Source organism: Taudactylus pleione, unplaced genomic scaffold (genome assembly GCF_031769625.1).
Source record: "Taudactylus pleione unplaced genomic scaffold, aTauple2 ptg000081l, whole genome shotgun sequence".
NCBI classification, from domain to species: Eukaryota; Metazoa; Chordata; class Amphibia; order Anura; family Myobatrachidae; genus Taudactylus; species Taudactylus pleione.
This window is the reverse complement of record NW_028284483.1, coordinates 1,881,674-1,953,762: the sequence shown is the minus strand read 5'-3', so window position 1 is coordinate 1,953,762 and position 72,089 is coordinate 1,881,674.

Below are 72,089 nucleotides of genomic sequence, written 5' to 3'. Positions count from 1 at the left end.
TCTTTCCACCATTTGCACGCCCCCTGCAAGTGCTGAAAGGAGCACCCACAGTCCACTTGCTGATATGCAAATTGAAGATGTCACTGTTGAAGTACAACAGGATGAGGATACTGGTGTAGCTGGCGCTGAGGAGGAAGTTGGCGAGGAGGATTCTGATGGTGATGTGGTTTGTTTAAATCAGGCTCCGGGGGAGACAGTTGTTGTCCGTGGGATGAAAAAGCCCATCACGGTCATGCCTGGGCAGAAGACCAAACATTCCACCTCTTTGGTCTGGCAATATTTCTATCCAAATCCGGACAACAACTGTCTTGCCATATGTACCATATGTAAAGGTGAAATAAGTAGGGGTAGGGACGTCAACCACCTAGGAACATCCTCCCTTATACGGCACCTGCAGCACGTTCATAAAAAGTTACTGTCAAGTTCAGAAACTTTGGCTAAGACCGTAAGCAGTCCAGGGACACCTAAATCCCGTTGTCCTGTTGTATCCAAGCGTCTGCAAACCACACCGTCAACTCCCTCCTCGTCAATTTCCTCCTTAGTCAGGATCGGAAGTAGTCCTGCAGGCCATGTCACTGGCATGACTGACTCTCCTATCCGGGATTACTCCGGAGGATCCTGCATTGCTACGCCTACTGCTGCCGCTGCTGCTGTTGCTGCTGCTGGGAGTCGTTCATCATCCCAGAGAGGAAGTAGGAACACCACTACTTTTACTAAACAATTGACCCTCCAACAGTCCTTAGCGAGGAGGATGAAGTACGACAGCAGTCATCCTGAAGCAAAACGTATAACTGAGGCCTTGACTGCTATGTTGGTGTTAGACGTGCGTCCGGTATCCGCCATTAGTGCAGTGGGATTTAGACAATTGATGGAGGTAGTGTGTCCCCGGTTCCAAATCCCGTCTAGATTCCACTTCACTAGGCAGGCGATACCGAGACTGTACAGAAACGTCAGAAAAAGTGTCCTCAGTGTCCTGAAAAATGCTGTTGTACACAATGTCCACTTAACCACGGACATGTGGACAAGTGGAACAGGGCAGACTAAGGACTATATGACTGTGACAGCCCACTGGGTAGATGTATCACCTTACGCAGCAACAGCAGCAGCGTCACCAGTAGCAGCATCTCAGAAACGCCAGCTCGTTACAAGGCAGGCTACGCTGTGTATCACCGGTTTCAGTAAGAGGCACACCGCCGACAACCTCTTAGAGAAACTGAGGGAATTCATCGCCCAGTGGCTTACCCCACTTAGACTCTCCTGGGGATTTGTGATATCTGACAACGCCACCAATATTGTGCGGGCATTACATCTGGGCAAATTCCAGCACGTCCCATGTTTTGCTCACACAATAAACTTGGTGGTGCAGAATTTTCTGAAAAGCTACAGGGGCGTGCAGGAGACGCTTTGGGTGGCCCGAAAAATTTCTGGCCACTTTCGCCATTCAGCGACTGCGTGCCGAAGACTGGAGCGCCAGCAAACACTCTTGAACCTGCCCCGCCATCACCTGAAGCAAGAGGTTGTGACGCGGTGGAACTCAACCCTCTATATGCTTCAGAGGATGGAGGAGCAGCAAAAGGCCATACAAGCCTATACATCCACCTATGACATAGGCAAAGGAGGGGGTATGCACCTGACTCAAGCGCAGTGGAGAATTATTTCCGTGTTGTGCAAGGTTCTCCAGCCCTTCGAACTTGCCACACGTGAAGTCAGTTCAGACACAGCCAGCTTGAGTCAGGTCATTCCCCTCATCAGGCTTTTGCAGAAGCAGCTGGAGAAAGTGAAGGAGGAGCTAAGACGGAGCGATTCCGCTCGGCATGTGGGACTTGTGGATGAAGCCCTTCATTCGCTTTGCCAGGATTCCAGGGTGGTCAATCTGTTGAAATCAGACCACTACATTTTGGCCACCGTGCTTGATCCTAGGTTTAAAGCCTATGTGGTGTCTCTCTTTCCGGCCGACACAAGCCTGCAGAGGTGCAAAGACCTGCTGGTGAACACACTGTCAGCTGAAGTGGAACGTGACACGTCAACGGCTCCTTCTTCATTTTCTCCCGCAACTGGGGCTGCCAGGAAAAAACTTAGGTATCCTAAGCAACCCGCTGGCGGTGATGCAGGGCAGGCAGGACCAAGTTTGGACATCTGGTCCGGACTGAAGGACCTGGCAACAATTTCTAACATGTCTACTGTCACTGCATATGATACTGTCACCATTGACAGAATGGTGGAGGATTACATCGGTGACAGCATCCAAGTAGGCATGTCAGATAGTCCGTACCTGTACTGGCAGGAAAAAGATTCAATTTGGAGGCCCCTGTACAAACTGGCTCTATTTTACCTGAGTTGCCCCCCCTCCAGTGTGTACTCCGAAAGAGTGTTTAGTGCAGCCGGGAACCTTGTCAGCAAAAGGCGTAGGAGGTTGCTTCCACAAAATGTGGAGAAGATGATGTTCATAAAAATTAATTATCAACTCTTCCAGGGAGACCAGCCTCCAGAACGTACAGAGGGACCTATGGTGGTGGATTCCAGCGGGGACAAATTAATACTCTGTGAGGATGAGGATGTACACAACACTGAAGAGGGTGAGGAATCGGTGGATGAGGAGGATGAGGACGACATCTTGCCTCTGTAGAGCCAGTTTGTGCCAGGACAGATTAATTGCCAGCTTGTTTTGTGGGGACCCAAACGAACCAATCATTTCAGCCACAGTCATGTGGCAGACCCTGGCGCTGAAATGATTGGTTTGTTAAAGTGTGCATGTCCTGTTTATACAACATAAGGGTGGGTGGGAGGGCCCAAGGACAATTCCATCTTGCACTTCTTTTTTTTCTTTGCATTATGTACAGTTTGGGGCCTAGTTTTTCTAACTGCCATCCTGTCTGCCACTGCAGTGTCACTCCTAGATGGGTCACGTGTTTGTGCCGCCCACTCGTGTCGCTTAGCATAGTCATCCAGCTACCTCGGTGCAACCTTTTGGACATGAAAACACTATTGTGAGGTGTGAGGTGTTCAGAATAGACTGGAAATGAGTGGAAATTAAGGTTATTGAGGTTAATAATAGCATAGGAGCAGAGAAACCAACAAATTCTGTGATTTTAGCTGTTTTTATGCTTTTTAAAAAAAAAATACAGATCCAAAACACAAAACCCAGAACCCAAAACACGGAAGGGTGGTTTTGGCAAAACCAATCCAGATCCAAAACACGAAGAAAGATCCAGATCCAAAACCAAAACACAAAACACGAAAAGTGGCCGGTGCACACCCCTAGTATGTAGAATACCACCAGCATGTCTTCAGACGCCCACTTATGCACATCATGTCCAGGAAGTGTATGCAACCATCGGTAACATCGACTACCATCGGAAGCGATCGCAGCACTTGTGGCTGACCATACCCTACCGCAAGCACTGCGAGTGTTTCAGTGTGTAAAACAACCATGTGACGTGTCTTCATTATGCACGCTGAAACGGCATTAAGACGTTCAGGCATGCCTGCGTTCGCACCACCACTCCCCAATTTCCATCAACCAACCCCTGTCACCACCCACAAACGGCTTCTCCTGTCACTCACGCTAGCGAGCTGTCTATGCGCAGTGAGCGAACACTTCCCGATCGCATGGATAGTTCGCGCACGCACACTGAGATGCATACGCATGCGCAGATTGCAAACATCGGCAGGCTGCGTGTGAACGCAGCCTAGCGAGCAGGTCTGAATCGGGCTCTGTGTCCAGAAAATCTCTCTTACATACAAAAACGAAAGACGTAAATTTTTTCTAATAGTAAAAAAATACAGCACAAAATCAAAACAAATGTCCAAAACCATAAAAAATCTGTTGCCAATAATGAACAGATATAGGGGCTAATTCAGCAAGGATCGCTATTGCAATAGCAATTACGCAGGCAGACTGACTGCGAAGATATGCTAATGATTGCAATCGCAATGCCATACGCAGCCTAACATAAAGACGCCCACCTCACCTACACACATCCGTAATACTTAGCAAGACTGTGAAACCATCGGTAACATTGAGTACATTCGGAGTCTCATGCACACTATGACCTTAGGCCCTCATTCAGAGCCGCTCGCTATTTGCGGTCGTTCGTTCTAAAACAAGGGGTGGCTATTCAAATGAACCGTTCGCTAATTGCGGTCTGTTCACGCCTCTAAGTCTGAACGAGCGAGCAAAACTTGCGGTTGTATTTTGAAAAATACGCCCCCTGGCCGCTCGCACCATACGTCATGTCCGCTATTTGCGTATGAACTGCTCGCTATTCTTGTGGCTGTTTTTTTCAACCGCTATTTTGCGAGCAGTTCTGAGTAAAAAAAAAACAAGTGATGTGGTCAATGAAGCTCCTGTATTAATTATGCACTCCCTTAAAACGCCCGTTTTGACTTTTAAGCATGCCTGCGTTCAGATCTCCACTCCCCGTTTTCAAGCACCTTCCCCTGTTACCACCCACATACGCCTCCTTCTGTCACTCAAAATAGCAGGCATTCGCTATATAGCGAACAAACGATTTTCGGCCGCACTGACTGGTTCGCGCATGCGTATTAAAATCCGTACGCATGCGCAGATGTGCGAACATCGGTCAGAACGAACGAGCGGCCGCTTACGAGCGGCTCTGAATCAGGGCCTTACTCAGGAATTGCTAACCTCTTCGCACGCAGTGAAAGCCCAAGCTACGTATGGCATCGCAGTGGCTAATTTATGCACGCCCCTGTAATACTGTTCAAACACACTGGCACGCCTGCGTTTCCCCGAACCATCCCCCCCATCAACATCCCCAATGGTACTTCCTGTCAATCACTCTGCGATGGATCTGCGTAGTCACTGTGATCGCAGTCCCGATCGCAGTGGGGTGTTCACGCACGGCCACTGCGATGCATAATTATGCGCAGAACAAAACCATTGGGCAATTGCATGCATAATTGCAATAGCGATTCTTGCTGAATCAGGCCGATAGTTCCTTACCGGATCTACAGAACTCAAGACCATTACTCAGTTTACAGAGAGGAAAAAAATCTATTTTAGTCCATCCTCTCAGAGATATTCCATCTGGGACTTTGCCAACCAAAGTACCACAAATGAAACAAAAACAGGATGTACCAAATGCATCAAATGTACAACGGGCAACTTTATGGTACGGGCCAATCTGTCACACACCCACATCATAATAAACCATTTATCATTGGACATTGGCTCCTTTGTCTGAGCAGCTTTGCCATATACATTTTCATTTGCCCATGCAGTCTCTTTTATGCCAGAAAAACAGAACAGACATTCAGAAAAAGAGAATGGCATTACATAGATCCACCATTAAGAAAGCACTGAACACTGGGATAGGTGACCAACCAGTGGCAGACCATTGGCCACGCTGCAAACATCCAGCTAATTCCATAAAATACATGGTCATTAACCATATACCAATTCACCCTTGAGGAGGGATAGGTCGCACTTATTGCTACATCTGGAATCCAACTGGATGTACAAATTGGGAACTTTTAGCCCTAATGTACTAAAAGAACAATTAAGCCTAGCATGTTTTCTTTAACTTTGTATCCCCATTAATTGATTGCTAAATGATTCTGATTATCTTTATTCTTTCCATTTAACATCACCTTTTTGCTATCACTGTATATAATTCTCACAATGGCCCTCATTCAGAGCCGTACGCTCTGTGCAGTGCGCACGCTCTGAATGAGGGCCGCCCTCCATAAAAATGGAGCGTCCTCCTGGACGCTCGTATAGCTGTGGGTCACCACCCACAGCCTATACGAGCGTGCATTTTGATGGCCACGATGTTCGTGACCATCGCGACCATCGAAACTGCGAGCCGGAGCCTGCGGTTGAGGTTTTCAACCGCAAGCTCCGGAGTGATTTTGGCTCTATCAGAGCCAAAATCACTCCCACTGACATCACTAGTGATGTCAGTGGGCCGGCTTCTGACGGGAGGCACGCCCCCGGCACGCCCACCAAAGGGGGCGTGCTGTCAATCAACATCGACAGCACGCCCCCTTTGATCAGACACAACGAGCGAAGGACTTTCCTTCGCTCGGCGCGTCTGGCGCATGCGCACAACGGAGTTCCCTCTGTCGTGCGCATGCTCAGTGCAGAACATCGACCCACTTGCGAGCGGATAGCCGCTTGCGAGTGGGTCTGAATCAGGGCCAATGTTTTTACACCTTAATGGGGGGAATTCAATAGTTTTTTTGCCCGTTAGAGAAATTCAATTGTTGCTCTGATTGGGTGATAAGTTACGTAAGACGCGCCCAAAAGCACCAGGTTTAGCCGTGCAAAGAAGCTAAACCCGACTAAAGTCCATGTTAGGGTGCCCCCAACCAAGGACTTATCGCACATTGCCGCACACCATCTCAGGAGGCTACAAGCAGAAATGTGTACAGCCATGGCTATGGGTGCCCAAATGGCAGAACAAATTAATTGTTGCCGTTGGGGCGCCATCTTGTGGCAAGCACGAGTAAACAATTGAATACCCCCTAAGGGCGGGATGTACTAAGGTTGCGGTGTACATTCCACCAGTCACTACAACCTTGCTAATCGCATATGTACTAAGGAACCCGGGTGAGGGGGTCTCCGTGGGGGAACTTCCTACTGGTGACCTGTACAGGAAGTCCCAGGCTCTTCCTTCTCCTCCCTGCACCCGCAAGAATATTAGGAGGAGAAGGAGGCGGAGGACCCAGGAGGAGCACCGGCCGGTGACCTGGAGACTAAGGTGACTGGGGGCCAGTGCTGGGTATCTGCATGGCGGCGGTGAAGGGTCGGGTGCAGGATGCGGTAAGAAGCCCATAGGCTTCTATAGGGTAACGCCAGGTTACCCTCCGCACCAATAATAGGGTGGCCGGGGCTTAGTACATACGAAAATGCTGTAAAAACCTCGAAAACGGAGGTTTAACCACATTTCTCCTTTAGTACATCCCAGTCTAAGACTATTACATACTGTACCCTCTAAATGTTAATATAGTATACAGATTAATGACTGTCACGTAATATACAGATAAATGATAGTATATATTATAAATGATATATAATATCCACTCATTCATAAAATTTTTTTTATTGTAAACAGCCCTTCAGTAGATAACTATGGATTAACAACAAAATAATTTTATTATATTAAATAGATCTAGTTACTAGTAGACAACCTTCAATTTCCTTTGCATGCCATCTACTGCAAACTCCAGAATAGCACTGGTTGAGAGCAACTCACTGTGAGCAACCTTGCCTACACAGAACTGACAGCTAATTATTATTATTATTATTATTACCAGTTATTTATATAGCGCACATATATTTTGCAGCGCTTTACAGAGAATATTTGACCATTCACATCAGTCCCTGCCCCAATGGAGCTTACACTCTATATTCTCTCACACACATACACACTAGGGTTAATTTGTGGGAGGAGCCAATTAACCTACCAGTATATTTTTGGAGTGTGGGAGGAAACCGGAGTACCCGGAGGAAACCCACGCAAGCACAGGGAGAATATACAAACTCCACACATGTAGGGCCATGGTGGGAATCGAATCCATGACCTCAGTGCTGTGAGGCAGTAATGCTAACCATTATTATTATTATTATTATTATTATTATTATTACCAGTTATTTATGTGCTGCCCGTAGCTGCCACAGTTCTGGCAATAACAATCAGTGTGAATAATGATTCTTGTCTGCAGGTGAAATCATTGAGTCAAATCTTATAATTACTGTAGAACACTATCTTGCAATCTTACCGCTCTCATGTGATATCAGGTTTAAATATACAATTAATGCATGGTACTATCCTGCATCTATATACTAGAAATAAAACTAATCTTGTTTCACTGTATTTACTTGTAATTAGGTTGCAACATATTTGAGGGATATTATATCGTAACAACTCGAAACGTTGCTGTTTGTACAATAAACAAATTGGCTTACTACATCTAATCCTGAGTACAGTTTTCCATTTCTTACTATATATATTTTTTGTAAATGGCGTGGCTACATACCATAGGCTTCGCAGATGGTTGAGTGCCGTGGATTAAGCCTATTATTTGTATACATATTTTGTGGTCACACTTCCTATAGCACCCTGATTTTTCAAATGTAAGCCAAACTTTGTTATCTTAAGGCCCCTATACATCAGAGATTGATTGCAGCAATCGTGCAATTTGCAATCGATTGTGTATAATTATCTTTCCCTTTTTCAATCGATTGCTGCAATCAATCTCTGATTTATGGGGGCCTTTATTCTCAGGCGCTCATTAGCTGATATGCCTGGGTGTGGTTCTGTCTCGTTAGGCCAGGACCCATACTCATGGAAGAAGCATAATTTGTATTTAAAATCTGTGTGTGTGCTGGACCCAAATGTGGCAGAGCAATGCTCATATTTTTGAGAGTCAGTGTAGGGACTGACCAGATAGGGAGATCCGGACGTGGTTGGTCAGCTGGACAAATTACTGCAATATTTTGGAACTACCATTCCCTGAATTTAAAGGAATTATAGTCTGAAATGTAAATGAGTGCCGAGTTTGTATAATTTATTTATATACAGTCAGGTCCATAAATATTGGGACATTGACAGAATTTTCATATTTTGGCCTCTATTCACCACCACAATGGCTTTGAAATGAAACAAACAAGATGTGCTTTAACTGCAGACTTTCAGATTTAATTTGAGGGTAATTACATCCTAATCAGGTGAACGGTGTAGGAATTACAGCGGTTTCTATATGTGCCTCCCACTTTTTAAGGGGCAAAAAGTAATGGGACAAACTAAACAATCCTAAATCTAACTTTCACTTTTTAATACTTTGTTGCAAATCCTTTGCAGGCAATTACAGCCTGAAGTCTGGAACGCATAGACATCACCAGATGCTGGGTTTCATCCCTGGTGATGCTCTGCCAGGCCTCTACTGCAAATGTCTTCAGTTCCTGCTTGTTCTTGGGGCATTTTCCCTTCAGTTTTGTCTTCATCAAGTGAAATGCATGCTCAATCGGATTCAGGTCAGGGGATTGACTTGGCCATTGCATAACATTCCACTTTTTAGCCTTAAAAAACTCTTTGGTTGCTTTTGCAGTATGCTTCGGGTCATTGTCCATCTGCACTGTGAAGCGCCGTCCAATGAGTTCTGAAGCATTTGACTAAATATGAGCATATAATATTGCCCGAAACACTTCAGAATTCATTCTGCTGCTTTTGTCAGCAGTCACATCATCAATAAATACAAGGGAACCAGTTCCATTGGCAGCCATACATGCCCACACCACGACACTACCACCACCATGCTTCACTGATGAGGTGGTATGTTTTGGATCATGAGCAGTTCCTTTCCTTCTCTTCCCATCACTCTGGTACAAGTTGATCTTTGTCTCATCTGTCAATAGGATGTTGTTCCAGAACTGTAATGGCTTTTTTAGATGTTTGGCAAACTCTAATCTGGTCTTCCTGTTTTTGTGGCTCACCAATGGTTTACATCTTGTGGTGAACCCTCTATATTCACTCTTGTGAAGTCTTCTCTTGATTGTTGACTTTGACACATATACATCTACCTCCTGGAGAGTGTTCTTGATTTGGCCAACTGTTTTGAAGGGGTTTTTCTTCACCAGGGAAATAATTCTTCTGTCATCCACCACAGTTGTTGTCCGTGGTCTTCCGGGTCTTTTGGTGTTGCTGAGCTCTTCGGTGCGTTCTTTCTTTTTAAGAATGTTCCAAACAGTTGATTTGGCCACACCTAATGTTTTTGCTATCGCTCTGATGGTTTTGTTTTGATTTTTCAGCCTAATGATGGCTTGCTTTACTGATAGTGACAGCTCTTTGGATCTCATATTGAGAGTTGACAGCAACTGATTCCAAATGCAAATGTCACACCTAGAATCAACTCCAGACCTTTTACCTGCTTAATTGATAATGAAATAACGAGGGAATAGCCCACACCTGTCCATGAAATAGCTTTTGAGTTGATAGTCCCATTACTTTTGGCCCCTTAAAAAGTGGGAGGCACATATTGAAACTGTTGTAATTCCTACACCGTTCACCCGATTTGGATATAATTACCCTCAAATTAAATCTGAAAGTCTGCAGTTAAAGCACATCTTGTGTGTTTCATTTCATAGCCATTGTGGTGGTGAATAGAGGCTAAAATATGAGAATTCTGTCAATGTCCCAATATTTATGGACCTGACTGTATATATATATATATATATATATATATCAGTTATTCTTTACATTTGGTTACTGTTTGCCACTGTACAGTATTTTGATAAAGTTGCAGGATCCAAACGAAAATTACAATAGTCTATATTTTTTTTATATTTTTTTATTTGATTTGTCATTTTTTCCAAAAGTATCTAATTGCATTGATATTGGAAAGCCACAGTATCACACATAGCAAGCATTGCGAGATCTTCCGTGTACTCCCCGGAGCCCAGCAGCCCCCGCGGCCAGGGACAGCGCTGTGCATGCAGCAACAACAGCTGCAGTTGTCGAAATCAATAGCTGCAGCTGTCAGAACAGTCAGTGACTCATTGGCTGGCACATTGGCGGGCTAGCAAAGCGCCCCTGTCATTGAACACCTAATCCCCCATTAATACACGAGGAAAAGCGGTATCTGCAGTACGTAACGTGTGCCGTAACCGGGCATCATACATCTACCCCACATTTTTTTAAATTCGCTGTGTAAAATGCATATCAAACATTGCCCACCAACCGACTGATAGCTGCAGTATGGATCTAGCATTGCCACAGCAGCCACAGAAACACCTGGTGGTCTGATCTAAAAACAAACACACAGGGTGGCCATAATTAAACTTCCCCTATTCAGACCTGTCCTTAGCTCTATCTAACAACCAGAATGCCACCAAATTTAATTGGGACACTAATTAGGACAGACATTATAATGCTCATCACTAAATTGCAAAGTCCCACCTGACTTTTTATGGCTATGCCACTTTTGTTTTTGCTGTTTCCTGTGCTTTAAGGGAAAACTGTTACCTCATATGCAAATTTCAACAGAGCTTCAATGGGTTGTACGCAAATACTTTGGGATTAAGCCAGACCAATGTTCTAGCTTGACGGGACTAATTAAACTTTTGATGAGTAAAGACCTATTTTTGAATTCTAATGATATGCAACATTGACGTTTTAGGTCCATGTTCGTCCAAGCATAATCTTGCATTCAGCCAGCAGTTCTTCACTTTAGCTGAATAAAATCAGCAGTGCTTTGGAGAAATGTGTTTATTTTGGTTTAACGCCACATTAATGTTACAATTGGGTTAGAAATGATATTTAACATGTGTCTGTCATCCATGTTCGCTGCGACGTGAAAGTAGGACCTATTTTACAGGTGTAGAGAAAGCTTATACAGTGTACTTTTGACAAAAAAAGAAAAAATCATCAATGGTCAATTGAAAATGCAATATTTAATTACATTTTTATTCAACCGAATAACATTTAGGTGTTTGTGAAATATATGTAGACTAGAATTTATGGGACAATAATAGTTGTACTTAGAGCACTGAATACTTGCTGTATGGAAACATATACGAGATACCATACTGTGGTTTTTTTTTACTTTAAATTCAAGTGACGATTGCTAGGGACATTAAACAGAAAGTATAATGCATTTAAAAAAAGGATTATGACTTCATACAATACCATTTTACCCAGACAATTCATCATTGCTGCCAACAAAACCAAACAAAAGAATTACATATAAGCCGTGCCTCTTACTTTATTCCTAAACGTACTGAAACAGTCATCCAAGGAACTTGTCATCTAAACAACAGACTCTTAAAGAATGAGTCCACTCATGTGGAGTTTTTTTTTTTATGCTAATGCATGTTATAGATACAAATGGTAATTTGAAATGCCTGTATTTTTTAATGTGTCTTTGATTAGGGTCATGGCACCTTATTGTAGTTGAACTGGAACTCCTGCATGTCTGTAATCTCACCGACATATTAGCCAATCAGAATGTCTCAGTGTTTCCAACATCACAGAGTATTTCAGGAGATGAGGGGAGGGATGCATGTAACTGGGACAATGTCATGAGCAGCGGCGTAACTAGGGTATTTGCCCAGGGCAAATGTAAAAATGGAGCCCCCCTTCTACTATGTGCGCGCGCCTAAGGCGCGCCCCTTTATTGTCACTCTTAACATTCCTTTCCATATGTACCTTAACCCCAGTAGTGCCCCTTATACAGTACCCCCAGTATGCAATGTCCCCAGTTGTGGTCCCTCTTATGTAGGCCCATAGTAGTGCCCCTTATACAATACCCCCAGTAGTGGTCCCCCTTAAGCAGTCCCCCATTAGTTCCCCTTATACAGTACCCCCAGTATGCAATGCCCCCAGTCGTGGTCCCCTTATGCAGCCCCTCATTAGTTCCCCTTATTCTGTGCCCCAAGTAGTGGTCCCCCTTATGCAGGCCCCCAGCAGTGATCCCCCTTATCTATTGCCCCCTATACAGGGCCCCATGTAGTGGTCCTCCCTATTTAGTGCCCCCAGTAGTGGTCCCCTAGTAGTAAGTCCTTATATAGTGGCCCCTGTAGTAGTTTCCCCCCCAGTAGTAGTTCCCAGTAGAGGTTCCCCCTCCCAATAAAGTGCCCCCAGTAGTAGCCCCCCAAGTAATGGTGCCCCCAGTAGTACCTCAACCCCAGTAATGGTGTCCCCACTAGTAGCTCCTCCCCTCCAGTAATGGTATCCCCAGTAGTAGTAGCTCCCCCCCAGTAATGGTGTCCCCAGTAGCAGTAACTCCCCCCAGTAATGGTGCCTCCAGTAGTAGTAGCTCCCCCCCAGTAATGGTGCCCCCAGTAGTAGTAGCTCCCCCCCCCCAGTAATGGTGTCCCCAGTAGTAGTAGCTCCCCCCCAGTAATGGTGTCCCCAGTAGTAGTAGCTCCCCCCAGTAATGGTGTCACCAGTAGTAGTAGCCCCCCCAGTAATGGTTTCCCCAGTAGTAGTAGCTCCTCCCCAGTAATGGTGTCCCCACTAGTAGTAGCTCCCCCAGTAATGGTGTTCCAGTAGTAGTAACTCCCCCCCCCAGTAATGGTGTCCCCAGTAGTAGTAGCTCCCCCCAGTAATGGTGCCCCCAGTAGTAGTAGCTCCCCCCAGTAATGGTGCCCCCAGTAGTAGTAGCTCCCCCCAGTAATAGTGTCCCCAGTAGTAGTAGCTTCCCCCCCAGTAATGGTGTCCCCAGTGGAAGCAGCTCCCCTCAGTAATGGTGCCCCCAGTAGTAGCTCCCCCTCATTAATGGTGCCCCCAGTAGTAGCTCCCCCTCAGTAATGGTGCCCCCAGTAGTAGTAGCTCCCCCCCCAGTAATGGTGTCCCCAGTAGTAGCAGATCCCCCCAGTAATGGTGCCCCCAGTAGTAGTACCTCCCCCCCAGTAATAATGCCCCCAGTAGTAGTAGCTCCCCCTCAGTAATGGTGTCCCCAGTAGTAGTAGCTCTCCCCAGTAATGGTGTCCCCAGTAGTAGTAGCTCCCCCCAGTAATGGTGTCCCCAGTAGTAGTAGCTCCCCCCCAGAAATGGTGCCCCCAGTAGTAATAGCTCCCCCACAGTAATGGTGTTCCCAGTAGTAGTAGCTCCCCCCAGTAATGGTGCCCCCAGTAGTAGTAGCTCCACCTCAGTAATGGTGTCCCCAGTAGTAGTAGCACCCGCACCGCCCCTGAAACCCCCCACCCGTAGTGCAGACACACATGCTCCATAAAAATTTCTTTAAAAATACACTTACCTGAATCTACGCTCCGGCTCCGGTCACTGCTCCCACCGCACGTCAGTCCTCCCGGGTTTGCGCGCTCAGCATTAAGGGAGAGATGTCATGACGTCTCTCCTATTACCTACTGCATGAGCAGGAAGGCGGAGCTCATGAGTGAGCTCCAGCCCGGCTCTTGCAGTGGGTGCTGCTCGGTGGCGATGTGTGAGCAGTAGCAGCAGCAGCCAATGAGAGTCGTCTGACTCTCATTGGCTGCTAACACACACACCGCTGCCACGTTGGTGACGATGTGTGTGTTAGCACAGCCTGAGCCCGTCTCCCACCCTCCTCCTGGCTCTATTGGGTAAGCGCTCGGGAGGGGGAAGGGGCTCGGCTGTGCAGCACAGGGCTGGCGCTGGGAAGCCTAGCACCGGTCCTGTGTAAATGTGTAGCACTGACCGCACCCACTGCGGTCGGCGATACACTGCCTAACTAGGGTGGGCTGGACCATGACCAGCGGTGCCCCCCGTGCCGCCGGTCCTACGGCACCCAGGGCGCACGCCCTGCTCAACCCCCCTTAGTTACGCCACAGGTCATGAGCCAAACCGATGCAAGAATTGGGGTGCACATCCATGCTAATTGCTACTTTGACAGATGGAATTGGGGTCGGCAACCACATCTTCTCAGAATGGGAGTTTGGCGCATGGCTGTGACATCATAGACAAGCACCACACTCCCAGAGTAGCCAAGACATAGAGCACAGGTTCTCAAACTCAGGACCCCCAAACAGTGCATGTTTTCCAGGTCTCTTCACAGAATCACAAGGGAAATAATTGGCTCCACCTGTGGATCTTTTAAAATGAGTCAGTGAGTAATGACTACACCTGCTGGGTCACCTGGAAAATGTGAACTGTGTGGGGTCCTGAGGACCGAGTTTGAGAACCACTGACATACAGGAACAGCAACCAGCTTTATCTAAGAAGCTGCTTTTTACGTTTACTTCATGTCAGCGGCCAGTGCTCCACGTGGCAGCATCACAGAAGTATTAAATTCAAGGGATGAGCGATATTATGTCAGTAGGGGGCAATTTATTAATAGACAAAGTTATATTGCAGCTGAAAATGACGACTTCTATGGAGATTTGTATATTCTCCCTGTGCTTGCGTGGGTTTCCTCCGGGTACTCCGGTTTCCTCCAACAGTCCAAAAATATATTGGTAGGTTAATTGGCTCCCAACAAAAATTAACTCTAGTGTGTATGTGTGGTAGGGAATATTGGCCCTCATTCAGAGCCGTACGCTCTGAGCAGAGCGCACGCTCTGAATGAGGGCCGGCCTCCATGAAAATGGAGCGTCCTTCTGGACGCTCGTATAGCTGTGGGTCACCACCCACAGGCTATACGAGCGTGCATTTTGATGGCCGCGATGGACGAGACCATCGCGACCATCGAAATTGCGAGCCGGAGCCTGCGGTTGAGGTTTTCAACCGCAAGCTCCGGAGTGATTTTGGCTCTATCAGAGCCAAAATCACTCCCACTGACATCACTAGTGATGTCAGTGGGCCGGCTTTTGACGGGAGGCGTTCCCGTGGGAACGCCCCCGTCACGGAGGCACGCCCCCGGCACGCCTACCAAAGGGGGCGTGCTGTCAATCAACATTGACAGCACGCCCCCTTTGATCGGACACAACGAGCGAAGGACTTTCCTTCGCTCGTCGCGTCTGGCGCATGCGCACGACGGAGCTCCCTCCGTCGTGCGCATGCTCAGTCCAGAACATCGACCCACTTGCGAGCGGACAGCCGCTCGCGAGTGGGTCTGAATCAGGCCCATAGAGTGTAAGCTCCACTGGGGCAGGGACTGATGTGAATGGACAAATATTCTCTGTAAAGCGCTGCGGAATATGGGCCTGATTCAGACCCGGTCGCGAGCGCTGAGCGCTTGCAACCTGGTTGATGGTGAGCCAGTGCGCATGCGCACGACAGATAAATGGATAGCAGATAACCGGATAACCGGATAGCAACGGCCACTCCGTCGCTCCGGGTCTCACAAAACAAAGGGGGCGTTCTGTCGATGTTGAGTGACAGCACGCCCCCTTTGGTGGGCGGGCCGGGGGAGTGGCTGCCCAAACTGAGATGTTCCCATGTGAACGCCTGTGTCTGGGGCCGGCCCCACTGACATCACGAGTGATGTCAGTGGGAGAGATTTCAGCTCTGTTAGAGCCGAAATCTCTCTGGGGCTTGCGGCAACGAGACCCTACCTCAAGACCATCGCGACCATCTTCCTGGCCGCTCGCTATAGCTGTGGGTGGTCACCCACAGCTATGCGAGCGGCCAGGAGGCCGTTCAAAAATAAAACTAGCCTGGCCCTGATTCAGAGCGAGCGGTCTGTCAGAGCGAGCAGCTCTGAATGAGGGCCTATGGCCCTCATTCAGAGCCACTCGCTAGCGGCAGTACGCTCGTTCCGAGCGATGTTCGCACATCTGCGCATGCGTATGGTTTTTAGTACGCATGCGCGAACCAGTCAGTGCGGCCGAAAATCGTTGGTACGCAATATAGCGAGGGCCTGCTATTTTGAGTGACAGAATGAGGCGTATGTGGGTGGTAACAGGGGAAGGTGCTTGAAAACGGGGAGTGGAGATCCGAACGCAGGCGTGCTTAAAGGTCAAAACGGGCGTTTTAAGGGAGTGCATATTTAATACAGCAGCGTCATTGACCACGTCACTTGGTTTTTTTTAACTCAGAACTGCTCGCAAAATAGCGGTTGAAAACACCAACCACAAGAATAGCGAGCAGTTCATACGCTGTACGATGTACTCGATTAATCTAATAAATAGCGGACATGACGTATGGTGCGTGCGGCCAGGGGGCGTTTTTATCAAAAAAACGAGCGTATGTTTTGCTCGCTCGTTCAGACTTAGAGGTGGGAACAGACTGCAATTTGCGAACGGATCATTTGAATAGCCACCCCTTGTTTTTGAACGAACGACCACAAATAGCGAACGGCTCTGAATCAGGCCCTATGTGCGCTATATAAATAACTGGTAATAATAATAATAATGATAATAATAATAATAATGGAGATAAAACAGCTAGCAGCCCATTACCTATAAGTTGCCAGCTGTTGCTTCTCCCTGTCAGTGTCTGATACTGGGACTATGATGTAACAGCCCAGCACATGGAGGAACAGAAGGATGCAACACCCCAACATGCTCCACATATGGTGAGAAGGATCAATGGAAGCACAAAGGACCTCATTCAGAGGCGGTTGCACGGAGCGATTTGTCGTAGCGAGTGATGTTTTTTTCAACTGCGCATGAGTGTGCATGGCAGTGCGCGTGCGCAAGCCTGTCTTCCCGACCGCAATCCTCTTGCTCGCTAGTCACTATGAGGTCGAAGCTATGATTGACATTTTGTGCCATTTGTGGGTGGTTACAGGGGAAGGTGCTTGTGAACGGGGGTGTGGTCGTGCACATGCAGGCGTGGTTGACCTTAAAAAGGGCGTTTTAAGGGCGTGCATATATTACTGAATGAGTCATCACACACGTCATCTTGTTGCAATAACGACGCTACTGCTCGCAGAGCTAAGGGTAGCCCAGGGTCCACCTTAAGCATTGCGAGTGCTGGCGATGGTTTCTGCCTCAACCGATGTTTGTAGGCAATTAACAATGTAACAGGTGTTAATCATGCTGACGTAGGTTGCCGCCTGCGACCGACTCTGAATTAGGCCGTAGAGATAGGAGGTGTGCTTTCATTGTTGTGGGTGTTTCCGCGCTTACGATGTGCGTTGCAACTGAGCGCTCATTTTGCATATTCTTGATCACTTTGGGTGCGACCTATCGCTCCCAAGCGACTGCCTCTGAATGAGGTCCAATGACTCTTCTACACTAGTTTATTCATGTCTCTCTTAATTGATGTAATTATTTGGCTAAATCTCTATTTTGTATCTACATGAATGTATTGATAGTAGTCACGCGATAACTGATGCAAATGTTTCCTTTTTTTTACATACTGGTGGACATTTATGAAAACTGGTAACTGGAAAATAAAAAAAAAGTTGTATGAATACGATTTGTTTCATAAGAAGTCATGGAAAGGAGCCTCAAATCACTGCTGTTTGTTGCTGGAGGTCCCTGCTCCTTCCACAATCTAACTCTCAGTCTGTGGCTTCCAGCTGCCTCCATTCCCCTCCTCACTTCATGTCACTGCCCCTATCACCTGTAGCCCTGTCCTCACTAACATCACTCATCTCCTGATATACTCTGTGCTTCTGGGGACCCTGCTCCTTCCACTATATAACTCTCAGTCTGTGGCTTCCTGCTGCCTCCTTTCCCCTCCTCACATCATGTCACTGCCTCTGTCACCTGTAGCCAGTCCTCAGTAACACATCACTCATCTCCTGAAATACTCTGTGCTTCTTGGGGACCCTGCTCCTTCCACTATGTAAATCTCTCAGTCTGTGACTTCCTGCTGCCTCCATTCTCCTCCTCACATCATGTCACTGCCCCTATCACCTGTAGCCAGTCCTCACTAACACATCACTCATCTCCTGATATACTCTGTGCTTCTTGGGGACCCTGCTACTTCCACTATATAACTCTCAGTCTGTGACTTCCTGCTGCCTCCATTCCCCTCCTCACATCATGTCACTGCCCCTATCACCTGTAGCCAGTCCTCACTAACACATCACATCTCCTGATATACTCTGTGCTTCTGGGGACCCTGCTCCTTCAACTATATAACTCTCAGTCTGTGGCTTCCTGCTGCCTCCTTTCCCCTCCTCACATCATGTCACTGCCCCTATCACCTGTAGCCAGTTCTCACTAACACATCACTCATTTCCTGATATACTCTGTGCTTCTGGGAACCCTGCTCCTTCCACTATATAACTCAGTCTGTGGCTTACTGCTGCCTCCATTCCCCTCCTCACATCATGTCACTTCCCCTATCAAATGCAGCTTTATTGTCACTACAATAGGGTTGGCCATCAATCATCAATGCTTCATAACAATAGATGGTTTCCTCCCGATGATAAATACTTTTACCATTGATGGGGAGTTCCACTAATAAAATCCATTTGTTTATAATTACTACACATGCCCATCTGCAGTCCCATCTTTGCTCATGTGCAGTCAAATGGGGCGATTCAATTGTATGCGATGTTGAAAAACCACGGGAGGGAGCTCCCGAAGCTATTCAATTCAATGCGATGTTAAAGGATTTCTTCTTGCACCCTCCTGAGATGCAAGGAGAAATCTGACAAATGTGCCGGCCATGCTGCTGTTTTCCGGCTCAGCGCGGCGCTAACAGCCACGCGACTGGCACTTTAGTCGGAGAATGCCGGTTCTCGCGACTAAACACCCAGGTTAAGTCGAGAGAACCGGTATTCTCTGACTTAACAGCGCACTGAATTGAATAGATCCAGGAGCTCCCTCCCGAGGCTATTCAACATCGCATTGAATTGAATTGCTCCCAAAGAGTCATTGACGGTTTTTTCCAATTAATAAAAACCATCAGTGATTGGCAATCTGATTGGCTTCATTTGCTTCATGTGCAACCTTCCAACTCTCAAAACACATGAACTTTAATTTCAAGAATAAAAACAATGGCGGGAAAACTACCACAACACACCGCATGTTACTCAGACCTCCCAATTGCTTCAAAATAGTCCCATATGCTCTCAGACTCCCTGCCTCCCAGTCCCATCTGCCACCCACAGCCTCTCAAATGCTCTAAGACCTCAATGTACCAAGACCTTAGATAGTACATGAACTCCAAAACCCCCACATGCTACCTAGACCTCCACATATGCCCATTACATGTCTATCAAACATCCACACATTATCTTCCCCATAACCATCAAATCTCCTCCACATGACCATCAGACCTCCCCCATATGACCATCAGACCTCCCCCATATGCCTGTTAGACCAACCCCACATGACTGACTGTCCCAACATGCCTCTAGCACCTCCCTCCCATGCCTCTCTAACATCCACCACATGCCTCTCACCACTAACCTTTATTTCTAATGCCACACATCCACTACCCGACCCAGGGAAGACAGTACGATTACGACATCGTAATCATACCGTCGTTCCCCATCCCCTGCAGGCACCCTCCATCATCCCCGAACATGGTCAATATGTCATTATCGGCAGATTGACCCGCATGTTCGGGCGATGATTTATGTTGGAAATGACCAGCGGGAGCGTGCATCCCTGACTGTTTCCGACATTCCCATGCCCGATTTGTGCCCGATTAACAAGCGATTGAATGATAATGATGTCGTTATCATTCAAGCGCTCTGTTTAATTGGGCAGTGGATACCCGCCTTTAGTTCTACAGCTAGTTCTAGATATTTTTCTCTCTGGTAGCCATAGACTAAGGAGAGAGTGTATGCAGTGCATATTAGTGTTTCTGACTGACACCGGCCCGCCCGCCCTAGTTAACCAGTGTAGCGCCGACCGCAATGAGTGCGGTCAGCGCTACACATTTGCACAGGACCGGCGCTAGGCTTCCAGCGCCGGTCCTGTGCTACACGCCTGAGCCCATTCCCTCCCCCTGAGCGCTTGCCCAATAGCGCCAGGAGGCGGGCTCAGGCTGTGCATATCACACGCATCGCCACCAGCGCTGGCGGCGATGCGTGTGTTAAACAGCAGCCAATGAGAGTCAGATAGACTCTCATTGACTGCTGCAGCACCCACTGCAAGAGCCGGACTTCCGTCCGGCTCCTGCAGTGGGTAATGGGACTGACGTCATGACGTCAGTCCCATAATGCTGAGCGCGCCAGCCCGGGCGGACTGGAGGGCGGGAGCGGCATCGGCATCGCGGACAGGAGCAGCGTGGAATCAGGTAAGTATATTTTTATATATATTTATTTATTTTTAAACCTATGTGCACAATGGGGGAGGGGTTGGCTACTACTGGGGGGGACATCTACTGGGGGGGACATCTACTGGGGGTGCCATTGGGGGGACCTCTACTGGGGGGGGGCTACTCTACTGGGGACTACTCTACTGGGGACTACTACCACTGGGGGCATTCTAAAAGGGGCCTAGTATTACTAGAGGCACTGCACTCGGGGGACCACTGATGGGGGCAATAATAGGAAGGGCCACTACAGGGACCACTGGATAGGGGGGGGGGTCACTACTGGGAGCCTGCATCAGGGGGACCACTACTGGGGGCACTGCATGGGAGGGGGGGACACTACTGCTGGGGGCACTATATAAGGGGCTTACTGCTAGGGGCACTGCGGGGACCACTACATGGGGCACTAGATAGGGGGGATCACTACAGGGTGCCTGCATAAGGGGACCACTACTGGGAAAACTGCATGGGGGGGACTACTGTTGGGGGCACTATATAAAAGGGCAGTGCATAAGGGGATACCGCTACTGGGCGCACTGCATTGTGGGGACTGCTACTGGAGGCACTGCATAAGTGGGAACACTACGTGGGGCACTGCATTTGGGGGGGCCACTACTGGGGGTACTGAGTAAGGGGAACTAATTGGGGGCTGTATAAGAGGGACCACTACTGGGGATACTGTATAAGGGGCACTACTATGGGCCTGCATGAGAGGGACCACAACTGCATACTGGGGGTACTACTGGGGTTAAGGTGCATATGGATAGGAATGTTCAGTTTGAAAATAAAGGGGTGTGTCATGTTGACACGCCCCATTTTTAAGTGACCACGCCCATTTTTTGCAGCGCGCGCCTTTAGCGCGCGCACATGGGGGGAGCTCCCTTTTCAAATTTGCCCTGGGCTCCAAATACCCTAGTTACGCCACTGCTAGCAGCCCAGGAGAATAGGAACCTCACAAATAGTGTGAGGGTATACAGCAAGAGAGTTTTGTTTATTTCCAATGCTGGACAAGGAACCCGCCAAAAATAATTTGATAAATGTGTCATATTCCCCATACAACATGCAAACCTTAAATAATTGAGGACTCTAATTTCAGCGCAATTCTAAAAATCCACTATTTACTCATTTTCATGAGATATCAAATAATAGATCATAGAATAGTAGAACAGCGTAAGACAGCTACAATCTGACTGAGCCAGGTTAAACCCTGAGGTTGTAGCAGCAGGGTACCTTTAGGAATTATGTGTTGTTGGTGTCAGGCTTTTACAGTTAGCCTATAGGGTTCTTGGGGTGTGTGTCTTTGTTCTAATATTAGAGCTGGAAAACCAGGAAATCAGTCTCTTTGATTCTGGAAATCCCGCCCTCCCTCCCTTGTTTGGTTTTTGTCCATGTTCTGCATGTTGTGGCGGAAAGAACGGAGTGTGCTTTTTATTTAATATTAAGTTAGATGGGTGCGCTCTCCTGCTTCAGATATAGGCCAAATCTTACCTACAGGGAAATGACACAGCCCGTCCGGGCGTGCTTTGCTGGAGAGTTGAACACCAACGAGTGATGTGTTTGGTCTGCATGTGTTTGTTGGAGTGTCCGTTCTTTGTTGTCCAAGACCATACTAACTTTAAGTTTATAACATTTACAGTAATTTCAATTGGCAATACCTAATTCGATGATTAAGTCAATAATCAATCATTTAATAATTAATAACCTTATGTCAAAATAAAATTTTACCTTATTTAGATTCCAACTCCCGTTGTCCGACTGTTTATTTATTTTAGATAAGTTTTAATCATAAGTCTGTACGGTGTAATGCTGATATCAACCATTAGGGAGTTTAAAATAATATTTTATTTAGAATACAGTGTCACTTTATATAGTAACTGGGGTGTTCAATCCTTTGCTCATGTATAATAATGAATATAAAAGTAAGAACATTTCTGAATCAATAAAACATTTGCAGCAACACAATCAACAAACTAAAAATAACATAGACAATTTTAAAAGCACTTATAAGCCATATAATAAATAAAAAAATAAAAGATGCAATTCTCATTTGAAGGGCTGTTGTACAACTGACTGCTTCCTCAGGGGTATATCATACATCCATGATATAATTTTTAGGGGCTTCCTCCCTCTTCCTCCCGTGGCGTGCTACGTGATGTCTCTGTGCTGAGGCAGTCATCATGTGGCACAGAAGTAGTCTGTTTGGGGTAGATGTACTAAGCCGTGGAGAGAGAAAGTACCAACCAATCAGTTCCTAACTGTCATTTTTCAAACACAGCCTGTAAAATGACAGTTAGGAACTGATTGGTTGGTACTTTGTCTCTCTCCACTATTTTTCTCCAAGGCCAGGGGCAAATGCAGGATTTTTCCAGGGGGGTTTCCACACTCACACACATATACATACTTACATATATACACAACACACACACACATATACATATAAGTACACACATACATATGTCACACATACCTTACACACACGTACATATGTCACACATACATTACACTTACCTTGCAGCAGCTGCGGGGAAGGGACCTGGCAGGCTGGCACCATGTCATTAGGCTTCTCCCCTTAGCGGCAAAATGCCACTATTCGTGGGTCAATCGAGAGGGGCGGAGCCAAATAACACAATTCTAATAGAAATGTGCCATATTGGCTCCGCCTCCTCCTTATCAACCCGCGTATTGGGCGGGGCTTAATAACATGGTGTCTGCTTTCGAGGCTGTCATGGGGGGTTTCTGGGTACTCAGAACCCCCCCTGCGTGAGCTACTGAAGGCTAAAGTACATCTCTCCCTATATGTCTTATTTTCAACTTTATTGCAAATCAGGGAATAAATGAAATCAGAGCAACGACCTGGGGGCCACAGTGAAGGCCGCTGAGGGGCCATGTGCTGCTTGTTGCACACTACTGCTCTAACTTGTTCTCCAAAAATATCAGGAATAATAACACGGTTAGAATTATATTCCTTGTGCGCTGTTAATAAGGGTTACATTACACTACTTTTTTCCATAAAGGTCCACTAATATGTTATTTGTTTAACAAGCACAGACTAATCTACCTAGTAAGGGTGGGGTAAACTCAAGGAGCCCAAATTCCTTCCAATGTAAAAATATGCAAAGACACCTTAAAACAGAAAATGTTCATATTATCTTTGCTAAGGAAACAACATTGATTCACACAACTAAATATTAAGTCTTCAATACTCAACAATTTGTGGCCGGACATGCAAACCACTACCGAGAAGTCCCTTTAATAACTAAATACGCTGTGTGATAATTCCAAACTAATGTATGTACAATGAAAAGGGAAAACAATGAAAGTTGACCAGGTGAAAATGCTGTGTGATGTCTTCCTACTAAAGTTACCATAATACCTTTGTACAGACAGCAGACACAAAACAGACACCGGCAGCTGGAGCAGGATCTGCTTCTTGTCTTAGGGTCCTTTCATGAGACGGGAACCATTTCCCACTACTGATTATAAACACTTACAAGTTACGCAGGGTTCAAAGTAACAAAAAAGTGAAATTTGGACGTATAAAGAAGAGATGTTTTGCCCCAAATTAGCCCATTTACAGCCTTTTTATAAGTACTAAATAATCACGTTGATGAATGTAGTCCTTATCACTGCAATGTTTTCATCTTGAACAATTCAAGGACGCCACCTTGTCTGCTCTATCTATCTATCTATCTATCTATCTATCTATCTATCTCATATCTATCTATCTATCTATCTATCTATCTATCTATCTATCTCATATATATATATCTATCTTATATCTAGCTATCTCATATCTATCTATCTATCTATCTATCTATCGATTCAGAGTTGAACAATGCACAAATCTCAGCCAATTATATAAAGTCAGAGAACGTGCATGTTTGTCCGACTCAAAAACCTCTCAAGATTTAATCTCTCATCCAGGTGTTTCCTGTATTGAAAATACAACTCGATCAATGTATAAGGCGTCCATTCATTATTGCAATTAGCCAATAGATATGAAAAAACCCTTATAACTCCAAGTGAAATAACCACACGGACAACAAGTGCTTGGATTAAAAGGTCACAGCTTTTATTAATTATGACCGAATTATATTTCTGACAGGTGGCAATGAAGACGCCACCAGATCAGCTCCAGCCAAATTAAATATACTCAAAGTGAGGGACGACTAAAACGCCCCTCCTGAAGATGCAACTGCGCTGCAAAGGACCAACCACCCCTTGCTCAGGCACAGACTGAGCGCCCCCGCAAAGAGGCACTCAGATCCCCCCGCATGAGTAGGACACCTGGCCTTACTTCGAAGGGGCAAGTGCCCCACAGCAACCTCTTGCGTCACATGTGGCCGCTGATCTGCAGTACCTTCCCGCCTAGCTGTGCCTCACCTGAGAGCAAATATTTATTAAAACACAACAAAAGTTGAACATTAAATAATTGCTTTAGGTGGGAGGGTGGGGCTTCCAAACTGAAAAAGATGGTAACTGCTGAAGTACTCCCTATTTATAACCCAGCTAAACCACGCCTACCAAGATTCCTATAAGCTAAAAACCACCAATAGCAAAAAAAAAGAATGTAAATCTACCTAGTAACAGGGGTTCATAGTCTCCAGCCAATTACAAAAATGCAGGACTCTTATCTAGTCTCAAACTTAGACAGCCTTCGCCTACTTTTAGTGTGAGAGTTTTACTGCTAAACGCTCACATTTTCTAAACTCTCACCCTATTACATTTGGCCCTAGGTGTTTTCTAAGCGGTGCTGAGACTGGGATTCAAACCATATCCTACATCCCTACAGATGCTGAATTATTGACTGTCGCAGCCAAATTCATAGATTGAAATTCAAATTTTTTAAAATAAGCAAAAATATTGCCTGTTTAAGCTTAAATGGACACGTTCTATAGTGTTACTTTTTAAAAAAAAATAATCTACTGTATATGACTTTGAAGTTCAAGTTTGCATAAAACAATTGTTAAAAAATACTATAAAATGCTATACTCTGCAGTTGTTTATGGTTGTACAAGCGCGAACGTGTATCAAAAGGCAGAAATCTATTCGCCCTGCTCAACATTTTTTGTCCAAAATTCGAGAATCTATCACAATTTTTTTCAAATAGTGATAGGTGATATGACGCAATTGTTTGAGAACCTCTATGAAATGAAATTTCAGCATCTCTGCAGATTACGTCTAAAGGGTCATACACACTAGACGATAAAGTGAATGATATGGACAATAACGATATTGTTATCGTTCATGGCATTCAATATCGTCCCGTTTGTATGCATTAAATCGTTAATGATGTGCACTCCCACGGATCGTTATCGATGTCTGCCGTCCCCTGAACTTGCAGAACAATCTGATTATATCGTCAAGTTCTGCAAGTTTGGGGATGTGGCAGGGTGATGTCACTGAACGATATCGTTAACGGAGCATATCATTAATTTGAATAAAGGAGAGAATGTGAAATTGAAGTGACACCTCTATGAAATACAGTGGAGTATATACTATAAGGTAACACTTTACAGGATCCTCTATCTATCTATCTATCTATCTATCTATCTATCTATCTATCTATCTATCTATCTATCTATCTATCTATCTATCTTTTGGCTGATTCAGACAAAGCACAGTGTGCATGTATTATAATGCTGCAAGAGGTGTCCAACCAGCATCTCATATCTGATGCCTGCGTCCGAAGACGCAGGATTGGATCATCATCGTGACCATTAGCCTTGGCACTCCCCTACCTGAAACGGTCGCAGACTGGGGACCTGCACATGGGCAGCACTGATCCCTGAAATACTAGCAATCTCCCTTATTGCACCTTGTCCCCTTAATGAAGCTGATATAACACAGATATATACATTCAAATGGGATCATTAGTATCATTTCCCTGCATTGGGTATAAGGCACAATGATCCCTGTGGCTACATGCATTTTCTGAAACGTATCAGTGTGTTTCCATCAGCTATTATTAACTGCTCTGGGGCTCTTTTACATTTGGATGTAAATCAATTTTATTATGCGGTTCTCAGGCGCAGGAGCACACGTCCACTGTAACGCGCACTCATGGGTGATGCTTTTCACAATCTCCCTGAAATGCTTTTTCAAAAGTAGGTATGTGATTAATTTAATATGAATCAGAGACATCACTGAGTCTGAAATGGTTCAGAACAGAATCTAATTCAACAGAATGGTTAAAGCTTACCACATGTCAAATAGTGAGCAGCATTGACTACCTCTCAGTTTCCATTCAAGCCTTTAGTGGCTTCAAGTGGCTCCCTCTTGTGGACGCATGAAAAGGAATATTTCTACAAGCACTGTAAAATTTTCTTGTGTCACGTAACAGATAGACACAGATAGTGTCGATTAAAATGCAGTAGATTTAGGGATCACCAAAAGTACATGAGTATCGATTTCATATACAAAACATGCAAAAGTCCCAAACCATTGTGCGGTGTTATATTCTACCACAGTTTTCTCTAAACCTGCAGTATTATAGCAGACTTTTCTTCATATGTATATTCCATACTGAAATCAAGGTTACTAAATACTTTGTAAGTGCTTATCTACATGAGATTAACACTTCTTTGTTAACATTTGTTTGTCTTTTTTATTTTTTATTGTAATTGTTACACAAATAAATGATTTGTTTATATTATTATTATCATCCTTTATTTATATAGCGCCACAAGTGTTCCGCAGCGCCTTACATAGTACATAGAACTAATAAGTGAACAAGAAACAAGTAACTTACAGTACTTTACAGTGCAGGATTTATAGTGTAATGGTTAGCATTACAGCTTCACCTCACTGAGGTCTTGGGTTCAGTTCCCACTATGGCCTTAACTGTGTGGAGTTTGTGTATTCTCCCTGTGCTACTGTAGGTTTCCTCTCGGTGCTCCGGTATCCTCCCACAAGCAAAAAGTGACCCTCTCTAGCGCAGGCAGGAGAGGTTTCTGAGTACCCAGAAACCCCCCCCCCCACCTCCAGACTGGAGAGCAGACACCATCTTCTTAAGCCCACAGTATATATATATATATGTGTGTGTGTGTGTGTAAAACCTCCTGCAAAAATCCTCGTTTGCCCCTGACCCTAGTGTGTGTACATGTGATAGGGACTAGGGGGAGATTTATCAAACCTTGGAGAGAGATAAAATACCAGCCAATCAGTTTCTGTCATTTTACAGGCTGTGGGGTCTATGTACTAAGCCTTGGAGAGAGATAAAGTTGATGGAGATAAAGTACCAACCATTCAGCTCCTAACTGTCACTTTACAGGCTCTGTTTGAAAAATTACAGTTAGGAGCTGATTGATTGGTACTTTATCTCTCTCCAATGCTGGCTACACAGTGGCAGATATATTGACTTATCAATTGAACAGTCGATATATTGTGTGTGCCTCGGCCAGTGTGTACCAGATATGTCTGTGAATAACATTGTTCACAGACCTATCACGTCGGCTGTGATGCAGAGACGATGTCCAATATATCTGCAGCTATATTGGGGCATTGTGTTGTGTGTACAGGCGGTCAGGCGACCGTACACTTACTGCAGAGGTCGTCAGGGAGGGGGGTGCGACGTGAGCCCCGCCTGCAGGCTTCTCGGCCAGATGGCAGATGATGGTTGTTCAGTGTGCATAAACAACCATAATCTGCAGATATATCTATGCGGTGTGTACACATTAGACGATATGTTGGCCTGACGCACATAGTCTAGTGTGTACCCACTATGTGCATCCCGGCCGGCCGACATTGGGGTAGTTCCATCATCCGTGCATGCATGGAGGATCGAGCAACCCAGCTGCTGACGCCGGCAAGGTCAATGGTGCCGGTGAGCAACATATCGAGCAGAGGTCACCAGATCGTACAGTGGGTCTCATTCAGACCCGCTCGTGAGCGCAGAACGCTTACAAGCGGGTCGATGGTACCCAAATGCGCATGACGGAGGCTGCTCCGTCGTGCGCATGCGCGAGACCCGGCGAGCGACGGGGAAGCCGTCGCTCAGGGTCTCGCACCAAAGGGGGCGTGCTGTCCGTGGTGAGTGACAGCACGCCCCCTTTGGTGGGCGTGCCGGGACGTGGCTGCCCAGACGGAGGCGTTCCCATGGGAATGCCTACCGTCTGGGTCCGGCCCCACTGACATCACTAGTGATGTCAGTGGGAGTGATTTTGGCTCTGATAGAGCCAAAATCACTCCAGGGCTTGCGGTCACCGAGACCCTACCGCAGGGTCTCGTCGCAAGCCCAATGGTTGCGATGGTCTTGACCATCGCGACCATCATCTTGGATGCTTGCATAAGCTGTGGGTGGTAACCCACAGCTATGCAAGCGTCCAGGAGGATGCACCAAAAAAAAAAAAAAAAAACGCCCTGATTCAGAGTGGGCGCTCGTTCAGAGCGTCCGGCTCTGAATCAGGCCCAGTGTGTACCGGCTGCCCGATATATCATTTATTGGCACCACCGGCCGTCGCATCGGACAGTCGCCTAATGTGTACCCACCTTTAGGCTTAGTACATAGACCCAACAGACCCCTGTGTTTGTAAAATGGCAGTTATGAGCTGATTGGTGGGTACTTTATTTCTCTCCAAGAAATAAATACATTAATAATACATTAATTATATCTCCCTCCTAGATTGTAAGCTCCACTGGGGCAGGGACTGATATAAATGGCCAAAAATTCTCTGTAAAGCGCTGCGGAATATGTATGTGCTATATAAATACCAGGTAGTAAATAAATTGATTTTAACATTTACTTGAAGGGACTAAAGAAAGAAAAAGCACGGCATTTTCTTAAACTAAAATAGATTTGTGTTTAAATGATTTACCACATAGGTATACTTTCTATTTCAGTTTGTAACATCTGAGCCATCAGCCCCAGAGGGTATTTAGACCGAAGATCCACCCTGACTACAATACATATTTCATATCATACAAGCAACTTTCCCAGATGGAAGGGATGGATGTATTCCAAATGAATAAGAATAGTTTGGATAACATTGCATGGTGGATGTACTGTACATTCCCTATTTTATAGGCAAAGTTCTGTAAATGCAGGTGAAATATCTATCATCTTATAAGTTGCTTAAAGATCACTGACATTATTATACTACGTAGTATGCTTGTTTTATTGTTAGTAGGTATGAAACTGTAATTATTGTCAATAAGACAAGTGGTGGACTGTGATGTGAGGGGTGACATGTGGGGATGTGCTGCTTCATAGTGATGGCTCCCCAAGTCAAGACACCGCAAAATACAGCAGTTATGTATCTCTTCTACAGCGGGATGCATGACACATGGCATATCGCATTCCGGGGCTTGGTGCCTATGCAACGGCCAAACCTCCGAAAACTGCTTTTTCTGAGGTTTGACCACAAAATATGCTTTGCTGCATCCCACCCTATCTGTTTATGCAATTAAAAATAAAAACACTGCAATATTGAATGTTACAAGGCTCATATGAGAGACAAGCTGGTGGGAAGAGTGGCATGTAACAAAAAAATGGTGACCATATGATAGAAATACCGATGGGCACAGAAGCATGTGAGAGAAAAGCTGGTTGGACAAGAGGTTATGTTAGCAAAAGTCTGGTGGACTGATGGGAAAATTGGAGAAAAGCTGTGGGCAAGGGGTTATGTGTGAGAAAATCTGGTGTGCATGGGGGGCATATGTGAGAAAAGCTAATGGACAGGGAGGTATGTGTTTGAAAAGCTGGAGGGCAGGTGAGAAGCTGGTGAGGAAGAGGGAAGGTGAATGGAAATGCAGGTGAGGGCATGTAAAGGGAAAGCTGCTGGCCAGAGGAACATCTGTCTGAAAAACTGGTTGGCAGAGTAGCAATTGAGGGAAAAGCTGGGGGCCAAGGGCATGTGAGTGAAAAGCTGGTGGGCAGGGAGTGGCATGTGAGAGAAATCTGGTCGACAGGTCCAGCATGTGTTAGAAAATCTGGTTGGCATCGGTGGCATATGAAAGAAAACCTGGTAAGCTTGGAGGTATGTATGAGAAAAGCTGGTGCAGTAGACAGTGGGGGACTAAGGGGGTCATTCAGACCCGCTCGCGAGCGCAGGACGCTCGCAAGCGGGTCGATGTTGCCCCACTGCGTATGTGCACGATGGAGCTCCGTCGTGCGCATGCGCGAGACCCGGGTAGCGACGGGCTCTCCGTCGCTCCGGGTCTCGCACCAAAGGGGGCGTGCTGTCGATGTTGATTGACAGCACGCCCCCTTTACTGGGCGTGCTGGGGGCGTGGCTGCCAGACGGAGGCGTTCCCATGGGAACGCCTACCGTCTGAAGCCAGCCCCACTGACATCACTAGTGATATCAGTGGGAGTGACTTTGGCTCTGATAGAGCCAAAATCACTCCAGGGCTTGCGGCAGCGAGACCCTACCGCAGGGTCTCCGTCGCAAGCCCGATCTTGACCATCGCGACCATCATTATGGACGCTCGCATAAGCTGTGGGTGGTAACCCACAGCTATGCGAGCGTCCATAAGGCCGCTCCATTTTCATGTAGGAGGGCCCTGATTCAGAGCGAGCGCTCTGGTCAGAGCGTCCGGCTCTGAATCAGGCCCTAAGTGCATGATATCGATGTGATCTGTGTATTGTGATCAGTCTTTATCAGATATGTAATATCAGTGACACATCTGTATAGTAATCAGTATGTATCAGATATGTGTTATATGTGTGACCTGTGTATAGTGACTAGTCTGTATCAGGTATGTGATTCCTGCATATAGGAACCAGTGTATATCAGGCAGGACAAAAATATGGCTCGCATCTGCCTTGTACCCCAAACATGTGATGCCATAATTAAGGGAGTGAGGCCGTTCTAGGCACCCTGCAAACCAAATACTGGTTCCTTGTGGGGAATAATGGTGCCACAACCTAGGCCCTGCACCCTGGATGGCAGCACCATTAGCACATTCCTAATTGTGTCCTTGATATGAAGTGTTACCTGTCTATAGTGATTGGTGTTTATCAGGTGTGTGATGTCAATGTAACCTGTGTAGTGATCAGTATACTTCAGCTGTATGATATAAGTGTGACCAGTGTGTACCAGGTGTATAATATCGGTGTGACCTGTGTACACTGACCAGAGTATGTCATGTGTTATATTAATTTGACCTGTGTATAGTGATCAGTGTCATGTGTGATGTCAGGGTGATCTGTAATAATAAGAGTGGTACTGTATGGCCCAAACCAGTATTTTGTTAAGGACCGCATGGGGTCTTAAGCCAGTTTATTGCACCTGGCATGTTATATGCTGGCATTATGTATACTGCGTAACGTGACAGATTGTATTCCGGTCTATGGATTACACTGCATTGAGGATGTTACATTATGAATTGCAAATGCACAAAAGAGGTGTTGCCTAAAAATGTGCAATTTTGTGCCCAGCACGGTGCAGTGTGTCATCTTTCTTATCCTCAAATGTCAGGTGGGAAAGGCATGTTGTGTCATCGGTTAGGGTTGGGCTACAGGGGAAGATTAGAGTAGGCTGCGGGGGGAGGTTAGGATTAGGCAGCGAGGGGAGGTTAGGATTAGAGATAAGCGGGTCCGGTTCTCAGAGAACCAGATCCACCCGAACTTCACGATCCGGGCCAGGATCCAAGCCCGGCTCGGGTTTTCCTGCCTGACTCGGATCCCAAAACAAGACAAAACGTCATCATCCCACTGTCGTATTCTTGCGGGTTTTGGATTGTATATGTTCCTCTCAGCGGTGATCAGCGAAATTTGCTTGCTGAGTCCCTGGGCTGTCAGGCTGTGCCCTGTCCAAGGGGGACTATGTTGTCTAATACAGGGGTGTGCTGTGCTGGGCTGTGTTGTCCAATCCAGGCAGGGTGTGCTGTGGAGTGCTCTGTCCAGGGGGCTGTGTTATTCATCATTGCTAATCCAGGGTTGTGCTGTTCATCCAGTGTGCTGTCCATCCACGGGCTTTAAAAAAAAAAGTAACTAAAAGTTTATAAAAAATGTAAAGAAATAAGTACAAAAAAACGTAAAAATATTTTTTGTACTGTACTTTACACTGTGATGCTGTATGCCATATCCATCCCCCCAGTGTATCCAAAGCACTGTGACGCTGCTGGCCATATTGTGAGTCACGCTGTACTGTAGGTTCATCATACTGCAGTGTATAATTGGGAAAGCATTGTGAGCGATGCTGTCGGTCAGTAATACCGCATTGTAATATTATTCATACAAGTATTGTGACACTGTTGGTCAGTAATACCGTACAAGTGGTAGCACAGTGTAATATTAAAAAAAATATATTGTGACACTGAAAGTGGAAACGCAGTGTATTATTCATAAAAAATATTGTGACGCCAAGTGGTAGCACAGTGTATTCATAAAAAATATTGTGACACTGTAAGTGGGAGCGCAGTGTATTATTCATAAATATTGTGACACTAAGTGGAAATGCAGTGTATTATTCATAAAAAATTTTGTGACACTGCAAGTGGTAGCGCAGTGTATTCATTAAAAAATATTGTGACACTGTATGTCATTGATACTGCAGTGTAATAACTAAAATTGGTACTAAGTGACGTGTGCTGTACCCCTATTCATTGGTGTTTGTTGATATGGAGAATGATCAAATTGAGAGGGGAGCAGGAAATGCATACTAGTGCTGGAACTGCTGCCAGTCTACGTCATCTACTAAAGCTGATGCCCAGGAGCATACAGGGTTTAAGTCAGGGCATCTAAAATCAAAGAAGCAATCTTTTACATTGGTAAAGAAAAAAATCAAAGGGAAAGTTAGCTGCTAAAAGACATAAAATTGCCAATATGCCTTTCACCACAAAATGTGGAAAGAAAAGGCTAAGGCCATGGCCTTTATTTATGACTCGTGGTTCTGCATCTTATGATGTAAGCACTTCTCCTTTTAGATGTATCATTCAGACACAGGAACCAGTTGTGCGCTCAGAAATGTCACAAATCCCTGGGGAGAGTCTAAGTGTGTCGGTGGGTGCCATGTGTGAGCCTGACCTTTCCAAATCTGTACTTCAAGAGGCGCTTCCTTCCACCACTTGTGTGTCCCCTGCAAATGTGGGGATGCACAGCACAAGTCAACATGCTGACATAGAAATTGAGGATGCTTCTGGGGAAGTGCACCAGGATCAGGAGAATATTTGTGTAGCTGACACTAATAAGGATGTTGATGATGAAGATGCTGTTGATGAGGATATTGTGTAAATCAGGCCCCAGTGGAAACAGTTGTTGCCCATGATAAGGAAAAGCTCATTGTCATGCCTGGGCATAAATCAAAAAAATATGCTTCTTATGTGTGGAATCATTTCTACCCAAATCCAGACAACAATTGTCAAGCCATCTGTACCCAGAGTAAGTAGAGTTAGGAACATTAAACATCTAGGAACCTCCTTCCTGTTACATCATCTACAGCGCATCCATCAAAACTGTTTTCAAAATTATGAAACTTTGGCTAAAAAAATAACGACAAGTAGTCCAGTGTCAGCTAGCTCCCTTCTTTCTGCTAGATCTAAGCACCTGGCATCTTCACCACCAACACCTTCATCAACAATATCCTCAATCATGATCAGAACTAGTCCTGCATCCAATTTGATAAAGCTAACTCAGTCCTCTATCCTGGATTCCTCAGAAGAATCCTTGAGCACTATGCCTGCTGCTGCTGTTGGGAGTGGATCTTCATCCCAGGGGACAACCAGGAAGGCTACTAGTAGTAGTTAAAAAAAATTGACTGTTAGACAATCCTTTGCAAGGAGGAGCAAGTATGACTGCAGTCACCCAGTTGCACAGCGGATTACTGACGCCATAACATCTATGCTGGTATTAGATGTGCATCCGATATCTGCCATTAGTGCAGTGGGTTTTAGACTGTTAATTGAGGTCCTATGTCCCCACTACCAAATCCCATCTAGATTCCACTTCACTAGAAAAGCAATTAACCGCAGATATGTGGACAAGTGGAACAGGGCAAATGCAAGATTACATGACTGTAACAGCCTACTGGGTAGGTGTATTGCCTTCAGCACCACCAACAGGAGCAACAGCATCTAAGAAACAGTAGCTCATTCAAAGGCAGGCTACTTTTTGCATCACCGGTTTTACTAAGAGGCATACCGCTGACAACCTCTTAGAAAAACCCAGGGAAGTCATTGCAAAATGGCTTACCCCGCTTGGACTGTCCTCAGGATTTGTGATTTCTGACAACACCACCAATATTGTGAGAGCATTACAGCAGGGTGAATTCCAACATGTTGCATGTTTTGATCACACAATCAACTTGGTGGTGCAAATTTTTTTTTTTAATGACATGGCCGTGCAGGAGATGCTCTCTGTGGCCCGCAAAATTTCTGGACATTTTTGCCAGTCAGCAGGTGCATGTAAAAGATTGTAGCACCCGCAAGAAATGTTAAATTTGCCCTGTCACAAGCTGCAGCAAGAGGTAGTTACAAGGTGGAACTCCACCATTTTATATGCTTCAGCGGATGGAGGAACCGGAAAAAGCCATCCAAAGCTACACAACTGACTATGACATAGGAAGAGGAGAGGGAATGTATCTTACTCAAGCTCAGTGGAAAATACTTTCCGTGTTGTGCAAAGTGCTGAAACCCTTCGAAGTAGTCACCTGTGAAGTGAGTTCAGACACTGCCAGCTAGAGTCAGGTAATTCCCCTAATTAGACTGTTGGAAAAGCAGCTTGAGAAACTGAAGGAGGAGCTAAAATGAAGCAATTCCGCTAAGTATGTCGGACTTGTAGATCAAGTCCTTTATTCGCTTCACCAGGATCCAAGGGCTGTCAGGATCTTACAATCGGATCAATACATTTTGGCAACCGTGCTGGATCCTAGGTTTAAGTCATACGTCATGTCTTTCTTCCCAGCGGAGACAAATCTGAAGAGATGCAAAGAGCTGTTGGTAAGGAAATTGTCAGCTTATGTGGCACGTGATGCAGCGATGGCTCCACCTTCAGTTTCTCCAGTAAGTGCGGCTGCCAGGAAAAAATGAAACTTTCCCAAAAAAAGACCCACTGGTGATGCAGATGAGTTAACACAATCTGGTCGGGTCTGAAAGAATTGGCTAGAATTAATGAGCCCTCTACAGTAACTCCATCTGATATGGAAACCATTCAAAGAATGGTTGCGGACTATTTTAATGATAGCAGTCAAATATGCATGTCAGACAGTCCGTTTCACTATTGGCAGGAAAAAAAGGCAATTTGGAGGCCCTTACACAAACTGGCTTTACTTTACTTGACCTGCACACCCTCCAGTGTGCACTTAGAAAGAGTTTTTAGCTCAGCCGGGAATCTTGTCAGCGATCGGCAAAGGATTCCGCAAAATGTGGAAAAGATGATGTTCATCAAAATGAACTGCAAATTTCATGAGGAAGACCTTTACTGCCAATTATGTCCAAAAATTACAGAGGCACTTGAGGCTGTAATGGTGGATTCCATCGTGGACAAATTAATATTGTGTGAAGATGATGTACACACTGATGAGGGTGAGGAATCGGATGATGATGGCGATGACATCTTGCCTCTGTAAAGCCAGTTTGTGCATGGAGATATCATGACCAGCAATGTCAGCTGCCTGTTGGTAGCTTGTTTTATGGGGGCCCAAACAAACCAATCGCTTCAGCCACAATTGGCAGTCCCTGTCGCTGAAGTGATTGGTTTGTTAAACTGTGCATGTCCTGTTTACTTGAAACAACCTAAGGGTGTGTGGAAGGGCCCAAGGACAATTCCATCTTGCACCTCTTTTCTTTGCATTATGTGCTGTTTGGGGCATTGCCGCCTGACATTTTTAATGTTATTGTTTATTAAACTGCCATCCAGTCTGCCACTGCATTGCCACTCTGTGCCATGTTGGAAGCTGAACTTCCACATATTAGTGCCGCCCACTGCTGTCGCTTAGCTTAGTCAGCCAGCTAGCTCGATGCAACCTTTTGGCCTAAACTGGATGAAATCAATATTGTGAGCTGTGGGGTGGTCAAAAATAACTGGAAATGACTGGAAATAAATGTTATTGAGGTCAATAATACTGTAGAAACAAAAACAGGCCCAAATTATGTGATTTCAAGCGTTTTTATGATTTTTTAGAAAAAATACAGATCCAAAACCAAAACACGCAAGGGTGGTTTTGTAAACCAAATCCAAAACCTTGAAAGAGATACAGATCCAAAACCAAAACATGTGGGTCGGTGCACATCATTATTAAGGATTAGGCTGCTGGGAAAGATTAGGGTTCCGCTACGGCGGAAGGTTAGGGTTAGGCTGCGGGGGAAGGTCAGGGTTAGGAGCAGGGGAAGATTAGGTTTAGGCTGCTGGGAAGGTTATGGTTAGGTTGGAACTCAAAGTCACTTGACTCCGAAACCCAGATGATGCAGCTGGAGCTGCTGCAGCCGTCAGTTGCAGTTAAGTCACTGCAAGTCACAAAAACAGGCCTAAATTATGTGATTTCAGTTGTTTTTTAGATTTTTTAGAAAAAATACAGATCCAAAACCAAAACACGCAAGGGTGGTTTTGTAAAACCAAATCCAGATTCAAAACCTTGAAGGAGATAGTTTCAGATCCAAAACACGGGGGTCGGTGCACATCCCTAGTTAGGGTTAGGCTGCGGTGGAAGGGTAGGGTTAGGCTGCAAGAGAAGATTAGGATTAGGCTGCAAGGAAAGGTTAGGGTTAGGCTGCAAGGGAAGATTAGGATTAGGCTGCAAGGAAAGGTTAGGGTTAGGCTGCAAGGGAAGATTAGGGTTAGGCTGCAAGGGAAGATTAGGGTTAGGCTGCAAGGGAAGATTAGGGTTAGGCTGCAAGGGAAGATTAGGGTTAGGCTGTTGAGGGAGGTTAGGATTAGGCTGCAGGGAAAGATTAGGGTTAGGCTGCAGGGGAGGGGTTAGGCCAGGGCCGTAGCTAGGGTAGTGTGGCCGGTGCCATCGCACAGGGCACCACAGATCAGGGGGCGCTGTTTGGGCCTGTCAAATTTCTGTTAATTATCATTCTCACTTGTAGCTTCCTCTTATTTCATCCCCAGCATCTCCTGCCCTCCCCTATCTCTTCCCTGGCCCTTCCCCATGAGGCCATTCCCCTTTTTTGGGTGCATTATGTCCCTTTGAAAAATGAGGACGGCGCCAATGCTCTTTCTGGTACAGGGCACCAAAAAGTCTAGTTACGGCTCTGGGTTAAGCTGCAGGGGAAGATTAGGGTTAGGCTGCGGTGGAAGGGTATGGTTAGGCTGCAAGAGAAGATTAGGGTTAGGCTGCAGGGAAAGGTTAGGGTTAGGCTGCAAGGGAAGATTAGGGTTAGGATGCTGGGAAAGATTAGGGATAGGCTGTTGGGGGAGGTTAGATTTAGGCTGCGGGGAAAGATTAGGGTTAGGCTGTTGGGGGGAGGTTAGGATTAGGCTGCGGGGAAAGATTAGAGTTAAGCTGCAGGGAAAGATTAGGGTTGGGCTGCATGGGAAGATTAGGGTTAGGCTGCAGGGGAAGATTAGGGATAGGCTGCAGGGTAAGATTAGGGTTAGGCTGCAGGGGAGAGGTTAGGGTTAGGCAGTAGAAGGAGGGTTAGGATTAGGGATAGAGGAGAAATACTCACTGCTGGGTCACAAGGGACGATACTGTATATAACGACATTCTAACATGTCGACAATTTATCACTGTGTACATAGTGAGTATTGACATGGTCAGTATCGACGACATAACCATGTTGACTGTATCATACCCAACCCATATGGTATTTACTGTATAATGATATAACATATAATAAGCATACATACAGAGAATGAGGTTGCTGATATATACACAAAGCTTTATTGAAGTATTAAGTTCTCTGTATGTCACACCATGTTCTTCTGGATAAGCAACTAACATACAGTATTGTAGCTGCAAGAAAAGTGTTAAGTGAAGCAATGATTTCAGAAGCAACAGCAGATTACCAGCTTTATCTAAGGCTTCATCATCTATAAGTTATAATTAATTTGTACATAGAGGGTGTTCCCGAGAATTTCACAACAGGTACTATGGCAGAATGTGTGTTTCATTTAATTTATTTCCTGACATGGCACCTGAGGATCATAATGACACTGGGTGTGGTGTGTACAATCATAAGTAAATCACCGTACATTAAGTGTAATCTACATCATATACAATGTCACTGAGCAAATCCCACTGGCTGGGAGGTCCGTGATTACATTTTATAGGACTTGTGCCCAATACACCCCAAGCCAATGTTTCCAATCTAAGATGATAAAGCTGCAATTAATAGCATCAGTCACAGGAGTGAGAACTCTTTCAGTTTTCTCTGCAGAGTGTCTGGTCTTTGGACTTGTTAAATGATTGGGGAGGAGAAGCACTAAGCCTTGGAGAGTTATAAAGTGGATGGAGATAAATTACCAACCAATCAGCTCCTAACTGTCACTTTACAGATGTGTTTGAAAAATGACAGGAGCTGATTGGTTTGTACTTTGCCAGCATCGGCAAGTGCATACACACTTGCCGATGCCTAGAGCGACGTGCATTTGGCAGCATGGCCCTCGCTAATTATGTCGCCATGCCATGGCAATGTTTTTGAAGAAGCGCGGCAGTGCACAACGTCAGAGACTTTGGGCCGTATTCAATTTGCGATGAATTTTCGCCAAAAAAAAAATTAAATCGCCGTTTTTCGCCAAAAAAACAGGCAAAAAGTTTTCTTCGTCTCAGACCAGAAGAAAAAAAAAAAATCCCTATTTTTGTCTAAAAATTTGGGGATTTCTTTCAGAACCCTTTGGACACTGCCCTTAATGATAGCAAACATCTGCAAACATCGAAGGTGCACGGGCATATCACATTTATGTACGTCTCTGAATTAGGCTTTTAGTGAGCTTTTAGACCATGATTGGAGTTCACTGTGCTGAGGTCTGTGAGCAGGAGAAGGCCATAGACAAGTTGCATTCCAGAAGATATTGCTGGGACTTGCAGTATCACAGTGAGTTTACGGGTGCACAGTGTATGCTGTTAACAGACTGTGATATGGATGTCCGTCACAGAAATCAGTTGTTCAAGCTTCTTACAAATGCTGCATGATTCAAGAGCAGGTTAGTTTGAGTCTTGTAGCTCCACGCAGGCCTGACTGCCCATGATTTATTTTTTGCAAATGTTTACCCCACTCCTGTATACAGCCTCATGCTGCCTATTGCCAGAGGTAGTATGGGAGCACTGTGCCTGCATAGCATACATGCCTACCCTCCCGGTTTTCGCGGGAGGCTCACGATTTTTCGGGTAACCCCCCGCACCCCCGGAAGGGTAGGCATTTCTCCCGCATTGAAGTGGGCAGAATGAGGAGAATTCTGGCGGCGATCGCGGGTCTCCGTGTAGGGGGCGGGGCTTAAGACGTGATTCTACATGAATCACGTTGTTTGGTCCCGCCCCCTATGCAAATTTTAACCAATCGCGGCAATTTTACCGCGAGGGGGCGGGGCTTAGTGACGCAATTTGTCAGGCCCCGCCCCCGTCACCCCCCCTGCTGCTTCTCTTACCCGGGCTTCTCCCGGGAAGAGCAACTGAAAGGTAGGCAACTATGCTGCATAGGAGGCGCAGTCCTTTTTGTGTTACATAAGGCACCCCCTGACCTCTGACCCTTCCCTACACTGAGCACCATTATCAAACCCTGACCTCTGCTCCTCCCGTTTTCCTCACCTCACACAGTTTGCTCAATGACCGTTTTTAGCCTCATGCATCCGCCCCTTTCAAAAATGTCTTCTCTTTATTGTTTATATTACTGTTTGTTTTCACCTCAGCTATCCCCCCACCTAATTCTTCTATTTGCCCTCACCATCTACTCTTCCTGTTTCTCTGCACCCCAGCCACAACTTTTTTGCCCTTTTTTAGAAATTAATTGCACCATCATCCTCCTCTTCTGCTGAAGTCACCAGTGTTCTGCTTGTGGCTAATTAGGAGCAACATGGAGGAACCAGAGGATGGCAGATAAGGGAAATTTGTTTTCATGATTTTGCCCTATTGTGCTGGTATACTCCTGACGGTGAAATTCACTGGTTTTTGTCAGTGTAGTCTTCTCCATGGAATTTGCACATGTATGATGACAGTACATGTAATGTAACAACTATACCTATTCTGATTACACTCATTTATTACATTTTAAAAATGCTGGAGGTGTTTGATGGCACAAATTGATTATGTGAAGGAGTCTGATGGTGAAAAAGAGGATTGTGAAGGAGTCTGAGGGTGAAAAAGAGGATTGTGGAGAAGTCTGATGGCCCAAAAGGGGCACGTGGAGGAGTCTGCTGGAATATAAGGAGTATATAGAGGGGTCTCATGGCACAAAAGAGTCATATGGAGAAATATGACAGCACAATAGAGGCAGGTGGAGGGGTCTGATGGCATATTGGGGGCAGATGAAGGGGTCTGATGGCATATAATGGGCAGGTGGAGGTGTCTGATGGCCTACAGTATAAGGGGAAGGTGAAGGAGTCTGATGCTTGCTATATAAGGTACTAGTGGGTTTGATGAGCTCTATATGTGGCATGTGGGAAACACCTGCCTCCGGTGGATTCTATTTTTTGTTTACCCCCTTCATGTCAAAAGCTGGCTACGACATTGAATCCTGGGTATATGTAGGGAAGCAGATTCTGGAAACTCAGTAACTCAAAGAGTTCGGGAAGGGAAGTTTTTGGCAAATTTTACTTGAGATTGAATAGTGGAGTTCTCCTCTCCGCAACGAGAATAGTAACATCAGCGTTGTTTGGACAAAAGTGCGAAATAGTAGCAAATACAGTATTTTACTGTAACACCTATGCAATACATCCATTAAAATATCATTAGAGGTCACTGACACTTACGCAAGTTATACATTTTGTAATTTTTAGAAATGTAGAAAAAAAAAGACACAAATGCTATTTTTAATTTGTATAATTAACTGTTCTCTATGTGATTTACATGCTTTATTGCAAGTTTTGTCAGGTAACAGATGCCTGTGATTTCTCAAGTTGTAGCTTAATAGCTGAACAAAAGAAATGACTGTATTAGCCAGCCTTCCTGTTTAATACACGTGACGTTGGGCCGAGATGGATGCTAGCTCTGACTTGCTGCACGCAATGTTATTTATGAGTAACCTTGACTTAGAGCCCCCTCTCTGCGTGAAGTTATTTGGACTATAAAAGCACAGGACAGAAGATGACATTACCTCTAGCACTGAATAATAAGAATAATGTTTTTTTTTTTTTTAAGAAAAATGACTTTATTAAGCTATTCATAATTCAACGTTGCATTGGCAATGTATGTGAGAAATCACCACCTTAACATAGTAAAGGTCTGCAAATCTATATATAGCAAAAAACTCTACACTGTTTCCCTATTTTTACAAGTACACTAATTTGTCCTCTAGGCACATTTGAAGGGAATCAGTATGATATACCACCAGCCGCATGGCCGGTGGTTCAAATCCCGACAGCGGAAGCCAGGCAGTGAAGATCCCGAAAGGTAAGTATATTTTCTATTTACTAACCTAACCTCTCCCCCATAACCCTAACCCTCCCTTAGGGGTGCCTAACCCCAACCCCCCTATAAGTGCCTAAACCTAACCCCCCCCTTCCCTGCAGCCAAACCATAAGTCTCCCAGGAGGGGTGCCTAACCCTAACCCCCCTTCCCCTAGCCTAACCCTAAGCTCCCAGGGGGGTGTCCTTAAGTCCCCCCAGGGGGGCCCCAAACTAACCCTCCCCCCCGCACAGCTGTCCACGCCCAGCGCCCGGCTTACCTTAGATCGGTAAACCGGGTGTTGGGCTCCCAGCGTAGGTCTAATGACAGGCCTTGAGATTTCGATGCCTGTCATTAGACACGTGCCGGGTTTAGACAGTCTGGATGCCGATGGTCGGCATTTAGACCATCGGCATCCCGACTGCATACCATTTGAAGGTACGTGTCCAGTCCATGGTCCTTGGAACTTCGCCATTAAAGAACATACTGTAGCTCCCCATTTTGCATATGCCCCTCATTTTCCTCTTCGCCTACACTGCCATCACATGTGCCCCCATTACTCTACTCCTTACATTTAGCATTTTTCACATATCATATGTGACAAAGGGGGAAATGTATTAAGCCTTCTAAACAGTGGAGGAGTGGGCAAGTGGAGAAGTTGCCATTAGTACCCAATAGAGCATACTTTGTAAATACTAGCTACATGCTGATTGGTTGCTATGGATAACTTTTCCACTAGCCCACTTCTCCACTCAGTGAGTGGAAAGGCTTGTGACACACATGACAAGTGAGAATCATGGGTGAGAATATGTTAGAAGTGGAAAGGATATATAGGATTTATGTCCTCCCCATTGTTCCTTTGTAACATGTGCCCCAAGATCCAGGTTCCAGAGCCTCAAAACACTGGTTCCTGCACACTGACACTGTGGAAAACCTATTTATCCATGGACACTCCAGTCCTCTCTTCTACTAACCAGCCACAAAACTAAATCAATAACACCCACATTTATTGAATAGACTTCCTTAGCCCCAACTAATGCCTTAATTCGTTTTTTACCCCACATTTAATATAGAGACACCACATTTGATGATTATCCCTTACTATATATTATTAATAGCACCCATCAACTTCAAATTACAGTCATAAAAGTTTACCACATATTAGTTTAATAGCCTTTAGCCACTACATTACTTTTACAACCTAAACTAAACAGTACTGTAATATCCTCCAGCAGACCAATACTACATCCCCACCAGTAGTTACATCACATTAATACCTCCTTCTACAGGCCTTGGCCTGCCATTGTAAAGGCTGCATTGTAAGGATGTAATCCCAAGGATACAGAGTTCTAACTGTAGTTTCAATTCCATCTCTCCTTTCTTCACAGGTAAAACCATCTTCACTTATATACTTGAAGTTTTCCTTTCTCTCTGGCTACACTATGGTCAATATCCCGCAACATGGGATGCTGTCGCTTACAATATCGGTGCCAGAATCTCGACACCTGTCAGAATCCTGGCGCCCGCATCCCGACCACCGGCATCATGAAGATAAGTAGTGGGCTTAGGGAGAGGGTTATGGGTTAGGTACTAGGGGGAGGGTTAGGTTTAGGTGCGGGGAGGGGGAAGTTAGGTTTAGGCACAGAGATGTCACTAGGGTTGGCGTCACCCGATGCTGTAACGCACGGTGACACGCCACCCCTTCCTCCATCAAAAATAGAATAAATCAGGACCAAAGTGCAGGGCTGCCATCAGAAATCGTGGGGCCCAGGACTGACAATATAGGCAGGCCCCCCCACTCAATGTGTTACTGCAGTGTCTCCCCAGCCAGCACCCCTTCTATCTCCCCAGCCAGCACCCCTTCTGTCTCTCTAGGGAGCACTCGCAACCAGCCCCATACAGCCCACAGACATTTACCTTCTCCTATGTTTTTTGGCTGCTCCTCTTCACGCTATGACTGGATCCTCTGTCAGTGGTGCAGCGTGCATGATATCATGATGTCTTGTGCACCTAAGCTAAATAAAAATAATATATATATTTGTATCAGGCAGCCGCAATCCCCCACCCACACTTCTCTCTCTCTCTCAACAATCCTCCCACATTCTCCTCTCTCAGCAATCTCCCCACATTCTCCTCTCTCAGCAATCTCCCCACATTCTCTTTTGTGCCCTTTGTGTTCCACTGATCACATACACACATTCCCCTCAGTTAGTGAGCCCCCCTCCCCACACACATTCTCCTCAGTCAGTGAGCCCCTCTCCCCACACACACACATTCTCAGTCAGTGAGCCCCTCTCCCCACACACACACATTCTCCTCAATCAGTGAGCCCCCCTCCCCACACACACACATTCCCCTCAGTTGAGCTCCACCTCACATTCCTCTGTCAGTAAGCCCCCATCCCCCTCTGTGAGTGACCCCCCTCCCCCACACACACATTCCCCTCTGTGAGTGAGCCCCCCCACACACATACACATTCCCTCTGTCATTCTGTGCCCCCCCCTTACCTCTATCTAAATGCAGGCTGCGCATGCAGGGGGTGCAGGTAGGAGTGTGCGGCTTTTGGTGTCACCTCCTTGGAGGGTGACACCCTGTGCGGCCTGCACCCCCAGCACCCCCCTTGTGACGCCACTGTTTAGGCACTAGGAGGGAGGCTAGGTTAGGCACTGGGGAGGGATAGGGGTAGGGAGTGGAGGAGAGTTTGGACTGTCGGTATCCTAACCCCGAGCCCCAGCATCCCGTACCCAACTCACTTTTCACACCCAGAAAAATTGAGTTCCTGTGTTCAGTGCAACCCTCCATGTTATGTTAAAAGTTGGAACTGTTATTAAAAAAAAGTTCCTTTATAATCCTACTTAGTGTAAATACATTGTATAATTTGAACCTATTCGTTACTTTTTAGGTATTACGTGACCAAAAACTATTGCTATGCTGTATATTTAATGTTTTATATCACATGTTTATCTGCTAAGTATATAATTATTTTTAGATTGAAATCCAATTCTTATTTCTAAGACTCCAGTCTCTTTGTCTTTATTTCATACAAGCACTGCTATATTCTCTTTTGCCACCACAAACATTACCATCTTGGCTCACAAATGGCGCGTTTCATAAATAATCCTCAGTGACTTTATGATAAAGCAAGCAGTGACCGGGACTTTTATCAAACCTTCTTAGGTGGAGATGTTGCCCATAGCAAGTTTAGCAACCAATCAGAATCTAGCTCTCATTTATCTATTACATCATATATGGCTCTATGTATAGAAGGGAGATAAGGGAGAAAAATAGACAGAGAAAATCTCTGTATATATCGCTTTTCGATAAGTACTAAAGGGTTTTCTCTGCCTTCAGCCTGCAAGCGCTAAGAGTAGACAAGAATATTGCGCTGCCATAGGCACCTTGGGAAGAGAGAGGAGACCAGAGAGGTGATAGGCGAGAGTCTGCAGTGCAGTCAGGACGCGTAATGCTTCTCCGCTGACCATATTGAAGGGGTGACTTAACATTCACTCTCCTCAGCTATTTTCAGCCACTGTCGAAGCTGGATAATTGGCGGAGACAAGATCAGCTTAAAATTAGATCGTAACGACGCCATCTTGCGACTGGCCGCAAGACGCCATCTTGTAAATGAGATCGCAAGACGCCATTTTGCGAATGGCCGCCCAGCACCATTTTAGCTAAACTCACACTTAAGTACATATGGCGATGATACTATTAGCATCATGCGATTGCATCTTACACCATTTCTCATACACACATAAATACGCACAATTGCGCTGTTAACTAGTCGCACATTAGCGAATGCATAAAATCTTGTATGAAAATACTGTTTATTAGCCTCATGCGCATGCATCTGCCCCAAGTTAACTAGCGTCTTCCTATCAAACCCCACATACTTACACATTACATATTTACATACAAGGTTCCATAAGCTTTAAAGTATAAGATTCAAGTTTGTTCATTTATTATAATTGCTGTGAAATAAAGGTTATTTAGTAGCTCAGGTTTAATACATGATAAGTATGCCATGCTTGGTATTATACTGATCTGCACCCTCTCCACAGCTTCCCGGTATCATCGGTGGGAAGATCGCAACATGCACTCGCAACTTATGGACCGGAGAGACTTCAAGCACCGAAATGAACATTATAAGACCAACTGTTAGGATTTGCATGAGGCGGGAAACAGAGGCAACCAGCTGTCGGAGGCTGGACTGTGTCTATTTGAATCAACCTGTTAAATGCTCTGTCACAGATGCATCCCCCTTGGGAACCAATGGCATCAGCAACAAGCCTCTCTATTGTGTTGTCTATTTCTGGGGGGGTAGAAATATGTGTGCTCTGACCCTGGGTTTCTAGTCTTCTTGCTGATTGCTGATTGACGGAGGTTATCTTGCTGATGCCGGGATCTGGTCCAGAGCGCTTGCGTATGTATAACTGTACTTGGGTCTGTATAATTTCTTTGTGCTAAATTGTACTTAGATCATAGTGTGTAACTGACTGTACTTTTACTTGAATAATACTTTGTGCTTTGGAACCACAGGTTCAAGTTCTGGAGTCTTTATTTACTGTATGACTGCATACGCAAAATAGCGTCATCCTTAGAGGTTTATAGGAAGGATATTAGAAGGTATAGGCAGGAGTGTATTGAGGTTCAAAGTCAGTATTGTTAGTTGGGGGCTCGTAGTGTGAGGTCACTTACCTGCTCACATGATAAAATACGGTTATCGATATCTCACCAAAGGGTGGATAGTGGCCACACGCAGTTTTCCCTGCAACCACTCGGTGCTGAGAGATCACTATCCGTTATCGTGTGAATCCAGGTATGCTGACTAGAATCCAGGGACAAGAAAGGAAAAAGTTTGTTTTCCTTTGTTGATTGTATTTTACGCTAAAAGGTGTGTCGCAGTATTGCACACGTGGCTAAGTTGCATTTTTGCACGCAATAGAGATGCACTTTTGCGTACGCAGCTAAGGGTAAGTCATACAGTTGTGTAGTAGTCGCATTATTGTGTATGCGACTAGTCGCACAATAGCGTATATGTATTTCCGGTTGTGCTGCCACGTGTTTGAACAAAGCCGTTCAATTGTTGCCAATAACTGGGTTAACGTGTATTTTTCTGCGCAGGAAAAAGTGTGTAACTGTGAGTGTTCGTTTAGGGCGTAACTCGGGACCTAAATGTTAAGGGTATCGTAGGACCCTTAAGTGCTAGGCGCATTGAGGTGGCCTAGTGACTCGGTAGCAGCATACCATTTACTTTTACACAAAGCAGGTGTATGGTTTGTTATTTTTGTTAGGGTTCGGCTCCCAGCGTGATTATAGCGTTCAGTAATCAATGTGTGTGATCTGTTAGGCTTATTTGAACACTATAATTGAACCGCATAATCTTGGCTAGATTGTGATTGTGAGCTGGTGGGAGGGTGGACGAAATCAACTGGAACACAAAGGGTACTTTGCTGCCCCCTAGCAGTTGAAACATAGTCAAAAAGGGATTTTATTGTATGGGAGCTTCTTCCTTCCATAGGTGAGTGAAGGCATCTAGAGGTCCTTCATAGGGTTTGGTGGATACACCCTTTTCCCAAGGCGTCCGCAGGTAAGTGAAAGTATCTTGACTGTCTTTCACCAGTTTAAATCTTTATTGAAAAATGTACGAGTTGTCTCAGAATGGGAGCCACGCAAACAATAGAGATGTTAGACAATGATGTGCTGCTAATGGAAGCGCCGCTTGAATCGGCCCGTCGTATTATGCATACAAAGTATGGTACTTATGCAATAAGGTATTGTGATGTAAGGTTTAAGATAATGATGAAGAGTGTTAGACCGTTTCCCAGAATTGGTAGCTTTGATAAAGATGTATTGGATAATGTCCGGGACCACATCAGTCTGATGCGGTCTCGAGGTAAGAAGGTAAAATATTATGAATGTTTAAAATTCTGGCAGCATGAAGGGGGTGCGTGGCTTAAAAATGTGCAAGCGACACAAACTAGCGTCGTGAACACATTGCCAGAAAATACACCCGCAGCGCTGGATTGCAATGCGTGCGAGCCACAAAATAGCGCGCACGTGCAGCAAGGTAGCATTGCGGAAGGTATTGCCAGCAGTTCACGCGCACCACCGCCACCTTATGTGGATGGGGGTGCAAGTACAGTTATCGAAAAAAAAACATAAAAATGTAACAAGCAATTTGTACCCTCTCTTAAGCAACCATAAAGAAAATGTTCATGATGTGGATGATGAGCCTATTGTAATGTCTGCCATTTCCCATGCTGTACAAATGATAGATGCTGTACCACGACAATGACGAGTGGTGCCACCATCTCCATCGGTAACAGCAAGGGAAGTGCTAACACACTCTACACACGTAGAGGAAGTTGTTAATACCATATGTTGCAGCAACAGATTAAACCCCCAGCCAGGTAACAAGGTCAAAGGTAGCAGCGCTGCCGGTCTGCATCCCATTCGGACAATAACTGTTCCGAATGGAAATGCAGATGCAAACGGTGTAGTGCCCACGAGGGAAGTGGTAATGCATTGTCCTTGGATAAGAGCAGAACTAAATTCCATCATAAATGATTTCCCCGATCCCAAAAAGGAACTAGTCAAATGTCAAAGATTTTTGAGGAATTTGGGTAGTTCTCATGAGCCAACTAATAAAGATTGGCGGGTGGTGTTAAGGGCCTGTCTACCATGCAATATCGACGTGACAAAATTTATCACGGATTGTGTATTAGGTGGTGACGTTCCCTTAACAGACCAAGTAAATCAAGGTAACATTTCCCGCATTGTAACTAAATTGGGTATATATTTTCCAGTAGTAGTTAACTGGAACAAAATTTTCACCATGCAGCAAAAAGAGAGTGAATCTGCAGAAGAAGATTATTGCGACTGGGCTCTGCAGGCTATCACCCAGTACACTGGGTTAGAGGATATTAAAGATAGCACTCACCACAGGGGAATGATAGTCACCATACTCATGGATGGTCTTAAAGAGAACCTAAAGACCCGGGTTCAGACCTCGCAGCCTGGCACCCTCATAGAATCTGCCATAGAACATTATAAAAACATCTCAAAGAAGAGAGAGACCCAGAGCGAAAAGTTAATGGCTGTCAGTATCCAAGCTCTGGAAGGAATGACTGTAACATCACAGCCAGCAGACACACCGGCACCCACACACACACTCACACCAGAACAGCTACATGCTCTCACTAATCCCACGCAACAGCAAACACAGCTCTATCCCACATACCCTACACAACCACAGGTCCCATACTACCCACAAACTTCATGCCCCCCACAATACCCATATCCTCCATATCCCTACCCATACCCACCATCTTTCCCCCTGCTCAAATCTCACAATAACCTGTGTCTTCATTTGATCCACGACCATGTTTTAATTGTAAACAAACAGGATATTTAAATAGAAACTGTCCGGTAAAAAGGGTAGGACCCCCAAACCAGAGAGTACCTGGATATCCCCATAAAGGATATGCACAGAAGCCAGCAAATGTCCAACAGGCACCAGCTCCAATTGTGGCCGTTAATGCATTATTGGAAAGTGGTAGCCAACGCTAGGGGTCAGGTCATACCTGTAGTCTACAGATAGTCAGGTTAACAGGAAGTACTAGGGAAGAACCGGTCATGATGGTTGATGTAGCTGGTACTAAATATCCTTTTCTTGTAGACACAGGGGCGAACAGGTCAATGATAAAATTTCCCGTTAATTTACAGGTGACCAACGAGACAGTACCAACAATGGGTGTAACAGGCATACTGGTGCGCACAGGGTTTTTCTTCCCAAGCAGAAAAGAGAGCAATTTCCTGTTTGACCTGCTTAAGGAAGAACATAGGAAAAGCGATCCCTACCGAACCATCCCACATTCTACCGACTGATGGACCTTTCCAGGTAATACAAATTGATTTCATCCAATTACCACCATGCAGGAACCTTAAGTATGTGTTAGTGTGCACTGATGTATTTTCCAACTGGGTTGAGGCCTACCCAGCGGCCACTAATACTGCTGAGTTTACTGCCAAGAAAATAGTTCAGGAATTTGTATGCAGGTACTGTATCCCTAAAATCATTGAGAGTGACAGGGGTACTCATTTCACAGGTGATGTTTTTCAAAATGTGTAAGCTGATGGGTATTAATAGCCGACTTCACACCCCCTACCGACCGCAAGCCAGCGCCAAGGTAGAGAGGATGAACGGGACTATTAAAAATAAGTTAAGTAAAATCATGGCAGAGACTGGACTAGGATGGCCAGAAGTGTTACCATTGGTTCTACATAGTATAAGGACCACTCCTAGACCCCCTCTAAATCTGTCCCCCTTTGAAATACTGTTCGGTAGACAACCTCATTTGATTATAAGTCCACAGGAAGACTTGAAGGGTAACAACGAGGTAACTGTAAGGTATCTTATATCAATGAGTAAGCAGTTAAACAACAGCAGCAGAAACTGAAATTGTTGTCCAATGATATGCCTGAAACTAACTGTCATGATGTTGAACCAGGAGAATATGTTATGATCAGAAATTTCTTGCGTTCAGGTTGTTTGACTGATCGGTGGGAAAGTCCATACCAAGTGCTGCTGACAAGTACTACATCTTTGAAGGTGGCTGAGAGAGATACCTGGGTCCATTCTACTCACTGCAAAAAGGTCAATCAACTGGTGGAGAAACAAGTCGGAGACAAGACTGATAACGTGGACCTGTCTATCGCGAGCTTGTTCCGGGAGGATTGAAAAGGTCATAGTGAGATGCCTGAACTAAAAGAAATTTACAGGTCTTTGTTGTGACAATGGACTGGCCTGCTGTGTTCATTTTCATATTCTTTTCCAGAGTTTTCACCATTCTGGTTGGTTCGGGGATATCCGGTTTCTGTGACGGGGGACCAATTGAGGAGATGGGAGCTGATGGCAGTGCTGATGAAGTGGAGTCAGGAGGAGTGCAATGCCAATCAGGGGAGTGTCTGACCAATCTTAGTACTGTTATTGTTAAGAGAGCTATAATTCTGGATACTCGGGGACGGTGTGGAGGTTTATCGTCTGAAGATTCCTGTATTTGTGAGCTATGTGGGTCCCTAGTTGATGAGAACTGTATTCAACGGTGCTGGCCTAAATATAACTCATATTGGGGTGGGTATCCTATAGAGGATTATCATAGCATGGTAGGCAAAGTAAAGCAAACTGATTGCTGGGTGTTTTCACATGTGCCACAGAGACAGCATAACGTAGGGTTGGTGCCATTTCCGTTGAATATCACGGAAGTTTTAGAATTACAAAAAGGGAAAACATTGGATGGAAAATTCCTCTCATCCAAACCACCTCATTTCAAACTCTATCAATTCCAAGTAGATAGATCACTTTTGTGTTTAAACATAACCAACCCCAATAAACCCGGGAGTTGGGAAGTGACGGGGAATAATCAGACGATGACCTTCTTACAGAGAGCTGATAATGAGTCTATAAACCATCATCTGTTACGCTCAATTAAATCTAGTGGGAAACATTTTAGGTACCGGTACACATTGAGTTCCACCAAAGAAATTATTGGTAAGGTACCAGATGGTTATTGTGCTAAAATAATACAACCAGAGACTTGCATGTACCAGATGGAAGACCCTGAGATAGGATTGTTTGCAAGGGAAATATGTTTAATGATAATGATGCATACTATTCCTTATGTTCTCCCCGATAATGTGTATTTTATATGTGGAAGAAAGGCGTATAAGTGGCTCTCCACAAGTTCTGAAGGTTTGTGTTACCTGGGAAGAGTAGTCCCAGAAGTTATGACCCTCATACATGTTGAAGTGCTCAGTATCCATAAAAACACACCATCACCATATCTTCACACGCAGTATGAACACAGAGGCAAAAGAAATATGATACCTGGTGATGTGCATAAAGCCATTCAGTTAATTAGTGAGACAACTGGCTTCCAAGTTTTAGTCACACTGGATCCCTCCAGAATCGCTCGGGGTACATTAAATTTTAGATATATTCAGGAACTTGCTAAATTAATAGATAATATCACCGAGATGTATGATGACACATTCAGGTATACAGGGAGAGAATTGCAAGCGTACAAGAAAGAACTGGTGCAACACAGACTAGTGTTAAATTATTTAACTGCTGTTACTGGAGGGTATTACATAACATTGGCCACCCAATTTAGCGTAAAATGTTGCACCTATGTCACCAATGATACCAGCGACCCCAAAGAGGTGATAGACCAGAAGATGGACAAAATTCTGCAGCTAAAATGGGAGTTTCGTAAGAACCATAATGCTTCAGTGGCTGAAGTAGGGGAGAAAATAGAAGGATGGGTCCCATGGTTGAACCCAGTGAAATGGTTCTCAGGCCTAGGGGAATGGGTCCAGGAAGTGATCGCCAGCATAGGCAAATTCTTAATACTTATACTGATTGTCATCTTAATAATTGGCCTATGTGCCCGGTGTGTCCCTATTGTATTGAAGTGTGGAAAATGCAAAAATAGAGTAAAATGAAAGAACGAAATTATGATGGTGGTCAGTAATGGCAATATGAATACTGAGGTAAATATAGAACTGCATTACAACCCTGAACTAGGAAACACCATCATCTAATGTATTATATTTAGATGTGCATAGACTGTATTATTGAAATGTTACTTTTGAAATACCTCAGATAATGTAAAGTCTCAATTTCCCTTCAAGACTGCCTTTATAGGATTGATGCATCCCCACATCACCCCCATGATCTTCCAAGATCCGCGGTGTGCGTATAATAGTAGTCTTATGTCCCCAATCAGAGACACATTATTGATGGATTAAGAACCACCTTGTGCCATCCCAAAATAACATTAAATAACATATAAATGTAAGCCTAAATTAATTTTAAAATCAGATTGTGATAGCATGTTGTTCGCTATCAAAGGGTGGACTGTCGAAGCTGGATAATTGGCAAGATCAGCTTAAAATTAGATCGTAACGATGCCATCTTGTGACTGGCCGCAAGACGCCATCTTGTAAATGAGATCGCAAGATGCCATTTTGCGAATGGCCGCCCAGCACCATTTTAGCTAAACTCACACTTAAGTACATATGGCGATGTTAGCATCATGCGAGTGCATCTTACACCATTTCTCATACACACATAAATATGCACAATTGCGCTGTTAACTAGTCGCACATTAGCGAATGCATAAGATCTTGTATGAAAATACTGTTTATTAGCCTCATGCGCACGCATCTGCCCCAAGTTAACTAGTGTCTTCCTATCAAACCCCACATACTTACACATTACATATTTACATACAAGGTTCCATAAGCTTTAAAGTATAAGATTCAAGTTTGTTCATTTATTATAATTGCTGTGAAATAAAAGGTTATTTAGTAGCTCAGGTTTAATACAAGATAAGTATGCCATGCTTGGTATTATACTGATCTGCACCCTCTCCACAGCTTCACGGTATCATCGGTGGGAAGATCGCAACATGCACTCGCAACTTATGGACCGGAGAGACTTCAAGCACCGAAATGTACTTTATAAGATCAACTGTTAGGATTTGCATGAGGCAGGAAACAGAGGCAACCAGCTGTCGAATGCTGGACTGTGTCTATTTGAATCAACCTGTTAAATGCTCTGTAACAGATGCATCCCCCTTGGGAACCAATGGCATCGGCAACAAGCCTCTCTATTGTGTTGTCTATTTCTGGGGGGGTATAAATATGTATGCTCTGACCCTGGGTTTCTAGTCTTCTTGCTGATTGCTGATTGACGGAGGTTATCTTGCTGTACTTGGGTTTGTATAATTTCTTTGTGCTAAATTGTACTTAGATCATAGCGTGTAACTGACTGTACTTTTACTTGAATAATACTTTGTGCTTTGGAACCACAGGTTCAAGGTCTGGAGTATTTATTTACTGTATGACTCCGTACACAAAATAGCGTCATCCTTAGAGGTTTATAGGAAGGATATTAGAAGGTATAGGCAGTTGTGTATAGAGGTTCAAAGTCAGTATCGTTACCGCCTACAGCTTCACAACGATAACAGGCAAAGCAGGAGCTTCTTTTTCTCCAAGATAAGTGGATTTTTAGTACATAGGTCCTGATTCAGTAATGGTTGCAATTGCTAAGCTGCACGCAGGCTATAGATATGATGTATGCACACAGGCTATAGATATGATGTATGCACACAGGTTATAGATATATGATGAATGCATGCAGGCTATAGATATGATGTATGCACACAGGCTATAGATATATGATGTATGCACGCAGGCTATAGATATGATGTAACACACAGGCAGCTTTGAAATTGAGATCCTTGCAGATATGGTATTACAGCACGAGGCATCACGCCTATTGTGCATTACTTATCCGAGCCGTGTTGTCCAACGTAGCATCTGATATTCTGCGTAACATCAGCCGGCTAAGGTGACCCATGGGGTCACTCAAGCCAGCCGCCTCAGTTGAGAGGAAGAGGCCTGGAAATCTCAGTCAGCCGACAGAGATTCTGGTCTCTTCCCTCCCCCCCCAATGTCTGCGACACGCCTCTGTTTCAGGAAACGGAAGGCATCGCTGCCCCCTTTCCGCCCACAAATGGCAGCAGGCTGTCAATCACTGACAGTCTGCTGACAGTCTGCGAGCGGGATCGCATACGCCTCATGCGCCTGCGCAGATTCCCAAACATCGGGAAACTGCGTTCAGCAGTGCACTAGCGTGCACTACTGTGTCAGGTCCATAGACCCCATAAAATGGATGTTGCCATGTTTGACAAATCTATCCTTATGTCAAGTAGCAGGAACCTTTCTAGTCTCTGGATTAAAGATCCCTCGCCTGAAACTGAATGTTTTGTGATAAGTAATTTTATTTTTTTAAATTTGATTTCTTTGCTTTAAGGTTACAATATTTTGCACATGACTAGCTTACGGCAATCTTACGGATATCTTGCAGTCGACTCAATCATAAAAAAACAAACAGAAATCCATTCGGTTGAATTTCCAAATGCACGTTCCCAAAATAATGTGAAAATGTGATTTCCAATGAATGTTCTCTAAGGGATACAGCACCAAGCATCATATAACATAATTAAATGGATTTTGCCATTCTCTGTTTCCTAGTCTGACATACAGTAAGTATCAGCTTTGCCTGAGTGTTTATATGATCATGCCAGATCAGTTAAAAGCTTCACAAGAGGTTTGGTGGAAGCTTCCTGAGCAGTAATCTTGCCTTCACCAAGAGATGAGTGAGGTCAACTGGAGAAAACTTAAAGTTAATAAAAACATAAAATGCTGGGAAAGTTCCAAAATGATTCGTATGCCACATCAATAAGTTTTTATATGTTCAGTGATAAGTCTGTGTTGACTAATCTCTGCCAAGGTTGTAGATAAAGCCGCAGACTCAATGTGCGGAGTCACTTCATTGGGCAGATTAAATTTCCGACACATAGAAAATTGTTTCGAAAATACCTCGGCATCTGAAACGTGTCTCTCTTCATCTCCATAACCTGTCAATGACCCTTCCTCCCCACGGACATAAATCAACAGTATGACCACACGAAATTGTGAGACAAAGAGATTATAAAAGAACATAAAATAAAATGAGAACCCATGCTAGGTTTTGGCATTCCTTGTGGATGTACAACTATTCATGTTTTTTAAACTACTGATACCGGTTTAGTCTTATTGAATTTTCGGGAAAAAAAATTGTAATATTGACATTGAACTGAATGTTTTTGGGAATGATCCTATAATGCATGAAGAAAAAAAAACACATCATGATGATACAGGAAGGAAGGTAAATGCAGCACAATAAATGAAGCACATGTACAGGTTGAGTCTCCCATATCCAAATATTCAAAAATATGGAATATTCCGAAATACAGAATTTTTAATAGCATGACTGACTTAGTGAACCCTTTGTTTTTTGATTGTTCAATGTACACAAACTTTGTTTAAGGCACAACCTTATTAAAAATATTGTATAAAAATACCTTCAGGCATTGTGTACAAGGTGCATATGAAACATAAATATGTATGTATGTACAAAATTATTGAAAATATTGTATAAAATGACCTGCAGGCTGTGTGTACAAGGTGTATATAAAACATTAATGCATTCCGTGTTTAGATTTGGGTCCTATTCCCGAGATATTTAATTATAGTATGCAGATATTCCAAAATACGGAATATTCTGATATCCAAAATACTCCTGGTCCCAAGCATTTTGGATATGGGAGACTCAACGTGTAATTATATTTGTAAATAGCGGCAGTGTAAGGGTTGAAGAATGGACCTTGGTGGGCCTTCATTTTTACATTGCAGACCAACAGACCATGGAATATGAAAATCTGCTTGGTGGAAATTAGTTACTGTCAGTGCAGGTGCAGTTTGACAGTTGATCCTCCGACTCACTGCTCTTCCGTTGGGAGCTCTGCCTGCCCCCCACTGGTACATATCAGCCTGTGCCTTCAGATCAGTTGTTTTAGGCACTGGAAGACATCCTGAGTGAACTTAAATCAAAATGTCAAATCAGAGAATCCACGGACTACTTGGTGGGCACCATATAGACCTCCATTGCCCTGACAAACATAGCCAAAAACCTAATCCTGGTCAAACTATACCACCATGCCACATTTTGAAGTAAAAATCTCTGGCAGTGCATAAAGGTCAAACAGACAGACAAATACTTTCTTGCTTATTATATAGATATATAATATAAATAAAAGGGTTTTATAGGTCTTAAAATAGTGTCTTTTATTTACAGTTTGTGACAAAATGTTCTTAAATGTGTCAGACAACAAGGCTCGTGCAGAGTTGAAAAGATTTTGCGTCAAGGATACAATGGACACTGACATTTTTTTGTTTGACTTACAGAGCTGGCCATATATACACAACATGTGTTCCGCTTGGCAATGGTAGCATATGCGCCTCGTTTACTCCATATATTATTATTATTATTTAGATATGGACGCTGGACCGTTTTTGCTGGTTTTGGTTCTAATTCGTCGTCTGGTTTTGCTTTTGCCAAAATGGCATGACTGGCTTTGATTTTGGAATTTTTAGTTTCAAAAATTGACAAAAAATCTAAAATTACATAATTTGAGCCTATTTTTGTTCCTAGAGTATTATTAACATCAATAATATTTACAGTCATTCCAGTCAATTTTTACCACCTCAAAGCTCACAATATTGTTTTCAACTTTTCACCAATATTGGCTAAAGGTTGCAGCGAGCTTACTGTTTAAACTAAGTGGCAGAGCAGCAGCACAAATACACAGCACATTGCACCACACAGTAGTGTCCGCTTTCACATTACACCACACAGTAGTGTCCCTTATACTGTACATGTTACAACACAGTAGAGCCACTTATATGCAATGTAACATTGTAGATCTCCTCCTCCTCATTCCTCATCATCATTCCTCCTTCCCTTCCCCACACTGCACCAGCACACACAAAGGGTTAAATAGTAGTTATCACAGCACATAGCAATCAGATGTGCACAGCAGGGGATCTCTGACACCAAGGGCACTCAGGGGGAGTACAAGGTTGGGGGATGAGGTTGGGAGCACATGGTGGATGAGGAAAGTCAGGGGGCAGAGGGTTGGGGGGATGCTCAAGAGGGCACAGGGTTGGGGTGGACACTCAAGAGAGCACAGAGTAAGGGGGGGACATTCAGGGGAGCACTGGTTATGGGGGTACACTCAAAGGGCACAGGATGGGGGAGGTCGGCTCAGGGTGGCAGAGACAAACCCCCCTAATGCCAGGATCCCCAGCATCTCCTATCAGCCCACTTACTGCTCTGTCACCTTAGGCACTGGGGATGCACGTCCTGGCCGGCGCTCGCCCTTTTGCCCCCCGGGGGTGCAGCCTGGCATGGATGTAGAGGCCAGTGAGTTGAGGGCAGTGACAGCACTCAGCTTCTCTCTGCCAGATCCAATCAGCACCCGCTATAATGGTAACAGGCCACTGGATGGCTGAGAGACAGCCATTCTTAGTCAACCAGCAGCCTGTTACCATGGTAGCGGCCACTGACTGGATCTGACAGAGGAAGCTTTCCGGACAAAAAAACAGAGATCCGATGCAGGGATCTGAGCCCGACAGGAAGATCCGAGAAAAAAGTGTCTTACAGTGCAGAACATTTCAGGACATGGACAAGGGTTATAAACATTGCTGCATCAGCAGTCATAATACCCAAATAAGCAGCAGGGCAGCAGAACCCATGGGTTAGGTGCCACTGTAGGCACTGGGGAGTAGATGATGGCATAAGTGAAGGAAGGAAAAGCACATGAGGGAAGAGGGCCCTGCTTGTGAGAGCTTACAGTCTAAAGGGGAGGAGCAGACAGACAGTGGTGACACAGAGGGGAGAGACAGTGAGCATGGGGCAGTGGGTACTGATGGGAGCTGGAAAGCTTTGATAAAGAAATGGGTATTGAGAGTCTGTTTGAAGTTTTGAAGAGAGGTGGAGAATTGGAGAGGGAGAGACTTCCAGAGAAAAGGATCAACATGGGCAAAGTCTTGGAGGTGGGAGTGGGAGGAAGTAATCATTTGGGAGGAGAGGCGGCAATCATTTGTGGAGCGAAGTATGATGGGAGATAAAGTCAGAGATGTAAATAGGAGAGGATTGGGGCTTTGTAAGTGTGAGAAGTTTGAAATGGGCTCTGAAGGGGAGGGGGAGCCAGTGTAGGGCTTGTAGGAGACGGGAGGCAGAGTTAAGTAATTTTTCGATGTATGGGCCTAGCCTCTCTGCTACAGTCTGTGAGTGAAAGGCTGGTAAATTTGTGGCCAGAAGAAAGGAAAATCCACAGAGCTGCTATCTCTACTTTACGGTATCTATACCCAACATATCTGTGCCCTCACTTCCACTACGGGGTACCACATTTCTAGTCACACATCACCAGTGATTTGCATTTTAAGCTTCCAAATCGCTAAATAATAATTCAGGCAATGTGCAGACAATGTGCAGCATGTTTGAACTCGCCCCAAAAACCCTGCCCCCATCAAAGTCCCGCCAAGGAGTGAGATACAAACTTGCCAGCACCTAGTACAGTATTTCCAGAAGAAGGTTAGATATAAAACCAACAAAATACACAGTTAACAATAATGCAAGGTAACCCTACCCACATCACCTCTTATTAGCAATATTAGCTGTCCTCATCACGGCGCACCTTATTTATTATCGAAAATGGAAATTAATGCTTCATTTTTGGGTGAAATGTTTCTTTCAGGAACTGTTTCGAAAAGCTAAGAAATAATTTTCTTGGCTAAAGGGCTGTTATGAAAAGAAATACAAAGTTATTATACTGTGTTTCCTATTGTGTGATATAGTTATTACCAAATGTCTTTGGGAACCCTCACTATATGTAGAAGAACGTCAGGGACAGAATATCCCCAACACAAGTCCTCAGTTTAAACAAACGTTATTGCTTTTAGCCAGACGTTATCTAAATGGGTCAGATTAAGTTTCACGCTTTTGGAGGCTGCGGAGAAAACACAGACATGGGGGCAATAGCCTGTAAATCAAGTTCAGAGATGTCTTTGGGATCCGTGATTTGCAAACAACGTCTCCAAATGTTTTAGATAAAGATTTTGATCTTTATCTATATGTGTATTTTATCAAAATGTGTGTATATATATATATATATATATATATATATATATATATATATATTATATATACACACACACTTTTATATAAAAGTGTGTGTCTATATATATATACAAACACTTTTAAATGGATTTAATAATTATATCTTTAGACAATATAATGACATTGTCTCATTTATATTTTAAATATTTATTCTGTATATTGTAGCTTCTTTATATTATTGTGTATTTATGCTGGTGATTATTGTTTATATTGCTGTGCTAGTGTCATCAGGATTATTTTCCTTTCAGTCTACCATAATGAGTCACTTTTAGTTCCCTCCTGTGTGACTGTCTATATATATTATATTCCGGTCACTACCTGTATACTTTAGGCTTCATATAGACGGCAAATGGGTGGATGAAATACCTTTTCATTCTAAATACAAAAGACTAGTGACAGGCTGTAATTCCCAACACACCTATCTGTTAACTGGATTTATAATATGACAGCAATATGGGCATCCATGTTTTCTTCTGTTCTCAGCTTTTACAGGTGCAGCAGTACGAAGGGTCATTTACTAAATTTAAATTGTATGGACGCTCAGTCCCTAAAGCTCTATGCTCAATCCTCAGTAATATATAATAGAATAACCAGAAAAAAAGTCACTATGTACATTGGGCCTTATTCAGAGAGTCTGAAATTGCATCTCTGTGGCCTATTCACAGTCAGTCGCAAGTGCAAAACTTGAGTTTGCGATTTCCTCCACATTGGAGATGAGATTGGATTGCAGCTTGAGGCATGGCTTCATGTACAGCACAGATAAAGCTACATATCACAACACGCCATACTTGCTGACATTCAGCTCCCTGCTTTAGGGAGGGAGCTGAATGTCTGTGCAGAGCGGGGGGCGTGGCTGGTAATGATACCACATTGGAGGCGAAGCCAGGGGCGGGGCCGCACGATAGTGTCATTGTGGCCCCGCCCCCTCCTCACAATGCCGAAAAACCGGCATTGTGAAGCAGGGGGCGGGGTCACGATGATGCGATTCAGCACGGATCGCATCACCGCCCGTCCCTCCCCGCTGTGGGGGGTTTCTATTAGTAGTCGGGGGGCAGGCGGCAGCCGGGAGGCTTGCCTGCCTTTCCGGGGGGTTGTGAGCGGTACCCGATATTCGGGAGGCTCCCGAATAAATCGGGAGGGAAGGCAAGCCTGCAACACACAATGGGAATATATTGAAATTAATCGCCAGACTGAGCAGCTGAAAAGTACTTAAGTGACTTGTAGCATCTGAATTACTCTGCGAAGCAGATGCAAATATAAAATGTAACTTTATTTTGTTTTTTCATTTTGACAATTATAACCCAATTGCCCATTAATCATTCTTTTTTTTTTTTTTTTCAGAAAAACAAATGTTCCTTGCAGTGTAATATGTATAGAGTAGCACTCTCCTGCTGTTTGATTACATTTGAATAAATGGTTGTGTTTTTCACAATTGTGACCTTGCGGACGCAATCATCTCTAGCAGCTTCTCAGACCTGCTTTCAACTCTAAATCAGCCCCCAAACAGGGACATTGGTTCAAATATAAGCACAGAACAGTACAAAATAACATGTGTGCCTTAAGTGTACATTTCTTTGAACATGATTGAAATTGGCCCTTACTGTACACACCAGCTAGTCTTTAATGAGGTGCAAAATGACCGAGCTGCAGCGTAAGGTCCTCTTTTGGAGATGGTATGTGCCTAGATTTGCACATGTTACAACAGATTACCACCAAAGATAGTGGGTCTGGAGAGCAAGACGGTGGAATTTGCATACCAGCAGACATTTTTACCGGTCAACAGAAGGAGATGGGAGAAATATGTAACATTTTATTTTGAATATTCAAATGAGACAGGTGTAAAGAAGCAATTTCAACGGTATTTCTTGTTTTGCAAAATGGTGCACAGGAGTATTCACCATGACACTGTCACGACCAAGGTTTCACGGTGTAGAGGTTGGCAGTCCTTACCGGTGAGGGCGCTATGGCGCGGTTCTTCTGGCCGGGGAGCTGGTGTGAGGAGATTGGTTTTGCATGTACGCAGAGGTCTGCCTGCGTTGGGCCGTCCTGACAGGGGTAAGACTAGTGGCGTCTCCGCGTCACGGCTGTCTGGGCGCCACCATGTTGTCTTTGGCCATGTGACATAGCAGGCCAATCGTCTGTAGGTCACCTGCTCTCTCTGGCCTATCACGTTCTGTTGCTGGGTACTTAAGGGTGTTTGGAGTGCCCTGTAGTTGCCAGTGCAATGTGTTTCACAACGTCAGCTGTGAGAGAGAGTTCCTGCGCTCCTGGACCTGAGACCTGTGCTCCGGTGCTTGCCTTAGCTCCTTGTCTGCCATCGGCTCCCTGCAGCCTGCACAACGCTGCCTTGCCTTGCACTCAGCTGGAGATCACCCTGCACCTTCCACCAGACCCACTCCTGCCTGAACCTGTCTCCACAGTTAACCCATTCCTGTACAGCCATCATCACAGCATTACCGGATTCTCCTTTCAGCCATCATCTCAGCATTACCGGATTTCCCTTTCAGCCATCATCACAGCATTACCAGATTTACCTTTCAGCCATCATCACAGCATTACCGGATTCTCCTTTCAGCCATCATCTCAGCATTTCCGGATATTCCTCTCAGCCATTACTCTGCATACCCGGATATCCATTTCACCTTTACAGTCTATCTGGATTCATCTTATTCATCTCTGTCACCGGGCTGGACATTTGTTTATTCCCATTAACTACACTTTCCTCCTGCTACAGTTATTACTTTGTTATTACTGGACTTTAGTTTATCTTATTGTTCATGTCTACCAACATTCACATTAAACAACCTACTTTTTTAGTTTAAACCTGTTCTGGTGTTTACCCATGTTACCTCCCCGGGTCCACAACAAACACAGACTCTAACAGACACTTGCCATATTTGCCTACTGAGATGTCCAGGAGACTCACCAATTTTTGATGGTCCTCTTCTAAACATACAAAAAAAGGAAAGTTGGTCCCAACTCCCAACACTAGATCACTAATTATGTACAGGATTAATTCCCACCCCAAACGCTGTTATGTTTGGATGTTATCAGGTAGGTGCTCCCAGAAGCAAAACATTGGTTCAAAAGGAAAAGAGCAAAGTAGTACTTCCCTGTAGGGTACACTAAATTCAAAAGCTATAGGAGGTTCTTACCAAATATTAATGGCTGGACTCACACAAGACATACAAAAAACACACAAAGCACATGAACCATGAACGGTTGTATATAATGGAATGTCTGAACTGGATGAAATACAGGTTGAGTCTCCCATATCCAAAATGCTTGGGACCAGGGGTATTTTGGCTAACGGAATATTACGTATTTTGGAATATTTGCATGCCATAATTAAATATTTTGGGAATGGGACCCATATATACACAGAATGCATTTATATTTTATATATACCATATATACAGAGCCTGCAGGTAATTGTATACAATATATTCAATAATTTTGTGGCTCAAACAGTTTATGTACAGAAATGAAATTCATTTATGTTTCATATACACCTTATACACACAGCCATAAGGTAATTTTATACAATATTTTTAATAATTTGTGCATTAGACAAAGTTTGAACCATCAAAAATCAATGGTTTCATTATCTCAGTCAATATTTCGGAATATTCCGTATTTTGGAATATTTGGATATGGGAGACTTAACCTGTATTGCTTAACAATAGGCAGGAATTAAGAGCTGCAATATGTGAGTAACCTTTGCCAACATACCTAACACAACAAATTAAGAAATGTGATTTTGTTTTTTTTATTATACTTGAGTGTATAATTGATGTAATAAACAGGTTTTGTAGGATTAAGAGGAGATACAATATAAAGGAATATTCCTATTCCCTACTTTATATATTTTTACCAAATGCTCCAGGCAAGAAAATATATAGTCTGATTGATTCAGCATTGCACATAAGTCCGCCTGGAAGATGTATACTGTGATTATTTGCTCCGCAGCTGAGCAGATGTAACATTCAGTCGTACTCATCCCAGCCGCATCTCCACTTACAGCTGAGTGGGAGCAACTGGGTGTCCGCACATTGCATGGGTGTTATGAGGGTGAGTTGTGGGCATGTAGGCAGAATTACTGGCTATTCAGAGGGAGGTGGCAGTATGCAGAGATGCTTCTGATTACTGACAGATCTCTTGCACTAAGCACAGGGCTCGTACAAATGTGCACTAGCAGCGATGGCGGTTACTTTCACAAGCAGATCACATCTGTGGCCGACTTGTGTGCAACTCTGTATCAGCGCCATGGTGAGAAAGCTCCTGCTGTGGCCTGTGGTAAAAACAGATGGGGAGCCCAGTTATGAGCTGAAAGGGCAAATGCATATAGATAGATGATGCAAAAACTATTACTATGTACCATTGTGAGTGTAAATATTAGGGGTGTGCACCGGCCACTTTTCGTGTTTTGGTTTTGGATCTGGATCTTTCTTCGTGTTTTGGATCTGGATTGGTTTTGCCAAAACCACCCTTCCGTGTTTTGGGTTCTGGGTTTTGTGTTTTGGATCTGAATTTTTTTTTAAAAAAGCATAAAAACAGCTAAAATCACAGAATTTGTAGGTTTTTCTGCTCCTATGCTATTATTAACTTCAATAACCTTAATTTCCACTCATTTCCAGTCTATTCTGAACATCTCACACCTCACAATAGTGTTTTTATGTCCAAAAGGTTGCACCGAGGTAGCTGGATGACTATGCTAAGCGACACGAGTGGGCGGCACAAACACGTGACCCATCTAGGAGTGACACTGCAGTGGCAGACAGGATGGCAGTTAGAAAAACTAGGCCCCAAACTGTACATAATGCAAAGAAAAAAAAGAGGTGCAAGATGGAATTGTCCTTGGGCCCTCCCACCCACCGTTATGTTGTATAAACAGGACATGCACACTTTAACAAATCAATCATTTCAGCGCCAGGGTCTGCCACACAACTGTCGCTGAAATGATTGGTTCGTTTGGGCCCCCACAAAACAAGCTGGCAATTAATGTGTCCCTGCACAAACTTGCTCTACGGAGGCAAGATGTCATCCTCATCCTCCTCATCCACCGATTTCTCACCCTCTTCAGTGTGTACATCCTCATCCTCACAAAGTATTAACTCGTCCCCACTTGAATCCACCACCACAGGTCCCTCTGTACGTTCTGGAGGCTGGTCTCCCTGGAAGAGCTGATAATTCATTTTGATGAACATCATCTTCTCCACATTCTGTGGAAGCAACCTCCTACGCCTTTCGCTGACAAGGTTCCCGGCTGCACTAAACACTCTTTCGGAGTACACACTGGAGGGGGGGCAACTCAGGTAAAATAGAGCCAGTTTGTACAGGGGCCTCCAAATTGCCTCTTTTTCCTGCCAGTACAGGTATGGACTGTCTGACATGCCTACTTGGATGCTGTCACCGATGTAATCCTCCACCATTCTGTCAATGGTGACAGTATCATATGCAGTGACAGTAGACATGTCAGAAATTGTTGCCAGGTCCTTCAGTCCGGACCAGATGTCCAAACTTGGTCCTGCCTGCCCTGCATCACCGCCAGCGGGTTGCTTAGGATACCTAAGTTTTTTCCTGGCAGCCCCAGTTGCGGGAGAAAATGAAGAAGGAGCCGTTGACGTGTCACGTTCCGCTTCAGCTGACAGTGTGTTCACCAGCAGGTCTTTGCACCTCTGCAGGCTTGTGTCGGCCGGAAAGAGAGACACCACATAGGCTTTAAACCTAGGATCAAGCACGGTGGCCAAAATGTAGTGGTCTGATTTCAACAGATTGACCACCCTGGAATCCTGGCAAAGCGAATGAAGGGCTTCATCCACAAGTCCCGGAATCGCTCCGTCTTAGCTCCTCCTTCACTTTCTCCAGCTGCTTCTGCAAAAGCCTGATGAGGGGAATGACCTGACTCAAGCTGGCAGTGTCTGAACTGACTTCACATGTGGCAAGTTCGAAGAGCAGGAGAACCTTGCACAACACGGAAATCATTCTCCACTGCGCTTGAGTCAGGTGCATACCCCCTCCTTTGCCTATGTCATAGGTGGATGTATAGGCTTGTATGGCCTTTTGCTGCTCCTCCATCCTCTGAAGCATATAGAGGGTTGAGTTCCACCGCGTCCCAACCTCTTGCTTCAGGAGATGGCGGGGCAGGTTCAAGAGTGTTAGCTGGCGCTCCAGTCTTCGGCACGCAGTCGCTGAATGCCGAAAGTGGCCAGAAATTTTTCGGGCCACCCAAAGCGTCTCCTGCACGCCCCTGTCGCTTTTCAGAAAATTCTGCACAACCAAGTTTATTGTGTGAGCAAAACTTGGGACGTGCTGGAATTTGCCCAGATGTAATGCCCGCACAATATTGGTGGCGTTGTCAGATATCACAAATCCCCAGGAGAGTCTAAGTGGGGTAAGCCACTAGGCGATGATTTCCCTCAGTTTCTCTAAGAGGTTGTCGGCGGTGTGCCTCTTACTGAAACCGGTGATACACAGCGTAGCCTGCCTTGTAACGAGCTGGCGTTTCTGAGATGCTGCTACTGGTGACGCTGCTGCTGTTGCTGCGTAAGGTGATACATCTACCCAGTGGGCTGTCACAGTCATATAGTCCTTAGTCTGCCCTGTTCCACTTGTCCACATGTCCGTGGTTAAGTGGACATTGGGTACAATGGCATTTTTCAGGACACTGAGGACACTTTTTCTGACGTTTCTGTACAGTCTCGGTATCACCTGCCTAGTGAAGTGGAATCTAGACGGGATTTGGAACCGGGGACACACTACCTCCATCAATTGTCTAAATCCCACTGCACTAATGGCGGATACCGGACGCACGTCTAACACCAACATAGCAGTCAAGGCCTCAGTTATACGTTTTGCTTCAGGATGACTGCTGTCGTACTTCATCCTCCTCGCTAAGGACTGTTGGAGGGTCAATTGTTTAGTAAAAGTAGTGGTGTTCCTACTTCCTCTCTGGGATGATGAACGACTCCCAGCAACAGCTGCAGCGGCAGCAGTAGGTGTAGCAATGCAGGATCCTCCGGAGGAATCCCTGGATAGGAGAGTCAGTCATGCCAGTGACATGGCCTGCAGGACTACTTCCGATCCTGACTAAGGAGGAAATTGACGAGGAGGGAGTTGACGGTGTGGTTTGCAGGCGCTTGGATACAACAGGACAACGGGATTTTGGTGTCCCTGGACTGCTTACGGTCTTAGCCAAAGTTTCTGAACTAGACAGTAACTTTTTATGAACGCGCTGCAGGTGCCGTATAAGGGAGGATGTTCCTAGGTGGTTGACGTCCCTACCCCTACTTATTTCACCTTTACATATGGTACATATGGCAAGACAGTTGTTGTCCGGATTTGGATAGAAATATTGCCAGACCAAAGAGGTGGAATGTTTGGTCTTCTGCCCAGGCATGACCGTGATGGGCTTTTTCATCCCACGGACAACAACTGTCTCCCCCGGAGCCTGATTTAAACAAACCACATCACCATCAGAATCCTCCTCGCCAACTTCCTCCTCAGCGCCAGCTACACCAGTATCCTCATCCTGTTGTACTTCAACAGTGACATCTTCAATTTGCATATCAGCAAGTGGACTGTGGGTGCTCCTTTCAGCACTTGCAGGGGGCGTGCAAATGGTGGAAAGAGCCACCTCTTCCCGTCCAGTGCTGGGAAGGTCAGGCATCGCAACCACCACCACACTTGGACTCTCCTTGGGGATTTGTGATATCTTCTTAGAAAGCACAGTTCTTCGCTGTGCTTTTGCCAGCTTAACTCTTTTGATTTTTTTAGTGGGAGGAGGGCTTCCATCGTCATGTGAAGCTGAACCACTAGTCATGAACATACTAGGGATCGACCTTAGCCGTTCCTTGCCACTCCGTGTCGTAAATGGCATATTGGCAAGTTTACGTTTCTCTTCAGCTGATTTAAATGTCTTTTCTAAGGTCATTTTCCTGAACTTTGCCATTTGGGATTGTATGTGCCCTCTACTATGACATTGGGCATCGGCCTTGGCAGACGACGTTGATGGCATGTTATCGTCTATGTCATGACTAGTGGCAGCAGCTTCAGCACTAGGAGGAAGTGGTTCTTGATCTTTCTCTATTTTATTTTTATCGGAGAAAGTTTGGTCCTCCATTTATGTTATATCGATTTGATATATACGTGCGGCTAAACACAGAAAATAATTTTTTTTTTGCTTTGGACTGGAGTGTACTTTGGGGTTTACAGCACCCTTTAACGGTCAAGCCAGCCGGCCCTTTACTTATGACACAGGCGCACGCTTGGCACTACTATGTTGATGCACGTGCGGCTACTGCGCACACAATTCACAAACACAGAAAATAATTTTTTTTTTGGTTTGGACTGGAGTGTACTTTTGGGGGTTACAGCACCCTTAACGGTCAAGCCAGCCGGCCCTTTACTTATGACACAGGCGCACGCTTGACACTACTTTGTTGATGCACATGCGGCTACTGCGCACACAATTCACAAACACAGAAAATAATTTTTTTTTTGGTTTGGACTGGAGTGTACTTTGGGGGTTACAGCACCCTTTAACGGTCAAGCCAGCCGGCCCTTTACCTATGACACAGGCGCACGCTTGGCATTACTTTGTTGATGCACGTGCGGCTACTGCGCACACAATTCACAAACACAGAAAATAATTTTTTTTTTGGTTTGGACTGGAGTGTACTTTCGGGGGTTACAGCACCCTTTAACGGTCAAGCCAGCCGGCCCTTTACTTATGACACAGGCGCACGCTTGGCACTACTTTGTTGACGCACGTGCGGCTACTGCGCACACAATTCACAAACACAGAAAATTATTTTTTTTTGGTTTGGACTGGAGTGTACTTTCGGGGGTTACAGCACCCTTTAACGGTCAAGCCAGCCGGCCCTTTACTTTTGACACAGGCGCACGCTTGGCACTACTTTGTTGATGCACGTGCGGCTACTGCGCACACAGGGCCTGATTCAGACCCACTCGCGAGCGGCTGTCCGCTCGCAAGTGGGTCGATGTTATGGACTGAGCATGCGCACGACGGAGGGAGCTCCGTCGTGCGCATGCGCCAGACGCGACGAGCGAAGGAAAGTCCTTCGCTCGTTGTGTCCGATCAAAGGGGGCGTGCTGTCAATGTTGATTGACAGCACGCCCCTTTGGTGGGCGTGCCGGGGGCGTGCCTCCCTGACGGGGGCGTTCCCACGGGAACGCCTCCCGTCAGAAGCCGGCCCACTGACATCACTAGTGATGTCAGTGGGAGTGATTTTGGCTCTGATAGAGCCAAAATCACTCCGGAGCTTGCGGTTGAAAACCTCAACCGCAGGCTCCGGCTCGCAATTTCGATGGTCGCTTTGGTCTCGACCATCGCGGCCATCACAATGCACGCTCGTATAGCCTGTGGGTGGTGACCCACAGCTATACGAGCGTCCAGGAGGACGCTCCATGAAAATGGAGCCCGGCCCTCATTCAGAGCATGCGCTCTGCTCAGAGCGTACGGCTCTGAATGAGGGCCACAATTCACAAACACAGAAAATTATATTTTTTTTGGTTTGGACTGGAGTGTACTTTCGGGGGTTACAGCACCCTTAACGGTCAAGCCAGCCGGCCCTTTACTTATGATACAGGCGCACGCTTGGCACTACTTTGTTGATGCACGTGCGGCTACTGCGCACACAATTCACAAACACAGAAAATAATTTTTTTTTTGGTTTGGACTGGAGTGTATTTTCGGGGGTTACAGCACCCTTAACGGTCAAGCCAGCCAGCCCTTTACTTATGACACAGGCGCACGCTTGGCACTACTTTGTTGATGCACGTGCGGCTACTGCGCACACAATTCACAAACACAGAAAATAATTTTTTTTTTGGTTTGGACTGGAGTGTACTTTCGGGGGTTACAGCACCCTTAACGGTCAAGCCAGCCGGCCCTTTACTTATGACACAGGCGCACGCTTGGCACTACTTTGTTGATGCACGTGCGGCTACTGCGCACACAATTCACAAACACAGAAAATAATTTTTTTTTTGGTTTGGACTGGAGTGTACTTTTGGGGGTTACAGCACCCTTTAACGGTCAAGCCAGCCGGCCCTTTACTTATGACACAGGCGCACGCTTGGCACAACTTTGTTGATGCACGTGCGGCTACTGCGCACACAATTCACAAACACAGAAAATAATTTTTTTTTTGGTTTGGACTGGAGTGTACTTTGGGGGTTACAGCACCCTTTAACGGTCAAGCCAGCCGGCCCTTTACTTATGACACAGGCGCACGCTTGGCACTACTTTGTTGATGCACGTGCGGCTACTGCGCACACAATTCACAAACACAGAAAATAATTTTTTTTTTGGTTTGGACTGGAGTGTACTTTCGGGGGTTACAGCACCCTTAACAGTCAAGCCAGCCTGCCCTTTTACTTATGACACAGGCGCACGCTTGGCACTACTTTGTTGATGCACGTGCGGCTACTGCGCACACAATTCACAAACACAGAAAATAATTTTTTTTTGGGTTTGGACTGGAGTGTACTTTGGGGGTTACAGCACCCTTTAACGGTCAAGCCAGCCGGCCCTTTACTTATGACACAGGCGCACGCTTGGCACTACTTTGTTGATGCACGTGCGGCTACTGCGCACACAATTCACAAACACAGAAAATAATTTTTTTTTTGGTTTGGACTGGAGTGTACTTTGGGGGTTACAGCACCCTTTAACGGTCAAGCCAGCCAGCCCTTTACTTATGACACAGGCGCACGCTTGGCACTACTTTGTTGATGCACGTGCGGCTACTGCGCACACAATTCACAAACACAGAAAATATATTATTTTTTTAGCACTTGGGGGGAGCACCCCTGATGGACAGAGCACCCCCTGGACAACACTACAGCACCCCTTTAGGACTGGGACACTGCACAGGACTTTGGAGTGGACACAGCCCCTATGGAGAACTGACTGCACAACACAGTCCAGCCAGCCCCTATGGACTTTGAAGTAGTGGACACAGCCCCTATTAACAACAGCAGCACAGCACAACACAGCCAGCCCCTATGGACTTTGAAGTAGTGGACAACAGCAGCACTACACTACACTACACTACACAGCCCTAACTCCCACCCTCCCTCTTCACTGTCCACAGCCGAGTGAGAAAATGGCGCCGACGCGGGTACCTTATATAGGATCCAAAACCCGCGAGACTCGGAAGGCGGGATGATGACGTTTTGCCTCGATTTCAGATCCGAGTCAGGCGGGAAAAGTCGAGCCTGACTCGGATCGGACTCGGATCGGGGGGGCTCAGGGGGGTTCGGATTTCAGAAATCCGTACCCCCTCACCCCTAGTAAATATACATATTAAGCTGTCAAAGGTGCACTGCTTACAATACCATTCCAGCTTATATATAATGCATAGGTTCCCAAACTCTGTCCTCTAGGCACCCTAACAGTCCAGGCTTTAACAATATCCATGCTTGAGCACAGGTGACTTATGGCCTGATTCAGCATTGCACATACTGTATGTGCAATGCTGAATCAGGCCCTAAGTCACCTGTGCTCAAGCATAGATATTGTTAAAACCTGGACTGTTAGGGTGCCTAGAGGACAGATTCCCGTTCTGCGAATGTGCGGAATGGGTCCTGCGGGATCACACGCAGACCCTTCTATGCCTCTGCCTGATTGACAGGCAGGGGCATTTAAGGGGCGGTGTGGGGGCAGGGGCGGCCGGCATTCCCGGAAACGGGGGCGTGTCTGCCCCATTTTCCGGAAGTGGCAAGGCCAGGGGCTGCATCTACGGACGCGGATTCCTGGCCTCGCAAGCCGGCCAGCCTGAGTAAGCCTCAGCTTACTCAGCAGGCCAGTGGCCCAGCGCCGCCCACCCTCACCATTGATGGTCGCGATGATAAATCCCAGCCTGCGACCTCGGTCGCAGTGCTGGAGTCGCAAATGCAGCAGGGGGTGTCATACACTTCCTGCTGCATTTGCTTATTAGCAAGGACAGAATTGCCAAGCTGCCTGCGTGCAGCTATGCAATTCCGTCCGAAGCTGAATCACCCACTTAGTCAGTACCTAAAGCTGGGTACACACTGACAGATATATTGGCAGATCAATTGATCGGCCAATATATCTGGTGCCTGTCGGCCAGTGTGTACCAGCGATATGTCTGTGAACGACATAATTCACAGACATATAGCGTCAGCTCTGCTACACAGCCAATGGCAGATATATCTGCAGAAATATATGTCCATCGGCCGGTGTGTGCGGGCAGTCTGCCGATCGCCCGTACGCATGAAGCAGAGGCCGCGGGGAGGGGGCGGGACACGCTCCCTGGCCAGTGGGACCCGCAGCCAGAAGCAGATGATTGTCGTTCAGTGTGTATGAACGACCATCATCTGCAGATATATCTGTGTACTGTGGGCCTGATGCAGACCCACGAGCGAGCGCTATGCGCTCGCGATCGGGTCAATGTTTGCCCACTGCGCATGTGCACCCCGGAGCCGGCTCC